This window comes from Gordionus sp. m RMFG-2023, chromosome 1 (assembly GCF_954871325.1).
Source record: "Gordionus sp. m RMFG-2023 chromosome 1, tfGorSpeb1-WG-v2, whole genome shotgun sequence".
NCBI classification, from domain to species: domain Eukaryota; kingdom Metazoa; phylum Nematomorpha; class Gordioida; order Chordodea; family Parachordodidae; genus Gordionus; species Gordionus sp. m RMFG-2023.
Window position 1 is genome coordinate 85,788,909 of NC_088775.1, and position 72,089 is coordinate 85,860,997.

At 28.4% G+C, this 72,089-nt stretch overlaps 2 protein-coding genes and 1 non-coding gene across 6 annotated transcripts in view; 2 read left to right on the forward strand and 1 right to left on the reverse strand.

The window, feature by feature from the left end:
* Positions 1–4,497: 4,497 nt before the first annotated feature.
* LOC135931035 (GATA zinc finger domain-containing protein 14-like) lies at positions 4,498–49,324 on the forward strand. 3 transcript variants are annotated; one of them, XM_065467896.1, is made up of 12 exons: positions 4,498–4,524; positions 5,327–6,216; positions 35,373–35,523; positions 36,873–36,923; positions 38,137–38,187; positions 38,710–39,018; positions 39,155–40,472; positions 41,591–41,775; positions 41,876–41,952; positions 44,824–44,882; positions 44,964–45,077; positions 48,175–49,323. In XM_065467896.1, the coding sequence occupies exons 1-12, from the start codon at positions 4,513–4,515 to the stop codon at positions 48,594–48,596; spliced, it is 3,639 nt and encodes a 1,212-aa protein (XP_065323968.1). In that variant the 5' UTR covers positions 4,498–4,512; the 3' UTR covers positions 48,597–49,323. The 3 variants fall into 3 exon arrangements, with proteins under 3 accessions (XP_065323968.1, XP_065323970.1, XP_065323969.1); XM_065467897.1 differs by lacking the exon at positions 4,498–4,524 and adding an exon at positions 4,800–4,899 and having other exon boundaries at positions 48,175–49,322; XM_065467898.1 differs by lacking the exon at positions 36,873–36,923 and having other exon boundaries at positions 48,175–49,324.
* On the reverse strand, positions 32,832–32,919 carry Trnay-gua (transfer RNA tyrosine (anticodon GUA)). The gene is given in 2 exon segments: positions 32,832–32,867; positions 32,883–32,919. It is a non-coding gene; the product is annotated as a tRNA-Tyr (tRNA).
* A 4,017-nt stretch (positions 49,325–53,341) lies between the features above and the next one.
* Positions 53,342–72,089, forward strand: part of LOC135922169 (RAC-alpha serine/threonine-protein kinase-like) — a 19,555-nt gene continuing 807 nt past the window's right edge. Inside the window, exons 1-12 of one of the 2 annotated variants that reach the window (XM_065456594.1) lie at positions 53,342–53,495; positions 53,542–53,664; positions 53,706–53,817; positions 58,326–58,428; positions 63,033–63,164; positions 64,043–64,108; positions 64,492–64,683; positions 64,902–65,030; positions 66,372–66,589; positions 68,569–68,656; positions 68,794–68,968; positions 69,441–69,691. In XM_065456594.1, coding sequence (XP_065312666.1) covers positions 53,408–53,495; positions 53,542–53,664; positions 53,706–53,817; positions 58,326–58,428; positions 63,033–63,164; positions 64,043–64,108; positions 64,492–64,683; positions 64,902–65,030; positions 66,372–66,589; positions 68,569–68,656; positions 68,794–68,968; positions 69,441–69,679 — 1,665 coding nt within the window. In that variant the 5' untranslated portion in view covers positions 53,342–53,407 and the 3' untranslated portion in view covers positions 69,680–69,691. The remainder of the gene's footprint in view (positions 53,496–53,541; positions 53,665–53,705; positions 53,818–58,325; positions 58,429–63,032; positions 63,165–64,042; positions 64,109–64,491; positions 64,684–64,901; positions 65,031–66,371; positions 66,590–68,568; positions 68,657–68,793; positions 68,969–69,440; positions 69,692–72,089) is intronic. The other variant, XM_065456595.1, reaches the window with a different exon arrangement.

Below are 72,089 nucleotides of genomic sequence, written 5' to 3' on the forward strand. Positions count from 1 at the left end.
TTAAATGCAATTAGTTTCACATTTCTAAAATAGTTTATCAGTATAGAAGACCCAACGCGACCCCCCCCCCCCCCCACATAAATAAATTAATAATTTTGTTCAGATTTTCCTTTTTAATTAACACCCATACTATATTTTTTTGGAGGATTTAAACAAAAAAAACAAATAAAATTAAAATAAAAGTAATAAATAATTAAATTTTAAACATTGATTTATATATAAAGTCATATAATCTTTTTGCATATACAATATAAGACGTATTTACAAATTAACAAAGGTGTAAAAGTTAAAAGAAAACTTTTTTATATAGTTTAAAGAAATTTCAAATTGTTGAGAAAAAAAAAAGATATAATAATAATTTAATAGGATAAAAAAATATAATATTATTTCGTTTCTTATTACTTACTATATTATACATATTATTAATTTTTAATGTCTACCCGCTAAGAAACATCAAATATTAAAAAAATTTCTTTTTTTTTGAATACATAATGAAATGAGATAGGGTTAGATAATTTTCTTATCGTGACAATATGTCGTCAATGATAATATATTTTATATATTTGTTATTATAGATTACATTTAAGTGATTGTTAACTACAATGGTTTTTCATATAAAAATTATTTTGTTCAAAGGAAATATGTAATTCGAAAAAAAAAGAAAAGAGAAAGAAGATAAATTATAAAATTATTGTTATAATGATCAAAATAATCATCAGATCCATTCATTTAAATGTTCAACTTTTACAGGTCTTTTAAAATTACAAATTGCATATTATAAGTAATCTTGTTAATCTGATATTTAAAAATTTTAATTTTTAACTATATATATTTGTAAATGTAAATTGTATATATAGTGCAGTAAATGTAACGTGGTCGTTAAGTCATTATGTACTTGATTTTTATACTTAAAAAAAACATGTTTGTTTTTTTGGGGGTAAGGGGGTGGGGAGGGATGAAAAGATTAGAATCTACATTATAATAATAAATACTTTTTATATATTATATTTATTTTTTTAGTAAATAAAAGTTAAAAAGGTAAGTTAATAGTCAGAAGGCGACAAAATTATTTTATAATTACAAAAATAAATCTGTATAATTATAAAAATTAAATTATTATAAATATTGAAAAAATATATATAATATATTGTAAAAGCAAAAATGATTTATAATGGTAGATAAATTTATATATATATAATATACCTTTTAAAAAAAAAATTACGTAAAAATTGCTTAAAATTATTGGTGTTATTAAAATACCTTAATTCCTTTTTTTTTTAAATTAGAAATTATATTACTTTATATTTATAATGAAATTGTTGAGAAAACGCAGATAGGAACAATTATCTTCTTTCTACTTTACTATATTTGCTTTAAAAAATTATTTATTTAGTATGGTTGTGGTTATTAGAGAGAAAAAAATTAAAATTATGATGATATTGCTAAAAGTTATCGATTAAAAAAAAAAGCAGAAAACATTAAAATACCATTATCAAGTTTTTAATTAGAAATTTAGAAAAAGTGTAAAATAGGTTTTATTTGAACTTTTCTAAGATTAATTTCGGTGTTTATTGTAATCGATTCGAGAGACTTTTATCGGTATCTTCAAAACAATTTTTGAGTCATATCCTTTTATTTGACATATAGTTTATAAATTTTCTTAAAGGCAGAATTTATATTGTTTTTAGGCTAAAAGGGTTATAAAAAATATTTGTAAATTTGTTAAAATATTATTATTATTATAATAATTACGATAAAAATATTATAAAAAATATCATAGAATAGCTTTTTATTTAAGAATTATCAGAGATGAAAAAAATACATAAATGAAAAATCACAGTGATGGATTCAATAAGTGATTGGTCGATTTAGACAAATAAGTTTATGTGATGTTTTTCAAAATATTTCAAGATGAGGTTAGCAATAATAAGTTAGTAGAGTTAAACGTGTCCAAATCCAATAAGCGTTAATTTTTAAAAATAACGTATTTTATTTTTTAAAAATAAATTTTAAAACTATTGATTCCCTTTTTATCTGCTATAAATGAATTGTAATAAAATCACCATCTTATAAATTTCAAGAGACGAATCATTTTAAAAATGAACTCTTTAATGAAAATACTAATATTAATTACTAGTTCAAGGTACTACTTTTCAACAATTTTAATATAAAAATCAAAATTAAGCAAAAAAAATGTATATCATATAATAACTATCCTCCCCCCTTCAATATGACTAAAATGGCAATAACGTCATCTATACCTACAATCCAATTGAAATGAAGATCTTGCGTCATGACCCCAACCCTCGGCCGGAGTATAAGTTCTAGGAAGAGTGGAATTTTTGCAATTATCGACAATAATTTCCCGGGCAAAACCATCCCCTTTAAAGCGTTTGAAGCAATTGTGCCTAAAATTTGTATTTAAAAAAATCATATTTTTTTAAGGCGGGCAACTCCAAAGTTTTAGATGGCTTGAGAAATTATGCACCCTCTTCCTTACGATGCTATTGGATTATTAAACTAGTAAAAAAATATAGGTATCGAAACCTGTCCTATTATTGCTCAAATTCGACAAGTTAGTATTTTATATTTATTGATTTATTATGAATTTTTTTAAAAAATTGAAATTATTATTTTCTTCCCAAACCAAAAATCAATAAATTTTCAGGATAGCTTTCGATACATTATATATTATAGTAAATAAAATATTTTCTATAAATCATCATTCATATTTTTTGACATTGATTGACATGTCATCTTTTGAAAAAAAATAAATTATTTAAATAAAATATTATATTTTAAGCAGAACAAACTTATAAAACAATTTTACCACCTCTTTAAAACAAAAACAAAATTTATATAAAAAAAAATAGAAATTAAAAATTACATAAAATTTTAAAATTTATTCATATTTTTTTATAAGAAATCGCTAAAGGCTTAAAAAGTGCAATTTTCATCAATCAAAAACTTTATTTTTTAAAAAAAAATAAATTCTATAAATATTTATTCTTATACTAATATTCTGGAAAAAAAGGGAAATATTTAGAGGGGTTCTACGTTTCCTCGCTAATGGATACTAAAAAATAATTTTTAACTTTTTATATAAATCCACGGGGTGTGAAAGGGAAACGGTCTTATTTTGATAAGGTTCAAAATAAATGACTCCCAAATCCCACCAAACCAATTTGGTAATTTTGAATAAGATTATAATTCAAAAATATGAGAAGCGAATGAATGGTTAAAATGGCCAATCATACTTATGACTTTTTATTTTTAAAATTCGCCCAACAACGAATCTATCCATAAATAGATGTCATTACTTTTCCTCAAATAGGTGCTAGTCATTCATAATAGACACAAGGTGGTCCTATAGCTAGCCTTTTAGTCCTCAAAGTTATAAGAGGTGTTCGGAATTTTTTTTTCTTTAATCTGCTTGTATTAAAAATATATTAGATTTTTATGCAACGCTAAAATATATCAAAGACCTGCATGACAGGGTACACGGGCCGGATTTCAATTCTGCTTTGGAAAGAGTTTAGAAAAAAAGCGAGTTATGACGGCCTCGAAAATCGTTATAGTTTGCGTATTTTTAATATAATGCACACAAATTGTGAGTTAAAAAAAACGCAACACACATCTTGTTCAAATTGAGATTGCCTTTTTAATATTATCGTAGATTCAAAATTATAAATATGTTCTAAAAAAAAGGATTTGTCTTTGAAAATATATTATCGTCTTTGCTCTTTTTTCTTTTTCTAAATATTCCTTTTTAGAATATAAGTTATACAAGTAATGAAAAGACAAACCTATGTTTTTTTAAAATGGTAGCCAACGCCAAACGGTAATCTTACCAATTTACACGAGGCCATTTGAAATTCATTTACTCTTGCAATGCAGTGTTTGAAACGCTCAATTTTGTGTGCACTATTATTTTATGTCTGAATAATTTAAAAATTAGTTAACACAAACACAATGGCATAAACTTGTTATAAGATAAAAAAAAATAGAAAAGAATTATATAATGAAAAAAAAAACAATGCATATAAAAAAAAATGATAGGATAACGATATCTTTCTTTCATTTTCAAAATTTTTTTGAAGAAAACATTTTGTTTTTTTTTGTTTGTTACTAAATTTTATGAATTTAATAAGAAATTATAATTTTTGCAAATTTTTTTAAAAAATATTATAATTTTTAAATCTTTGCCGCTTTTTACCAAAATTATATTTACATAATTCGTCAAAAACATAAAAGTCAAAAATAAAAATTATACTTTTCTTATTTATTTATTAATAAAAATATACTATTATTAAAAAATATTATACAAAATATAATTATTATTTTATAAATATTATTTTCAATCAATCAAAATTTTTAAAAAATAATCATAAATATCTTAATCATTTAATTTTAGTATTTTTTTTGACCGATCAAAAATGGCGGCTTTGAATAATTGTCTCATAATAATTTTATTTATTATTAATATGATGATTTGTAAATGATTATTACTTCATGGCGCATAGGGTAATAAAAAAAAAGAAAATAAAATTATAACTACCAATAAAAAAAATTTTTTTTTTTTTAAAAAATAAAATTTATTGTTTTATTATTAACTTTTAAACATTAAAATTTTTATTTACTTAAAAATATTTTTTAACGACTTTTACAAAATTAAAAATTTTAAACATTTTGTTTTTTGTATATCTTTGATATTTTTGAATTTTTTTAAAATAAATCTATAAAAAAAAAATTAAATCATATGTTTTTTTTGATAAGAATCCCCCATTATAAAATGATTGATATAATAATTTTAAATGTATATTTAAAAGTGATAATTTAGTAATTTGTTTTAAAAAAAAGAGAAGATAAACGAAAAAATAATTAATTTTTAAAAGAAAAGTAAAAAAAAATGAAATATAAATATATGACTTATAAATTTTGATAGAGTGTCTTTTTATCGCATTAATGAATGTTTAAAATGATAAAATTCTTTGTTTGGTAGACACGTTTAAATATTTATTTATTTTTAATTTTTTTTTAAAAATATTTTATAATTTATTTTTTTTTATTTCTAATTTTATCAAATTAAATATAAATATTTATTTCTAATTTTTTTTTTGATGTTTCATACCGTTTTGATAATTAAATAAAGATAAATGAATAATTAATTATATTAAAATTTTTTGTTTTGTTAAATGCCGTTAAATATTTGATTAATCTAAATATCATTATTAAAAAAAAAAGAAGTTATTTATGATTATAATATATCAAATATAAATCAAAATTATTATAATTTTATTTTTGTTTCTTTTTTTTAAAAAAAAAGTTTGAACAAAATGTTAAAACGGTTGAGATGGCAATTCCTCACCGACACCATCATCGCGGCCCGTCACCTATTGATTCGGGCCACGTAAATCGCGACCCGCTATTCATCAACGATAACGATAAATTATCTCCCCATACATTCTCTAATAATCCCATTTCCTCTTCCGCCAGCGGGTTACTCGTGGAAAAATACGAACATGTCGGTATTGGTAACAATATTAACAAGAAATCCCAAATCGCGCATCAAATACCAGGTTTGTATGATCCAGAATCGTTTCCCGCTATCGAAAAAAAAATCGCGACTTTTCATCCCCACCCCCAATTATCATCCGATAGAACGGGAAGTAATATTAACAGGGTAAACAATGATTCATTTAAGAACAATCCATCCAACCAAATATTAATTTCTAAACAAGGTGATAATAGCCTCGTACTATGTTCAACAAATAGTGATTCGACTTACAATAATAGTTATTCCAATTATAAGCTGGCTCCCAATTCGGGATCCCGGATAGTAGCCACCATAATGCCTCACATAGAAATCGAAAATAAGGTATCCCCTTCTCTTATGAAAGGCGTAGACACCGTCATAAACCACGTCGTATCCCCCAAAGCTCCTAATTCTTCTATATCTCACCATAATTCGTCGTCAGGAAATCTCAATAACAATACCTTATATCACCTAGAAACTAACAAACACGATAACGACATCGACCTAAATTCATGTAGTTCTCAACAATTTCGATATAATAACCATAACAATAATTCTTATTATTTACCGGAAACGGGAAATTCTGCCCACGCAACTGGAGGAACTCCAGTTTCTAGGCACCTTAATCATTCGTCTCTTCATCAGGACGTTTACAAATCGGAGAAGGATATTATATATTCGTAAACTATTTTTTGTTTTGTGTAATATATTCATTATTCAGTCTTGCGAAGTCGACTGCTCACGTTACATGGCAATGGGCAGAGGCGTAACGCCAAAAATATTTAAAATATTGTGGCCAAACCCCTTATCCAAAACAACAATCATTATAGGGCTCCTACCCATAATTTGGTGTCCTAAAATCTAAAAATTTGACTTGCACCCTGCCGTGTCCTGAAGGGTATCCTGTCATACCCCTGTCTTTGTAAAAATTTTATAAACCTAAGACCTGGTTCCATATAGCTGTGTAAAGTGGAAATTATAAGTAAATATTTAAAGGTTGATTTTATTTTCATATTATCGACCATGAGTAGCAGAAAATTTTCCAACAAGTTTATAAGTACGTCAGTTTTTTTTGAGCACACTCTTTACCTCACTTCAACTTCCAGCTGCAAAAAATTATAAACTTTGTTATGCAACCATTGGCCAATTTGCATAATTAGCCTTTTTACCCTATGCCCTCCTCTAATATTGTCATAAACCTATTAAAGCCCCCCTCCCCAACTCTGTTTATGCAGTGTAAGCGAAATCAGGAGATCCAATATAAATAAAGGATATTAGAAGATTGTACAAATAATTCTTCACATATAAATATTTTTCTTCTGCTTTTCGAGTAATAATATTTTTTAAACATATCCATTTTTATGACTTGAATTATTAAAAAAATATTATTCAATATTATCCATTTTAAAATCATTTGTCAATATTTCCCGTTAATTTGCGTAGATTTGTATAAATCATTTTCTCATTCTGGAACGTTCGAACGAAGGGATAAAATTTATGAACATTTAAATATCCTATAAATAAATATATATACTTTAATAAATTAACAACAATCATCCTATTAACCAGATCTTCTTTTTGTTATCAAAAGCAACTAACAATTTTAAATGATGCTCATATTATAATTTTTCAATTTAAAAAGATTTTTGGAATGAGATAAAAAAAAAGATGAAAAATTATGAGATGAAAATTATATTTTACTTAACATCTGTGCTTGTGTGTGCCATTAACCATCGACTTTTTTTGCTCTTTAAGTTTGCAAAAATTATATATTTTATACTTAATATAAAAATGTGTATTTTCCTTGTGTTCTTGTTTTGGTACAATGTTGTTTTAAAAAAAAAAAATTACAACCATCTTTGAAACAAAAAATATGAAAAACATTGCTTTTAACTTCATAATCTTGAATTCCTTTTTTTATATTGTGAGATTGGCAAAAACTTATAATAATTTTTCTGTGAATTATAAAATTGTTAAACAAAACTTTCTTTATCCTTAGGTCAATCATAAATTGGTAATAAGACCCCCCCCCCCCACCTCATCCACCAATCTTTTACAAAATCTTCAATATATTTACGTCACCATCCATCACTGAGCCCTATATATACAAGAAATTAACAATATTCGATATTCTGCATAATCTTGTCTACCTTTAAATTCATAGTGGCGCGATCGCGATTTAGTCGCGATAAATACAAAATAATCGCATTTTTAGTTAACGATCGCGCGCGACTTGAGTCGTAAAATCTAATCGTCACGATTTTTTGAAAATACAAATCATTTTGTGTTTATCGCGTTAGGAAATAAACAAATTTAACATCATTTTTTTTTCTTTAAAAAATGATTATTTTCAATTGTGTATAAATTACGTATTTGCAAATTATTTCTGAACTTTAAAAAATAAAATTATGAAAATTAAAAATTACCAAAAAAAAAATAATAATATTAAATTATAAACATGTAACAGGTCCCAAAATAAATGAAACGCCCAATTTTTTATATTTATTTACTTAAGACTATCGCGCATGCGTCGCCTGCCCCTGGTTCTTTTCTCCCATTTTTTTGTTTAAAACACTGCTACAATTCAATATGAGCATTTTCCTCTTAATAAATTTAATTCCCTAGAAACCATTTTGTGAAAATCTTGTGGTTTAGTTAAGGAGTAAAAAAGATAATCTTAATTTATCAAACAAAATTGGGGAGGATGGGATACCAAATAAATTTTATTGAAGGTCTTTTAGTATAGTAGGATAATGACTAAAATTGGCTCAATCTATAGGCGCGTGTCGGATAAAACTACTTATTTCCTCACACAGTTAGTGCGAATTAGCGGCGAGGTATGTAAAAATATCTCCCAATTCGTGCTAACTGAGTGAGGAGGTAAGGTGTTTTAATATTAATATTAGTGTCTTTTAAAATGGTCTTGCACATTTTTTTGTGTTTTAATATTAATATTAGTGTCTTTTAAAATGGTCTTGCACATTTTTTTGTCCGGTTAAAAAATTGACTTAAACGGCTAAATTCAACTATAGTCTATGTATTTTTACTAATTATGCGAGTCTAGAGATTTTGCTCATAGCTGGCAGAAATGGCTTGGATAACTATTTTTTGAGTTTAGTCATTTTTAAAAATCGAGCCGTTTAATAACATTAAATTTATGATATATTTACTAGAACAGACAAATTTGCGATGGGGGAGGGCGTTTACGCGCCTAACTCGCGTTTACAGTTAACGTGAATTCGCGTCGAAGTATACAAAAATTAATGTAAAATTATTATATTTATATGTTATTTTAGCTAACCGTGAACGCCTAGTAAAAAAGTATCTTTAATTTTTTTTTTAAACGCAACAAATGAAGTGATCTAGAAAGGTTTTCTAAATCCAAAAATCATAGACAATTATTCAAAAAAAACGGCTGCTTCAATATTTTAGCCAGAGAAATATTGCATAAGCCTCGAGATTTGGCTAATAGATTTCCAAACATTTGTGCCATCTATGAGTAAAGTCATCAGGTATGCGAAATATTTTTCAGGCTAAAATATCCAGTTTAACCTTTTTTAAAAAAGGCTCAATACAACCTATTTAACAACACTATTTCTTCCTCCCCACCCCCCCCCAAATCATTAGATTTTTATCTACAAAGAATGTGATCTTTTTAATGTTAAATTTTTTTTCCACGAGTCTTGGAAAAATGATGAATTATTTTATATATCTAAAACCATAAAAATCTATTTATTTATTTTTTTCAAAAAGATGTCATTTTTTTTTCTTTTAAAAACCTATTTCCTTTTTTAATTTTTGGTTTATAATAAATATTTTTTATGATGATAGTGAAAGAAAATGATTTTTTTTTTGACTTAATTAATTTTGACACATATTTAATGTTATGTTTCGCTTTTATTTTAAAAGATTTATTTATTTTTTTTTACTTAGTTATTTATTATATTTTACCAACCATTATAAATTAAAAAATTTATAATAAAAATTAGTCGGTCTTCATGTGTTTTTTTTAATTGCAAATATTAAATCGATAAATATAAGTCCGCTAGCGCTTTGATTTTTTTTTTGAGGTTTCCAGAACATTTAGGTTTACCATATAAAACAAATATATATGAGAAAACAGAATGGCGGGCCATCCTAATATTCAACGAAGCTAAAAATATTTTGATGAAATGATCGTCAGTTTGAAGTTTTTTTTCTCAGAAAGTCATTATAAGTACGCGCTCCTGATGACTATTTAAATTCAAACGATATGAAAGATTGGACAATTTTTTTTAAAAAAATGATATTGTTTGAGACACATTTAATATATTTGCAGCCAATCACCGACACGGACAAAAGAACCAAAAGTACATAGGGCTTAAAGGGTGCGGTATTTGTTTTTGATTGCCCATATGCGTGGCAAGCGAGGAATAAAAAAAATATAATGTTAAAGAACAATACAAAGTAGACATGGACATCAGACACTATGGGGGTTAAAGATTATTCCCCCCTACCTCTAATCAGAAATATGTACGATAAGATCTTTTAAACAAACCCTTCTCTAATTAAACAATAAATTTCAAAACCAGGAAATCCACCCTCCTTAATCAATGAAAAAAAAATAGAATTACATGTTTTCCTGATTCTGTGGGATATTTATATAAATACACCTTAAACCAGCGGCGTCGATTACGAAGCTGAGAAAGGTGATAATATGACACAAGATCATCGTTGAAATTCGAGGGAATTTAAAAAAATAATATGGCAAAGGAATTAGACAACCAATCGTAGATCCATCTAATAATAGTAATATTGTTTAAATTCGTTCAATTCCTCGAAATTTTTAAATGGTTCTGGTTCCTATAAATTTTAATTAACAATTCTAGTTCGGTTTCGGATATTCCATTTCCGGTTCTAAACTAACGGATACTCATAAATTAGGGATATAAGAACGAGCATTAATTGACATTGTGTAAAAAAAATTAGATACAGACATTATGAATATGATGGTCCCAAAAATTCGTACAAAAATTTTTTAACGAGCTGTGTTCTAAAGCCGGAAAATTTACGTAAGAAATTCTAACAGGTCAGATCGGGCCTTGCAGATCTTTGATAGAGTAAACCTATAAATTTCGGAGCAATCATATCACTAATTTTGGTGTGGCTCAAGAGTTTCCTATAAATTTGTCGGAAATTTTCAAGAATATTGGTTTAGATGATAGAATAAATTTCAGCAAAAAACAAGTTCTTCCAATATGTTTAGAAAAAAAAACGCATGCCGTAAATAATGAGGTTTTATAAATTGCTAATTACCCTGAGCTATGACTTATCTTTGGATTAGTATTATAATGTTCTATCTCCATTTTTAAAAGTTTTTCAGGAGTATATTTTCAAAAAATAAATTATTGCAGATCACCACAATGTAATGATGCAAATGAAGGATTGAAAGAATTCATTTAATCTTAAAAATCTGCATTTTAAAACAAAAAAAACTAATATCATTTTAGCGTCGCCATTATTCTTTAAAATTGAAATATGATTTTTTTATCGGATTAACATGTATATAGAGTCTATCCCTGGAAATTTAGGGCAATTTTTGCCATAAACCTTTAAAGCTACTCATCTTATTGGGAAGATAAAGAATAATCTCTCAATTTTATATTCATTTACTTAGGGTACAATTTAGATTAGAAAAATCTGATTTGACCGGAAATGTATTCCGACAATGGAGAAGTATTTTTTTTTATTATCAACTTTTAATAATAATTTTTCTAAAAAAATACATAAAAATTGACTAAAAAATTTATAGTATTCGATACTTGCTAGAAATGCACCTCCAGCCGAATCAGATTTTTTTAAAATTCAATAATGGCGCTCAGTCAACCGAATCCCGATCTATTTCCATATATCCCAATCAATGATGTATATATATACACTACTAGATTGGCGACTGGTTAATTAAAATGGTGTCCATACATAGGAGTCAGTTTTAGCGTCATCTTGTCGATTGCGCTACGACTAGCTGTCTTTCTTTATTATTATATGAATTGACATTAATGCATTTAATCGTGCAAACTAAAATGGCTGTACAGCTGACTCCTATATAATGGACACTTTAAAATGCATTTAATGAATGAATATCCAATCTATTAGCATGTATATATATACATCATTGATGCCATAAGTTATATATTCAATATTTCCCTTATAAATTAATAAGAAAAAATTCGTGGCTAAATTGCCTAAAATCTACGAGCAAAAATAAATAAATAAAATGCACATACTTGAAACGATTTCCATTTTATAAAATTCGCTTGAAAAAAAAACTCTTGGTCAATAGAAAGTAAACTTGAATATTCCTACCATTTTCAATATTATTAATTTATCTTATCCTCCTTCCTTTTCTTAATATCCCGATTAGTGTTGTTAAAACGGTCCGATTTTTTTTAATAAAAACGATTATCCCAATATTTTAGCCCCAAAAATATTGCGCAAACCATGGAGATATTGATCATAGATGCCACTAAGTGTTTGGGACATGTATCAACGACATTTTCGAGGCTTTGGCGAAAAATCTTAATATAAACTCTAATCCCAAGTTAGGTTCAAAACGGATTATTCGTTCGGGTACTAATAGTTAATGATTTGATTAGGGTTCGTTTTTGAATAGACCTTAATTCCCCCTCCCCTCAATCATCACCTTATTCAAACTCATAAAAGATACATTTTTATATTAACAAAATTTAATGTTATTTATTATAATTACTATATAAAAATGAGTTGAAAGATGATATTTTAAATACACACAACAATACAAGTATCATTTCCTTTTTTTTAAACACCATCTTGTAATATTTTAGGATGATTTGTTCTTTAATATGATATGTATATGTACTATAAAAAAAATGTAAATTTGTAAAATAATAATACTCCTATATTTTTACAAATTTGAGGATCGAATTTCATGCTAGACGTTATGCCAACTCATTTTCCCGCGCATTTAAAGAAAAATTAATTATTTTATTTTACAGTTGGAATTTTAAATAAATGTTTTTAGTGAGAATGCCTGGCAAAAATACCCCGATCTATTTGATTAATTAATTTATTTTAGAAATTTCTAGGGGTATTTGAGTCCGGGGTATTATGAATTCTAATTACCATTATTTCGAGTTATAGAGTCAAAATGTCATCTTATATAAATAAACAAATCATATTTGAAATGCGTTATGCATTTTAAATACTGGTACTTCTTATGCATTATGCATTTTAATAACTCATCTTTTTGTACATTTTTCTTTCTAACCAATATTTTTTTTATCTTTCCATTAAATACATGTTATTCAAGTTATTATCGGAGGTATGTAATAGAGGTCTGGAATGAGCAAGTTAATACCGTAAAAAATTTACGCCAGCTTATTAGTTTAAAAATTATTTGATTCGTTGGATTGGCTCTTCTTTATTCAATTTTTTATATTATTTTAATATACCTTTTATAAATATGATTGCAATTTTGTAGTAAAGAATATATTTTTAAATAAATAAAACGTTCTCCTTTTCCATCTTGACCCTAAAATACTTCAAATTCATCCTTCCCCACTCCCATTTTATAATTTTTTGCGTCATTCCTCCAAGTGTAAATGGAGGGGTGCACCCATATGTTGCATATTTCTAGATTTTAAAAGAAAAAGTTGAAAATAAGGATTATACAGAAACTTTAACAATTTTCGTCCCTCCCCACTGCTTGCTTAATAGCGCAGGAAATTTATATATATATATATATATAATTATACAGTTAAATTTGTATAGTCAGAATTCTTATATATTTAATAAAGCTAAGAAAGGAACGTCGTTGCTATTTCTCTACTGCGATCTCTAAAGCTTATATTTGAATATAAAAAAAAATGGCTATAATATTGGATCCAGGTGACGTAATAGGGTATCAATCCACTTCTCATGATCAGTAAACCTATCAAAGATCTGTGAGATCTTTTCGGCACGACCCTGTTTATTTATTTTTTAAAAAAATAATAACTTATTATTTTTGCCCCGCATAATCCCGCTTAAAAAATTTTTTTTGTGTGAAGACTCATGGCTATTAGGGGTCTGGGTTAAAAATATAGGTAAATCAAATAAGGGCGTGCTTAGGCAATAAGTGGACGGTACTCGAGGAGGTTAATTTTATCAGACGATTTTGTTAGAAAATTAGACTTGCAGAGGCTAAATCCTTTAAGCAGACTCGGATTTTTATTTATAGACCCGCCCGGATTTCGGTTTATAAACCCCCGGCTCTTATTTTAGAAATATAACTGAGTTACGGCAAAATGAGACGTTTGCCAAAAGCATTGAGTTGCCAATTAATTTATTTACGCGCTTTCTTTATTGAGGCTTTATATTTTCAACAACCCCACCCGCCCCCACGGAGCTGCGATGATAATTTCTCAGCTAAAAAACTAGATTTAGCCTGCTAAAACGACTATAAAAAAATTGAGGGTGCTGATTATTATATTAAACTAATTCAAAAACGAATATGGATCGAATAACTAATTATTCGTATTCGATTTTTTTGAATCGAATCAAATAATTTACTATTCGTATAATTACGAGTTCGTTCTCACGAATCGAATACGAAAAATTCGTTATTCCTATTAATTAGTGCTGTTAAACGGCTCGATTTCTTAAGCCAAAAAAAAAATTACGCACCCTTCGAGATTTCATTATAGTAGATGTCCAAACCTTTCTTCTGCCATCTATGTGCAAAATCTCCAGGCCTTACCTAATTTTTTTCTTTTGGCTAAAATATTGAACTAGCCCCCCATTTTTTTTTATTAGAGCCGTTTTAACAAAACTATTAAGAATTTTAATTTTTGCCAGAAAGAATAAAAACTTTAGAGATAGCTAGCTTTAAAAAAAAACGTTTTGCAAAAAAGTTATCTTCATATAATAATCTTTATTTTTTTATCCTAATTGAAATTTAATTGATTTTTAACAATTTTCATTTTTTTAATATTTTTTCAAAGATAATTATATAAAAATAAAGGATGATTTTTAAAGATAAAGATCCCAATATTATATAAGTGTGCGACATTATTTAAATTTTTGAGCCAGAATTATAATTTTTTTGGCATTTTAATTTGTATTAATTTAATTATATTTATCGAAATTATAAAAATAAATAAATTTCAATCCCAAACAATTTTCAATCTAGGAAAATAATTCCCCTTAAAAAAAATCCCCGTTTTTTTAAGATATTAAAAATTACAAAATTAATAAAATGGAGAAAAAAATTCCCAAAAATCTTCAAATAATATATTTAAAAATTTTGAGATAAATCAATTTCGGAGAATTATTATTGGGAATTTTTTTTCCCGGGGAATTATTTTCCGCTTACCAATTTTGGCCTGGAAAAAAAATATAGAAAATCTATTTATTATATAATACCATATATATATATGCCAACATCAATAAATTGGAAACACACTCCGGACAGAAATAACAGTTTTAATTAATATAACTTTCAAATGATTTACACTCTGCATTCACAGTTAGCGCGAATTCGCAGCGAATTATACAAAATACGCGACGGAGAATACAAAAAATACAGCAGCGTATTTTATATTGATACGTCGCTAATTTACGCTAACTATGAATGGTGGGGTTAGCCAAAAAAATCAAAAATAAAAGAAAAAAAATTTATGAGGGCCAAAGTATTTAAAATATAATTACTGCTTTATCAGTCAAAATTCATAGTTAATCATTTTTAACTGAGTTAAAATATCAAAAAATTCACACCGGGTTCACAAGCATTTATAAAGGTTCAGCTTTGGTTTAGTGAAATAACCGGTTTAACGGTTCGGTTTTGAATCCCTGGTATTTTGGTTTCAATTATAATCTTTATTTGTTGGGGAAAGGGAGGTTATTCATGTTCACCGTTCGAATTAAAGAAAAGTCTTAATTTGTATTATAAAATTATATTATTATAGTACGACCTAATTAAGCGCTTGCGTTTCGTTTTGCAAAACGCGAACAATGCATTTAAATGGTATCGTGCGATATAATGATAATTTGTAAACATTAACAAAAAACGCAAACTGGTTTGCTTTTCATCCTTCTTTCAATAATGTTCAATTAGATCGAACTAATATTACATATTGATTACATCTTAAAAAATGTATCAATAATTATTAGCCACGTACATCTACATATAACATCTTATTAAATAGTAATAAAATATCTTGATATATATTATAATAATTTATGCAAAAAATCAAATTCCCATGATGATTAATTTATTTTTAAAATTACATCCATTTTTAAAAAAATTATAAATAGATAAGAAAAAAAACTCTTAGTAATTTTAATCCAATATATTTTTTGCTGAATGAAACGATAGACTGAAAATCAAGTTAAAAAACTATATAAAATCATATAAGATAGGGAGGGTGGGGAGTGTAGGCAAAAAGAGGCTCTCATTGAGATCCGAGGAAATTAAGATACAGAACACGGCGATTTGAGTAGAGGATCCATGATCACCATTAATTTGGGAATTGTTTTTTTTAAAATTAAGATCTTTAAAATATATGATAGCCCGAGGAAGGCTTAGGGTCCCGTTGGTAGAAATAACTATTAGAATGAAATAAAAATCTGAGAAATTATCCAAATCTTTCTACCCCTTCATTATGTAAAATCTTTAGGCTTGCATGATAGTTTTGGCTAAGATATCTTTTCCTCCCATCCAGAATAAATTATGAAATATCAAAAATATGAAAGCGGTGGCATTGTTTGATATTAATAATAAAATAAGGTATTGGTTTTCTTTTTTGGTGCTAAAAAAATGTGAAAAGTCGGTTTTTAACTCAAAAAATAGCAACTTTTAACAAAATTTTGACATATACACTTAAGATTAGGAAACTAAAAAATATTAGTTTAAATTTCTAACGTTAACGTGAATAACTGAAACGATATAAATATTATTATTACTATAAAACATCTTAAGGGGATATTTTTATTTATATAAAATTTTTTTAAATATTTTTTACTAATTATTTTATACTAATTTTTTGCCTTTCAGCTGTTTTTTTTTGTTACTTAGAAAATAGAAAATATTTTAAAAATTCTTGTATTTTAATAAGTATTTATTTTTCTCATTTTTATAAAAATATTCAAAAAAGTTATGAAAAACCGTTTAATTAGAAAATTAATATTTTTTTGCTTATATTTATAGAATTGGATACCTTTGAAAAATTTATTATTTTATTTTTTTTAAAAAACATTTAGTTAGCGACCTTTCGAAAAAAAAGCAAATCAGTTTGCGTTTTTGTTGATGTTTAAAAATTGTGATCAATTTGCATGATGCCAATTTGAAATAAATTGTTTGCGTTTTGCATAACGAAATAGCCAACGCCCAACGAGATCGCACTATAACTAATGACACCTAAAGTGAATCACTGGCAAATTCCTAGACAAATAGGCCCGGATAAAAGTACTCCTGACAATAAAGACACTTCACAAAAATGTCCCAATTTTATAAAAAATATTCCCATATATTTTTTTAAGAAAAATCGAATAATTTTAAAATTCTTTATGAAATTATGTGTTAAATTTTTAAAATTTATTAATTTTATATCTTAAAAAACAAAAGTTTATTCCGGCGTTGCAGGTCTTGTGAGAATGCCGGGAATTTTAGTGGACGATGTTCTGGCCCCAACTTTTCATTTTTTAAAAAAATATAAATAATACCATCCTAACTTGTTTGATTTATTGAGTTTTGGAGTCTATATAAATAAGTTATCTTATTTGTAATAAATATATAAAATGCCAATTTATGTTGATAAATCCCCCAGGAAAAAAACAGTTCGATAAAATTTATTAACTAGTCTGTCCGGTGTTCCAATCTTGGAACAGCTTAATTTTTTTTTTGAATAGAACCAGTACTAAACAAAAATACGGCGAACTTTTTTTAAATTTTCCTTCTACTGTTGTTAAACGGCTTATTTTGAGTCGATTTTAAAAACGGCTAACTCAATATTTTGTTAAGAAAATTATTATACAAGCCTTAAGATTTTGCTCATAGGTGGCACAAAGGTTTAAACATCTATTAACGAAATCTCTAGGTTTAGACAATATCTTTCTGGCTAAAATATTTAGTTAGTCGTTTTTAAAAATATGCTCGAGCCGTTTACCAATACTATTTTCTTCGATTTAGGGCTCTTTCTCACCCCAGACCTCCAAAAACTCTTAGCCATGATTCTAGCACACTTATCAATTATCATATTGCTTTTTTTTGTTTGAAGTAAAATATTTTTAAAAAAATATATTTTTAACGAATTTGTCCCTTTATTTTTATTTTTTGAAACAGTAACAAACAAGAATATCAAAAAATAAAAAAGCTAATAAATATATTATATAAAAACTTATATTATATATATAAAAATAAAATTCATTAATAATTGATTACAATACAATTGACGATTTCGATATTTATACAATCCAAATTTTCAAATATAATATATAAAATTTTTTTTTGGCCGGATTTTAATTATTTATATTACATTTTTTTTGTTTCGCACCAAAAAACACATTTTTTTGGGAAGGAAAAAAAAATTATTTCATTATTACTTTATTATTATTATTATTATTACTTTTAATATTTTTTTTAGATATAGACTCGAATATTATTTATTATATAAACGATTTTTTTTCCCTCTAAATATTAAAAAAAAAATGTTTAGAAAATTAAATATCGATTTTTATATATATATTCTCATGTTTGTTATGTTTTAAGTTTTTATGTCACAGATAGACAGAATTTTTTGGACGTAGTGTTGACAAATCGCGTCATTAAAGTCAAAATGGTGCCTTCATGGCGAAGTCGTTTTGTTTTTTTAGTTTAAATATATATACTCGACCTTGAAGATCAACCCCGAAAATCAGATGGCACCCTCTAGGTCGTAATTAGTGTTTTAGCCAAAAATAATACGGGAAGCCTGGAGATTTCGTTATTAGATGCCACCTTCTGATCTCCAGGTAGCTTAATATTTTGTGGCTAAAATATTGATCCAGCTCTTTAAAAACACTAGGCGTAACTTATTTTGGTACCGTTCGCGCCTTGGTTCCAGCTGCGTTTTCCCAGAACGCCCGAAAGAAAGGAAAATATTTATATTTTTTATCGAACGCGTAATTTTGTTGAAATGCATCGTTCCAATACCACCGAGGGCCCAGTCACTCCAATGGCTTTCAAATTTGTTTCTAAATGGCCTTTGAAAGAAAAAAGTCCCCCAATACTATTGGCTCCCTCAAATGACACTTCCTGGTTATGAGGATGAACCTAAGTAGAAAACGTTATACGCCATAAGGCGCCTAAGGATCGTGGGGCTCGCGCCCCATTGAAATATTCTTACAAAATAGATAATATTGTTTTTTAATGCGGATCGGCAGATATATTAACATTAGACTTTCAGAGATACAATTATTTATAACCGGCCCGGATTTTCAAAAAATGATTATTTTATGGACCGGTCCGGATTTTAAAATTCGTAAATGATATAATTTTTAAAAGCCTATTCCGAGTGTATTTTTAAAAAAATATTTTTTTGGCCCGGCTTTTTAATTTGGTAGCATACGCGTGTCTATGTTATATTATTTCCTCGTCCATTTTTATATTTATTTCCTGAAAAATTAAAGGTGGCCGGTTTATTTAAATTAAACAGATTCAACCGCGAAAAATATGATGGTTGAATTTTGAATATTATTATTAAAAAACTGTATTTTTCCTATTATATAAATTTTCATTTACCAATATTTTGTTAAAATTTTTTCATTATGTCTAGTCGCTCATTTTAAGAAAATATTTATAAAATTAAAATTTTGGGGGTTTCATAAATTTCAAAAAACAAATTTTTTTTGTAATTTATAATAAAAACGAGAAAATGTTTATACATTATGAAAATCCTTGAAACATTTAGTATGAATATGAAGTGTTTGAAATGTTTGGCACATATATTTTGAGTTAATATGGCAATATCTGCATCTACGTCTTTTTCCATCTATAATTTTGGATAAATAATTTCCAGATGAATCAGTAGGGTTTTCGTTCTGTAATGCAAACTGGCTTGCGTGCCCTGTACTTAAATTTTTTTCAATTTTTATTGGCGTTCAAAGGAAGTAGTAACTTTTTACCTAATTGCAAGCAATCTCTTCTTTTCATCTCGTTTCATGAATTTCCAACCACGAATTTGTCAAAGCTACATCGATAAAATTGGTGAATATTGGCCACTGCCCCTTTTTTTCCTCTTCTTATTCTATAGTAGATATGGGATTATCACACAGATCAACTCCACCCATGTGTTTGTTATAAGCAGTAATCATATTTGGTTGAGGAATTTTTATTTTAGAATATTTTCTTGGAATACCTCGTCACCACCGTATTATAATTCCAACGAACTATAAATATTTCGTTTAATTTTTCGAACCTATAATCATAATATCCTTTCTTTTTTTGTTACAGCATTTATAGATTCAACTGGGCAATGCTCCATTATATTATCCCAGTTCCATGTAAAATATCACATTTGTTTTAAGTATGACGAAAGTTTAATTGAGGTATAGAAATTCCTACTTACAACTCCCTCTAAGTTCAGCATAGAAATTTTTATACAATAATTTATTCAAATTTCAAGATAACATTACGATTCCTATCTTTAATTTTGTTTATCCCAATACGACCAAATCAAAGTTAGAAATTTTTTAAAAAAATTTTGATTTCTAAAAGATTTTTTATGCACGAAAATCACCAGTGTTGTTAAACGGGTTGATTTTTGAACCGATTTTTAAAACGGCTAACTATATTTTACCCTACCCAGAAAAATTGTCTGAATATTTTTCTCATAGATGGCACAAAGGTTTGAACACCTATCATTTGAAATCTGGAGGCTTATAGGTAATATTTTTCTGGCTAAAATATTGAGTTAGCCATTTTAAAAAAAATCTGCATTCTCGAGTTGTTTAACAGCAAAATTACACGAAGATTTACTTTATAAAATATTTAAGAATTTTTTAGGTAAAATTTGATCAAAAAATCTCTTCTTTAAATAAAATGAAGATTTTTTGAAGATACAAATGTCAACGGGTAAATCTTAAAAAGTATATCAGCTTTGAACACTCGTATTAATTTGCCGATCCACCCCATCCTATTCCGGAAATATCGGATACTTAAGGTGTGGACAGCGGAGTGGGATGCCTCTTGTCCTCAATTTATAAAAAAAGCCTCTTAGGAATGCTGTTCCTACCACAGGACGTTGAACCGACTTTTGATCACTTTTCCGGGAATCGAAAAAAAAAATGTTTTGTGCTCATTAAAAACCAAAAAAATAAGCATTAAAAAACCAATTTTTTTTTGGCTTCAAAATCTATCAGTATTCTAACTTGAATAATAATATATTAATATTAAAAAACATTAATAAAATAAAAAGTGGGAAGAAAAAAGTGGAAAGTGAATTATTTATTGTTTTTTTTATAACTGAAATGAAAATCATTTGTTTTTTTTGAAAGTTGATTAATTTATTAAATAATATTTATCAAACGTTTTTTTCTCTCTTCTTTTTCAATTTCAAAATGGTGGAAATTTCCTGTGGGGGAAGAAATAGAAAATTATCCACTTTCCTCAATATATATATATATATATGTCGATCTCTTATTTTTTCCAGTCAGATTTTGATCCCTAAAGATTTATTTTTAAAGAACACTTAAACAATTTAAGTTTTTTTTTAAAAAAAAATCGTTAAAAATATAAGTAAATATCATCAATATTCCCAAGAGTTGCTCCCAATTCTTGGAACAATGATGATATTTCCTCCATTTATAGCAATTTTTTTTTAAAAAACTCAATTTAAAATGCGGAAGTTTACTTCTCTGACATCTACTATTGTTTTTGCTCCATTTAGAACCTATGCCAAAATTCCACTTTTTTTTGGAAAATCATTTTTTTCTGTTAACGTGGCATTTTTTTAAAAAAAATTTAACCGGTTTAGAAAACCTGCTTAGTTTTTATTTCCTAGTATGACTCAGCCCATTTCAATTGCCGGACTGCCGCGTAGTCAGTTCGAACCAGTTCCTGAAAAATCTAAAATGAATTCTGGTTGTTACCAGTTCTAAATTCTTGCTTGCTACGCGTTAGAAAACCAAACGGGATTGATTAATTTTTTTTTCATATGTCCAAGACAATAAGGAGGCAACGCGACGGCCATTGTTTTTTGGGGCCAATATAGAGATTTGGTCCACGTGATAATTTTTTTTAGGTTATCCGGTTCTATCTATTTATTACCTTTAAAACTTAAAAAATATATTTATAAAGGATACCATTAATATAAACCTGTACATTATATCGAAGTCTGCTGTCGTCAACGTCATTATTGGCTATAGTAGCCGCCATTTTGTGAAACTATTTTTCAATGGTCGACTCCAATTATGAATGAATCGTCTGATCAGATTCAGTATTCTCTCTTAAATCTTTGTTACCAAATTTTTCGTCCCAACCCGACCGTAAAATATTTATTTTGTTCTCATTCAATTCGAATACCGTATAATAAAATAATTTTAAAAAAATGTTAAATGCCCTTATATTTATCGTTCTTTCGAACAAATTTTCAAAACGAGCATTTATTTTTTTAAAAAAATTTTTTACATTTAGCTTATAACTTATTCTTTAAAAAGTTACCAGAATATCTATAAAACTATTTTTAAAATAAATATCAGTCATATTGTTTCTAATAATTAACGGGCGTCATGGCTAAGCAAGGATTTATATATACCTCTAAATGATAAAAATATCCTTCACAATCCTGAATAATATCTATAGATTTAAATCGGGGAAAAAAATTTGAAAATATTTATATATGTGTATATTAGTAATAATATTTTTTTTAATATACGTTTATTTAAAATTAACTTCTCATAATCGAAATAAAAGGAATTTTTACATTCAAATATTTTTATTCTTAATATAAGAAAGTGTTAAATAAAGTGTATCAAATTGTATCTTTAAAAGTATCGAATAACAGATACAGGTGCCTTTTATCTAGATGATATCACATTTTGTATCTAGATCCAGATACTTTAATCGAAAAATACATTAAATTAAAAAAATAATATATTTATTAATACTCGTAAAAAATAAAATTAATTTTATTATCATATAATTATGATGACTTATAATTGATGTATATTATGTATGTATTAACAATTTTTTATTATTATTCTCTAATGGAATTTTTATTTTTACATTAATGTATTAATGTAATGAGAATGAGATAATTCCTATATTTATTACTTACTCATATTATATTATTTAATATAATATATATTTAAAAAAAATTAACATTACATTTTTGTAAAGGATTGTATTTATATAACAAACTCTTAATACATTTTCCCGCTTTAAGAGTGGTTATTAACCTCCCGTTATAAGCGTGCAGAGTTGTTAAACGCTATTTTTAAAAGTAGCGCGCTACCGTAATAGCTATTTGTCAAAAAAAGTAGCGCGCTACCGCTTTCGCTATTTGTCAAAAAAAGTAGCGCGCTATTAGCTACTTTTTTTCAAAAGTAGCTTTAGCTACTTTTAAGCTACTTTTTATAAAAAAAAATTTAGAAACAAATGAAACAAATTTTTTTTTTCTTATAATGTAAATGTATAATAAATAATATATAAAAATCAACATTTATAAATATAAAAATATAGTTAGTTTAGATTATAAAAAAATAAGTAATATAAATAAATATTTATTTTATTTTGTTGCATTTTAATAATAATATCATTTCAATATTATCATCTCCAAGTCAGCGACGATCAGAAAGTATAAGCTTTGCTTTACTAAATAATCTCTCGACACTAGCACTTGAGGGCAAGGGGGTATTAAATTTTATATATAAATTTTTAATATATGAAAAATTATCAAAAATATTCATTTCAATATTTTTTGATTGGAAAAAAATATCAATTGGATTTTAAAATATATTTGTATAATTAAAAATGTTTGAAAAATATATAATAATACTTTTAAAAAAAAGAACGGAGATGGTGTGACGCAGGGAAACAAAAATAAAAAAGGGACGTAAGCGTTGTCTATGATAGCTCTTTGGCTAGAAGGCTACCATAGAAACTGATATAATTAGCTTTGTGAATCGCTATGGATAATCGTTGACGAAGAAAAAAACCCTCTCGGGGTTCTTTTGAGAGTTTGCTGATTTGTGATCCTAATTTTTTGAAAAATGCTAAGGCGAGTTTGCCGAAGGTGCCAAGAGTGGTTGATATGATTGGGATGAAGCAATGATCGTTTATTATTTCTGTGTATTTAGAAATTTTAAGTTGTTCCTTCTGGTCAAGGATGTTGATGGCGTGGTTGGATGGGGCCAAGGGGTCAATACAGGAATAGTCCCATACCAAAAGTTGGCCTCTCCTCCATGGGATTTGAGAGATCCCATCAGGACGTTTACCGTCAGATCTAAAAAGACCCTGTGGTTCTAACGTGGAAGGAATTTGGGCGGATTTCAGAGCATGTTGGATGATTGTATTACATTGCTTGTGTCTGATGAATCGTCCATTGCAGGAGCGACAATGTAAACTATGTATACCCTTCGAGTCAACTGAGGAGTTGCACCCTGAGCAGATGTGGGGGTGAGTGATGGAACAATTTAGACGAATGCCGATGGCATGGGTAAATTCATTGTTGGATAGTTGAAGCTGAAGATTGGTAGATGGGATGGCCTCAAGAAACTCATGTCCCGTATCATCTTTAATTTCAAAAAACAGATCTTCTTTTTAAAGTCCTAGGGTCTAACCAATGGCCTGTGATTCCCAAATAAGCTCTAAAAATATTTAATCAGATCAATTTATAAATATAAATAAGTTTTTACCTTCTGTTATGTGTCCAACTATCTGCTATGGTACATACATAAGATATATCTGATAACTCTACTATTAGAGCATCTTTCATCACTTTGAAGTTGTCGGCTATTTTATTCATAAGTGTCTGGCGACATAAACTGTTGTGCCAGGGGATAAAGTTTTAATCATCAGAGTAAATGATGGATTATCAACTAAAGACACTGGCTGAACTGTGTCAATAATAAAATCAACAATAACTTTATCAGCCAATTTTTGTGAAATATTGGCATGTTTATTATTGGTTAATTTGGTGTGGATAGTATTTGTCTTTTTGAATGAAGATTCTCCTATACCAAAATTTTTTATATGTTTCTCTATTTCCTTATAGCAATTGGCGTGAACAGCCTAATAAAATAAATATTATTATAATGTAAAAATAACAATTTACCTTTAGGTGTTTCTTCAGGTTATAGCTACTCGATTGATTTGATGATATATTTTTTTTACATTTTAAGCACATGAATTTGAATCCAGATTTTGTTTTAATATTTATTTTAAAAAATTTTTCAAATTTAGGGAATGGAAAAACGTTATTAGAGCTATTAAGTACATTTTCTTCCATTGAATCTTCCATATCTGAATCACTTTCAAGGATTTGGATATCCATGGATGATGCCATTTTAGATTATTAACACAGATTGAAAATATAAATTAAAAATTGAAAACATATTTAAATTTCAAAATTAAATAATAAATTATAATTAATTATGATATTATATTTAAATTTTTATGTTTATACTTACATTCATTATATTTTTAAAAGTAGCGAAGTAGCGCGCTACTTAGCTACTTTTAAAAAAAGTAGCGCGCTAAAAAATTAAATAATTTAAAAAAAGTAGCGGCTATTAGCTATAGCTACCAAAAAAGATAGCGCGCTACTTTAACAACTCTGTAAGCGTGGTTGTTAAACCCGATTCGTAATGTTTTAATATAAAATATAGAGATATATTTCTAGTTGTTGTTTGAATTTGACTAGTTTTCATCTTTTAGGAACAGCTATTTACTTTTGATATGTTGTATCTGTATCTTATCAAGATACATTTTTTAAATAATATTTTTCGTATTTAATTTTATTAAATATCCTGGTCCGAGTTTAGTTTTATTTAACATAATAGATTATTAATGTGGTCGATGAGGAAATCAGCACAACATCATTTTTGATTGAACTGGTTCAAACACGGCGATTAGTAAATGAGCTTTTCAAAGTTTTCCAAATGATACTAATTGTAGAAAAGAAGACTATAATATAATATATTTTTATTATCCCCTAAGAGTAGATTAAGGATATAAATTTCAACACCCATAAAATTTTGACTGATTATTTTAAGAATGAGTTTGATTATTTATTTTTTGAAAAAACTATATTTAAAGATTATCCTAATATTAAGGCATAATTCATAAGGTTACGTACCATTATCGTACCATCCAACGCACCATTTGAAGGGGCGTTTTTTTAGAACGGCTAGAATTGGGGTATAATTGAGATGTCCTTGGATAGAAAATATAAAATGTGAGAATGTTTTATTTGATAAAAGCCTTCCAATAATACTAATTTACCATTTAAATTATATTTTTTATATACAAACCGAATAAATAGTTTGGTTAAATTCTCTGAGTTTTAAAAATAGATTTTCAATTTTGGCATTATGCATACTTTACATGATTATAATAAAAAAGGTTTCTTAAACGTATTTTGAAAATCTCTATCCTGATACTTTTTAGGCCACGTATTGGTGTCTAGAGATACATCTGAAAAGTATCTTATAATAACTCTGCTTATAAGTGGTAACTAAGCATTTTTTCGGGAAATGTAACCTATGTATTGAATGTAAGATATAGGTAGACCTGTGCGCCGGCCGGCCTTAAGAACGGCGGCGCATGGACGGCGCAGAAATTTCTTTCTACCTTTTTATTCTAATAATTGGTCAACATCACTCTTGTAATTTTTTATAGTCAGTCAGGATTTTAATGAATTTTTATTTTCTACTATTTTAAAATCCTAATTATATTGACGTCATTATAGAATTCAATCAATCAAAAATCTAAAATTCCAAAAGTTACCATAATTTTACATATTTTTAAAATGGATGCATCTACTTTAATAATTCTATAAATAATTTTAGTATCCTAACTCTGGATAATAAAAAATTTATAGTCTGGAAATTTTTTGCAAAAGAATTAGAGTAATTATTACTGCTCTAAGATATAAAACTGCAGAGGTTGAATTTGAATTCGAGGAATATCAAAGAAAATGCCTAAGTTCAATAGATTTAACATCAAACATGTTAGATCATGACAGCATTGATCCATACCCGGATATCAGTTTTCAAATTGGCAATTCCAATGATAATAATAACAATAATTCCACGAATATGAAAACCTTAAAATTAAATATCCCAACACGTTGGCATAGTATATTAATTATGCTAGAAAGCATATCTAGATTAAATAAGAGTTTAATTAATAAGGTTTTGAAAAAAATTGGGAAGCACTTTCTCAAATTATCAAATTATAAATCTGATCTAGTAGAAGAACTATTAGCATTTCTTTCAAAATTTAAAAAAACTGTCGAATTTCTTTCAGTACAAAAAATGACCTACTTTAAATTTGGCGTTACTTTTTAGAAGTGAAATTGAAACACATTTAATAGTAATTGATAGTGACAGTTCATCACATAAGGAAAATATGCTAAAGGTTTGTAATCTGCAAGTAATATTATATAAGTATATTCTTTTATTTTTTATTTAAATTTATCTAGGTATTGGCTTCTCTTTTAGATCCAAGATTTTAAAAATTGATAATTGTGTCAAAGTATTTAATAGAGCAATATTGCTCATCTTCAGAATTTATAATAAAACATCTTAAACTTATAGAGAATGATGATAATCAGGAAGTAAATATAACTAATGAGGATGAATTATTAAATTCAAGTTATTTGACAAAATTGGCAAATAAACAATCAACAAATATAAATTATGATTCCAAGTTAGGTGACTTAGAACAAGATTGTCACAATTTTCTTGTAAAACGACATTCATAAGATATGGACGTTCTAAATTTTTGGAGAGAAAAGAAGAGTGAACTTCCCAATTTTTCCAGGCTCGCCAAAAAAATTCTTTGCATTCCGGCGACTAGCACACCTAGTAAAAGAGTTTTCTCTACCGCAGGATTGACGTTAAATTTTAAGAGATCATCATTATGTCCCAGAAATTTAAATAAAATAATTTTCATACATGATAATTATAAAATTACGAAAATTTTGGATATAATAAGTTTTCTATTAAATGAATATTAAATAAAATGTCGAGATATCTGTAGAATAGTGTATATTTATTTATTTTTTTAAAAAAATTAATAAGCAATTAAAAAAATTTATTTTATAAAAATTTATATATACGCCGATTTTATTAACGGCAACTAAAAATTGGCGCGCCGCCGGCCGTCGATTAGATTTTTTAAAAATTGCGCCGGCCGCCGATATTTTGTCGGCGCACAGGTCTAGATATAAGTAATTTTTAAAGGTATTAGATTCATACTTTTTAATGATATAACTTGTAATTGTATAACTATATAAGTTATTTTCTGTGTCCGGCCATGGTTTTTTTAAAAAAAAAAACGCACGATCAAGGTTTATTTTCACTCTTTTTTTAACATTAATTTCTTTCCCTCGCTTTCTCCATGATTGAACAATATTATCTAATCAAATCTTCGGTCGGTTAAAAACTTGTTTTCGCTGGTTTTGGAAATCGGCTGTACGGTTAAGTGATTTTTTTTTAATCTGACACAAATAAGATTCGCTATTTTTTTTTTTTTAAATATTGATTTTTTAATTTATTATTTCTTGACTTTATAAAAGGTATCTTCTTTGCTTGATATACTGGACTTCTCGATATACAATATTTAATATAATAATTAAATTATATCATATAAGAAATGAAATAGATTTGTATTAGTAAATTAAATAAAATGAATTAATTTACCAAAAAAGAATGCTATAAAAATTTCTCACCATTTTTTTTTTACCAATTTACCAATTATTTTAATGTGTCTTCTTTAACCTTCGAGAGTGCGGTTTATTATAGCTGCTATTCCGTGGAAATTTAAAAATCATTATTAGTTTTTTTTAAAAAAATTTTGTGATTTCGTTCTTTGAAAAATTTTCCTTTTGTATGTATGAAAATTACAAAAAAAATATATTTATTTATAAAAAGATTTTTGCTCTTTTTTTATGCCAAACCACTGGTTACTATAGTTAAGTAATGGCTAGATTTAGGCTAATTCAGCTTAATCTTCAGGGGCCTGTCGCAGAAAATCTGCTAATATTATGACGCGTTTTAATTTATATTAGTTTCTTCCAAATTTGAATTTCTATTTTTTTAAGAAAAAACCCCGAGGCCAAAGTTATATTTTGTCGGCATAAACTTGAGTTTAAAACGGCTAATTTTTAAGATACTGATAAATCTTTAGATATTTTGACTAGGACTTTTTCAGAAGCCTTTCTGCTAACTATACTATTATATATATATTTTGCAAATTTTTTTACGTATTATTGTTTAGAATGTTTTTAATATTGTAAAACGCTCTTTTTTAAAAAAAAACAGCTCTTTGGTCGTGTACTAGTTTATTCTATTCGCTAAATAGTCGTTTGAGTCTAAAGTCTAAACAGCATTTTTTTTAAAAGACGCTATTTAGATTTACCTATCTAACGTATCTTTGTGACTCCCTATTTATTTAATGCACGCACACACACACACACTTAAAAAACAAAACTAAAAAAATGAGGTGTCCTAATTCAAAATCTGTTTAACCCTGATTTAAACGGGGATAAGTTTTTAAAAAAAAACAAGGCGCACCAAGAAACAATCCTTGCCTTTTATACATATTACATTTTATAAAAAATTTATGTGTATAAATAAATGATATCAAGGTTAACAGAGTTATGCAAATATTTGAATGAATGAGATTAGTAAGTTTGAGTCCTATTCTTAATTTTTATCCTTAATTCTGAATAAAGCATTCTATTTCAGAAAAGTAGGTAAGGATACACTTTTCTATATAACGGTTCTAAGAAAATATTTACTAAAAGTCTCAATTGTTAATAGATGTTCAAAACTTTGTGCCACCTATGACCAAAATCTTCAGGCTTGTGAAATATTATTATGGATAAAATATTGAGTTAGCTGTTTTTAAAAATCCGCTCAAATCGAGCCGTTTAACAACTCAAATATATAGACTTTGGCGTAAAATAATTAAATTGTTAATACTCCTTATAAGCGCTACTTTTTTTAAAAAAAACGCATTATCAGACAGCTATTAAAATTCGAAGAAAGGCTATGTGATCGACCTTCAATAAGTGATATCAATACAACCCTAATCACAATTAGTTGATAATGCTCATTTAAGTCCAAAATCTTTTTTAAAAATTTCCAAAAGTTTTTAAATTTTAATGATATCACATGTTAAATTTTTTTGAAATTTCAAAAATTTTCTAGAATTATACTTTGGACATGTTTTATATTAAAATATGCTTATATATTTTATTCTCTATAAAGTTTGCGAATCTCGTAATATTTTCGATATTCTAGTTTTAGCCTAAATTTTTTTTATATCTGATTCTGGCTTTACACACATTTTATAAATTAAATTTTAAATATATTTTTTTCATTTATTATTTAATCAATTTGAAAAAAAAATTAATACCATTTCTTTATCAATTTTTCTGACATTAACATTAGTAGTATGCAATGACATATAATAATACCTCGACTGATGATGCATTCATAATAATGCATTTTAAAGGGTCTTTGAATGCAAATCAGCTGGGTCTGCTTTGACAATCCATATAGTAATTATTCTCATGTTAAAAACTACGATAAAATTGATAACTTGCTTCCTCATCTCGATGATCAGGCAATTCTAGAGTTTGCATCGGATATAGGAATAAAATGGCCTCTCGTTTAAAATTTTTAATAATGATATGGGTAATCAAAATGGTATCATCAACTGTTTTCATTGATGTACACTTATAATGAATGCATAGTCAGTCTAGGTATTATTATATGTCATTGGTAGTATGATAATGGTGCTCAAAGATAATCAATTTTATATGAACATTTAACCATATTTTATTTGTTCATATACCTACAAGAATAATGGTATTAAACGGCTATCCCAATATTGTAATAAAATAAAATATTAACGCAAAGCCTGAATATTTTGCTCATGCAGAAAGGTTTGGACATCCATTATTAAGGAAATTTCAAGGCTTGCCTAATTTTATTTTGGCTATCTTAATTTAAAATTTGCTAAATCGAGCCGTATAACAACACTACTACGGATGGAGATCAATTTTTTTAGACCCAACCCGGATTTTCATAATAATCCGATTTTGAGCGACCCGGATTTATTTTCGAGTCCCGCCCGAGTTTCTAAGTTGATTTTACTATAATTTTTTGCTGTAATTTGTGAATGGTTTTCGAAGAGAAATCGCAAATCTGAATAGCGAACGAAATGTTAAATTAGATCCATCACCTAATTTTTAAATGGTTAATTTGATTTGTAATTTCAATTTATTTATAAATAAAAGACATTTTTGGCCCGGTCATGGTTTTTTATTTTTTATACCTGCCCCGGCCCGTATTCCTAAAATTATACCATGTGACGGTCGAAGCGGTTTAGGGAAAAATAGTTCGGGCCACACTGGACTCCAATTTTATAGATGAATTTTCGGGCCTGTCCGGACTCCCATCAAACGCTAAAATGGCTCGATTTAAGCCGATTTAAAAAAAACAGTTCACTCAATATCTTGGCGATTGAGTTAACCATTTATTAAAAATGGCCTTAAATCGAGCCGTTTTAAATGAGGGCTCACAAATGGTAGAGATAAAAAAACATAGATTTTTGTTTTTTTTGTTACCAAAAAAAACATTCTTATACAATTTTTAATTATTTTCCCCTCTTCATTGTCATTTGTAATTTTTGAAACTCGAGAAACTTGAATGTATAAAACCTTTTCTTTGCATTAACTTCCACTTCGATAACTAAACTACCATAGTAAGTAGCAACTAATTTTTTATTTTATTTTTTTTTATACATTTCAAACTCTACACAATGCTTTGATTTATTATTCAAGTTTTTTTTCTCATAGATTTTCGTAAATAGTCAATTGTTACAAAAAAAATAGAAGTTATTTTAAATAAACTTTGAGAATTAACTAATTATTATGGAATCGTAATATTTACAAAGATTATTATAATTATTTATTTTTTTTATTTACGATTCAACTGGACAATTGAATAAAATTTAAAAAAAAATTAAAACAAATTTTATACTTTTTTTTTGTATGCAAAACCTGGCCCGAATATTTAAAAATAAATTTATAACCGGCCGGGTCTGGCAAATGATTTAGCGGACCGGACCCATCCGAGTGCCTGACAATTTATACATAAAAAATTAGACAGGGCCTCGCAAATCTCGTGGCAAGCCCGGGCATTAAAATTTTGACATATATTTTTGAATTTCAAGTCTTATATTTCTATTTTTAGTTATTTGGAAATGAATTATAATCATGCTTATTTCTTTGTATTTCAAGAGCTGTCTAACTTTTAAAACATTTAAATCTATTAAATAAATATTGTAAATTCATAAAAAAAAATATTAGACAAGTTATTTAGTTCCAATTATATATATTCAATTACAGATATTAAATACAATTGATTTATAAAACGGTTGTTTTTAGTAGCGGTGTTAAACGGCTCGATTTGAGCTAATTTCTAAGAACGGCTAACTTGATATTTTAGCCAGAAAAATATTACGCAAGTCCTAAAGATTTAGCTCATAGATGGCACAAAGGTTTGGACATCTATTAGCGGGAAATCAAGGATTAGACCATATTATGACTAAAATATTGAATTAGCCGTTTTTAAAAATTGGCTCAGTTCTAGTCGTTTGACACCACTATTTTTAGTAAGAAATTGATAGGCATAGAAGAGAAGATATTAAGCATCTTACATTGGGGGAATATTAGACATAGATATTAAAAATGTGATTGCCGGAAATTCATTCAAAAATATATAACGGGTCATGTTTAACCAGCCAAGACAACTTCTGTAATTCGGATCATATGCTATTTTTATGAAAAAATGAACTCCTAGAGGATAGAAAAGCAAAAATGTGGAACATATGATAAAATCTTTTACTATGTGAACAAATCTCGGTCCACGGGTAGGACCAGACAAACTCCCGTAATTTTTTTTACGTGCCGGGATACCATTATGGGACATTTAAAAACTAAAGATACCTCTTGTTATGACATCTACAATTTAAATTACAAATTATCTAAAAAATTAATCCAGATTTAAAAAAAAATATAAAAATTCCTTCGGGCCGGATTTGAACCAGCGACCTATGGATGACTATTTTTAAAATCTACAGTCCACCGCTCTACCAACTGAGCTACCGAAGGATATAATGCAAATGCTTTATTATTTTATTTTATATAATATAAAAAAAAATAAAATTTGCATGATTGATATATAAATTTTTTGGTAAAAATGTATATTCTCTATATAATATTTACATAGTGAGTGATGAGATTTATGGTATTTTTTATTAATATTTCAAAAATATGTCACAACACATCAAATTTGTAAAATTTAGATTGCTACGTCATTCATCTACATTGAATTTAAAGCGAGTAGCAATGGACGTCTATGAGGTTTCGTTTATAGTAACCGCTAGTGACATCGCTCTTCGTCGCGATGCGCAAAATATAAAATTTAATTAATTAAAATAGGAAACATTTATTGTGATATTGAGAGTGATACGATTAAAACGGCTTGCCGTTATAAATCAGCTCTGACATCGTTTTGAGATTCATCGCGGTTATTCTAATCCAGACAGACATTATCAAGAGCTCCGCACATACATGTCAAATATCGAATCGATCTGACGGAGACTGGTCGTTCCGGATTTTGATTTTAAAATTTTCATTCAATCCGTTCTTGTTAAATTTTAAATGCGTCTCTTTTTCCTAAAATTTTTTTATATAAAAATAAAAATAATCTTTTCAAGTACTAACTAAGGTTTAAATAATTTATCTGTTTTCCTTATTTCGATAAAAGATGGCATAGCAATCCCCAAGGATTGTAAATAATTATTTAGGCCTCTTTCGCCAAAAGATGGCAAAGAAATCCCTGATTTAAGCAATTATTAAAGCCATTTTCATCAAAAGATGACCAAGCAATCCCCGAGGTTTGTAGGGTAATTATTTAAGCCTATATCGCCAAAAGGGTGGCATAGGTGAATATTATTCTTTTTGAAAAATAAACAGATGGAATTGGAAAAGATATTTATTTTGGGAACATGCACGATCTAAAAAAATATGACTGACATGTAGGATTTAACACTTTAACGCTATTTATCTACCCGATGCGAAAAATAATTTTATTCGACCCTTTAAAAAACGCCAATTTATTTAAGTTTTTAAGAAAAAACAAAATCATAAAATAACGAACTATGTTCGCCATTTTTAAAATGAGAGTTGCGAATAAGTAGCGTAAAAGAATATGAATTAGTAATTTTATGCAATATAATATTTGATATTAAGCATCATTCATTCATTTAGCAACATTGGTACCCTTAAGAAGCCTTTCCTCGTTTTGTGACATTAAGCAAAGATTCACTTTTTGATCCACAAAGAATATAATTTTGCGGCAAAGTGCTGCCGTCCTGGCTGCCACTATCTCCAGTTAGCATGGACCTATTACAATAGGATGCAATCAATTTTTTATTTGGCATCAATATCTTATTGATTCCACCTTAAAAAAAATAAATTAAACTAGACCACGAGGTGCTTTATTCTTCAATCACTATTTATAACAATTATTTTTCATGTTTTTTCTTCTTCGTGGAATGAAAGATCGTTTCTTTTCTCCCTGTCCACTTAAAGTTAAATAAAAAGCTTGGGGAAATGGGAAGGGCAAATAGATGAGGTTTTTTTTATTCCATACAAAATAAAATATGGAATTATAGATATCATATGATGAGATGAGATAATCATTATAATATTTTCCATATTTTTTGTTTTGTTATATACATTATAATTAAAAATGTGTGCCTCTTTTTTTTTAAATCACAGATGATTGATTGATTGATGGATACTTTAATTTTTTCACATATTATATTATTTTTTTCTTTTCATGATGTCTTTTTGATTGATTGATTGATTGATTTGAGTTACACACCATAAAAAAGGAATGTTATGTAAAAAAAAAGAGAATAAATGAATATTATTGACACGGTTTTGTTTTACCATCTTCCTTTTCTCATTTAAAAAAAATAAAATTAATTTTTTATCGATTTTCCTTTCTATTTTTTTTATTAATAATCGAATCGCGCGCATAATTTATTGGATAAGATGTCGTCTTAGCTAACTTATTTTATATTTTATTAAACGCCGCTTTTTTCCCAACCTAATAATGTTTTTTGACGTCCACGAGGAAAAAACGATTTTTTTAAAATTATATCAGCTGATTTTTTTAAAAAAAAGAAGTGAAATATGATCATAATTTCAGAAATTCTCTTGTGTCTAAAGGGGGAAAAAGTTGGGGGAGAGAGGGGATGAGCTTGCTGAGAAAGCATCTTAGCTAATGATCAGTGAGATAGACACGTGTCTTCCTAAATCGTCGGTACCGAGCACGGTTTTTATGACAACGTAATTTGGTCTAAAACCGATAGAGCCAACAATTGGTGTTAACATGTTAAGAGAAAACGAATATATTCGGTCGGGCTCGGATCGCGCACACTTAGACTGGTTTTGACGGTTTGTTATGAGGAAATATAATCAAAAATTTTATATGATTATTGAATGAATGACTAAAAAAGAATTTTTTTTCAAATTGTTCTATATTTTAAAAGGCATCCTTTGTACCCTCTATTAGCGCTCATTTTCGAAAAATGCGAACTAGCCACGTGTACACCCAGGGACACTGTCTCAGCCAATAACAACGTAAGCGACATTTGTTCGTCCGAATCTTTCGCCGAAGATATCGCTATTTTTGCCAAACAAGTTAAATGAATCATTTTTATATTATTTTATAAATCCTTATATTATTAATCCTATCAAGGTAAAATAGGTTTGCCTATAAAAAGGTCTCTAGAGTATATACAATTAGGCATTTACGCTAGGGTTACCAGATCCTACGACTTTTATCCCTATATCACATTTTCTCACCATCATTCTTTTATTGTTTTATTCCTCACTCTTTTGTCTTTTCTCAAGATTTTAACAGATAAATATCACTTGTCTCTTATGATAATCATATTTATCTATTAGAATGCTAGAGGGTGAGGAGGGTGGTTCAAAGTTCTACATGATTCTGAATTAGAGCCACACAAGTTGGCCGAGCCCGATTGGCCTTATAAAACATTCATATATCAGCTGTTGTTCTTATTGGATATCTTCTAATATATTAAGGGAGCAGTGTTAGAATGGAATATATTGTAAACTAATCTTCACCATTACCTTAAAAAAGCGAAAGGAAGAAAAAACTGTTATTTGGTTTTTTTGAGGAAATATTGATAAAAATATAACATATCAATTTCCCAAGATAAGAATTTAAAAAATGATTTTTTTAAGGAAGATATGTCCTGATGAATCGGATGATCTTTTTCATAAATATTAAAACCTTGTTTATAAAAGCCCCTATGGAATGGGGGGCTCATTGCATCAAAAGTAGTGCTAATAGTTGCTGTAAACGCAGTGCTATTAGCTGCAACAGCCGTAGCAAACAGTGCTAATAGTTGCTGCAAGAGCAATGATAAAAACATTGCTGATAAATGATTTTGTTTACACAATAAAAGTTGCAAAACAATTATACTATCTATTAAAAGAATTGTTTTTTAAAAAAAATAGAAATTATAATTTATATTAATAAAATGATCATAATATATATCAGAGTCCTGTAGAGGTACCAATTGGGTCTATAAGTGGATTCCGACCCAGTTCCTAGTTTTATAACGGACCGCACCTTAAGAGGTAAGATCAGGGCTCTCTCTTATACTGAAGCCTTTACATTCTAGAAAGCACCCAACTTTTGGTTAGCTCTAAAATAGGGTACATATAAGTATTTATCTTAAAAAAACACAATTTCATCTAAATCTTCAAGTTAATGCGCATGGATTTTTTTAAGGCTAATAACTTTTAAAACCTTATCAGAGTTGGTCAAGTAAAATGCGATTAATAACACTGACGGCTCTGGTGCCCAAAAATTTGAATTTGCGGGGCTCTATTCTCAAATTGAAGGCACTTTAATATTTGCTTACTAAATCTCACGCCATCTTTGACCATCTGTTTATTTATCAGTGATGTTTATTAAATTTATATTTTTAACTTTTTTACAAAAACAAAAAATATAGCTTCAATCTGAAAAAACATTTTACGTGACAAATTCCGAAATCGATTCTTTGGTAAATAAAAAATTTTAAATTTATAAGATGTTTCTTAAGTTCCGGCCAAAAAAAACAAGGTTTAATGTTCCATTTAGGGAACGTTCTTGAAATGTATTTTGATCTTCAGTGCTTAGAAATCATCTTTTTATCAATATAATAATATCATTAAGTAAGGATTGCATTAAATTATTATTATAATTAAAAAAACTGGTATGCCAATTGCTATTAATTAAATGGTCATCATCGAAACTAATATCATCTCATACCAATTTTCTTTGAAATTTTAGTAGGAATCTCCCATTCACTCTCATAACCTAAGTGAACGTAGAAAGCAGTGTTGTTAGACAGCTCGATAAAGCTCATTAACAAAAATCGGCTAAATTAAGATTTTAGCCAAGATATTGTTACCTAAATCTCGAAATTTCTCCAATAGATATCCGAACCTTTCTGCCATTCGTTAAACATAATTTACGATTAGCTAAAATTTTTAGTTGACTCGTTTTTAAAAATTGGCGAAATTGAGTCCTTTAACCACACTAGGTAGAAAGATTATCCAATCTTGAGTTTAACCCAAGCAGATATAATTACTATAAACACGATAAAGACAATACCACTATTAGAGGAGTGTTCTAGCTAGCATTTTTATTTGTTCAATTTCTTAAAGACAATTAGATGGAGTTTTAAAATTTTGATCAGATTTCATCCATTTAAATTTTTTTTTATCAGCTGCGCTGGAAAAAGCTTCTATTATATTCGACTATTAGAGGATTGTTCGAGCTAACTTTTTTTGTTGTTGAGTTTCTTAAGACATAGAAGGAGTTTCAAAATTTTGATCAGATTTCATCCATTTCAATTTTTTTTATCAGCTGATATTATTTCCTCTCACTCACCGTTTAAAAAAATCAGCTGTGGAAAAAGCTTCCGATTATATTATATATTATTCGACCGGAATGATCTGGAAATGATTGTTCCGTTCATATAACTTACTAAAAGTTCCATTCTAGTGAAGTCCTTGACATTTCTTTAGGATGTGTCCAAAATTGCAAAAATTTAAATTAGCAAACTTTCGAAACTTTAATGACTTAAAGCTTTTTCTGATGTAAAAATAAAAACATGTCCCAAATAAATTTATAGAAAATTATAACTTCTGCCTTTTATAAAGAGATTTTGGACACAACCTTTAAAATAAAAATTAAAAATTTATTTTGTTAAATTTTAATATAACGTTTAGATGATCCAAGCTATTCAAGTGATGAGGTTTCATCTCCTAGAATTAGAAAAAGTAAAATAAATATATAAATTTTTTTTGATTAAAATATTATTAAAGAAAGAAAAGTTTAAGAAAAAAAATGAATATTTTTTAAAATATTTAATTTAAAAAAAAGAATAAAGAAAAAAAATTAATCAATCATTTTTAGTTTATAACGAACGGGGAAATATTTATTTTTATTTGCAATTTTTATTTGAAAAAGTCTATTGTTCTTTTCTTGTAATTTTTATCAACGTAAAATACGTATTTTAAAAAAAATATATAATTTTAACCTTTGAAACCTTTTTGAAAAAATTCTGATTTTTCTGGTGGAGAAAATTTGGATCTAAGTTTTATAAAAAAAATTGAGCCATCCACAAGGATAAAAGAAGGTATCCATTTTTTAAAGATTCTACTAGGTTTTAAAACTACAGAGAGGCGCGCACGTGCTTTAAAATTATTTAAGATAATCGTGATATATTTGACTTTTTGAAATCATATCTATAAATAAATATTATTACCTCCCCCCCCCCTCCTCCATTGCAAACACTGAAGGTTCACGAATTGTGCGATAATTTTTGCCAGAGGTACATAAATTGTTTGAAGGGCAAAATGCCGATCGATTTAGTCATAGAGGACAACGGAACCGCTAGTGCCAACCCGCCATCTTTCCCTTCGCCGGGCGCCGCGTCTCAATCGCAACCGGTTAATATTATGGACTCATCTTCCTCTTACCCACCCACTTCGACCGTTACCCATGATAACGGTTCGGTTAAAACCGCCAAACCTAACCTGACCGGGCATAACAATAAAAAATCACTTAGTCAACAAAACAATTTTTTGTCAACCACAAATTCTTGCGAAGTTATTTTTATTTTTTTAATATAAAATTTATATATTTTTTTTGGTAGATACTAGATAGAGTATTTTTTATTTACCAACCTAAAAGATAACTCTTAGATATTGAAAGTTTTTAAATAATAATCGAATAAATATTTAGAAACTTGAAAACATGCAGGACAGTAGCAATAGCAACGGTCCCTTAACTTATGGCGACCCTTCCGATCATACTTCCTCGCCTCCTCAGCTACATCAATACGTGACGCCAAGCGGAGGGGCCAAAAAGAAAAAGATTAGTGGTAACAACCGTAGCAATGTAACGAGGAACACCGGAAACACGCCCGTGGAGGATATCTCTAACGATTACCACTCCAATCATCACGAAGTCGCCAATAAATTCAATGATAACGAAATCAATCACCCTCCACAAAACGACGATACGAATAATAGTAGCGTTAGCGAGAACAATTTTTATCCCGCTCTACCTCCAAACGGCTACAATTACGATCCTTATTATTACCATCACCCCACGCATCACCCAGCTGCCGTGGCTTATTTCGACTACGCCGCCCACAATCTTAACCCGATGTCCAACAATTTCCCTCATTCTACCATCGCCCACGATAATGACCCCATCAGATCATCTAATACCATCAATCATAACCATAATTCGGGCGCCTCACCACCCACGTCTAATCACGTCCCTTCCTCATTTTACAACGTTCCCAATCTAGGCAATTTCAATAACTTGAATAACTATGGTGCGGCGGCCGCGGCTGCTGCCAACCATGTTATGATGTTAGCCGGCTATCCGCCTGTTCACCCTCCTCTTCCTACCCACCCGAGACTGGATATTAACGAAAATATCGACAATGTAAACGACAAAAATAATTCATTTATGCTTAAAGAACAACAAAATGAACGAGAAATCGAGGAAACGGCCCTGGGAGATATCGTCAACAAAAATCGGGCTTATTACGATTACTACGCCAGCTCCCAAAATTACCTGCACGGCAAAATGGTGGGTTTGAACAACCTTAGTAATCTCAACCGCGCGAATATCAACAACATGTACGAGATGAGTCACGATACCGGAAACGAGACAGAAAAATCGGGTGATAATTTGACCAATTTTAGTAGCCATCATGCCAACGACTTGGTGGTTGGCAATGATTTTGACTCTTACGCCAACGTCATGGCTGACAATTCGAATCGCCACCCCATGATGTTCGGCATGGGGCACCCGGCCATGTTTAACCCTTATTTCGGAGCCCCGCATCCCCAACACCCTCATCCCGCTTACCATCACCTCAACCCACACGCCGCCCTTCTCAACCATCATAATTCAATGGTCGGTGGGTTCGGCGCCGCCAATTACAACAATGGAAATATGGGTGGAAATAATGGAGGGAACAACAGCAGCGGGAGCAGTAACTTGGGAGCCAATTTCAACCTCAACGATAATTCGTCAGATCAGGGTATTCTATTTTATTAGACTTTTTCGCCTTTTAAATTTTTTTTTAAAACCAATTATTATACTACAATCTTTATTTTTAAAATAATATTTATACTTTTTCGATTCTTTTCTAATCCTAGCATATTTATTAAAAAAAAACTATAAGGGTCGGGCCAAGCAAAAATATTTTGAAATTTCTTAACTGCCCAAAACGGGCGGAGCTTTGCAGACTTTGGCTTTATATACCTACTTTGTGAAATTCCATCCTTTTATTCTCATATTTTTTTTTGAATGATAAATAATTGGACTTTTTAAATTTCATTCATTCAACATGTCTATCAGAACATTGTGAATAATCCGGAAATTTGATATAAATCAGAGACCTGCAGGCCCGCCCCTAAGCCCGACCGGGTCGTGCCATATTTTAATTTTTTTAAATTTACCCTGGCCGGTCCTGAATTTTTTTAAAAAAAAATATCCGGGGACCTTATATTTTAAAACTTTATATTTGAAATCGCCATTATTAGCTGTCAAAATCAAAAATAAATAAAATATAATTTAAAAAAATCCGGGCCGGGCCTGAAAATTTTTTATGAAAAATAACCCGGGCCGAAAAAATTTTAAAAAAAAATCCAGGCCGGCCGTACAAATGGTACTTCTGCAGGTCTCTGATATAAATAGATCTCCTGATTTCCAATTCTCCTTATTCCCAAATAACCGATATTATATAACATTTTCTTCCCATTTATCCTATATTTCTAACTTAAACCGATTTGAGAAACATTTTTTTTTCAAAGCCATATTTTCAAAATGACACATTTATTTTTGCTCATTTGAGCTTATCGCATTTAACCGATTTCATTTAAACGGGGTTTTAACTTTTTTTACAATAGAAATTATGAGTAGTTCAAAAGTTCTCGGGCAAAATTGTTCGAACTTTGCGGGGTAGGTGGTATTAATAACATAAGTTTTAGTTGTTAATAAATTTGCTTAACCGCTCTGAAATATTATGCTCTTGTACTATTTAATATCTATATATATATCATAAATTCAAATTTTATTATTTATATTTGTAAAGACCACATACATCCACTAATAAAATTTCTGATTTTCACATTTGATTATTATATATATTACAAGGAGATCATATGGAAAACAGTTTGGGATCGGAATGCGGCGATGACGAAGACGACGACGATAGGTTAGCTGGAAACGAGGGGTCCGGAGGTGGAATGTTAGGCAACAAAAAGAGGTCTAAAAAACGTGGAATATTTCCCAAAGTGGCCACTAACATAATGAGAGCATGGCTTTTCCAACATTTGAGCGTAAAAAAAAGAGATTATTTATTTGTATATTATATTTCTTTCATTCCTTATTCCGCCTTTATAATTTTTTTAAATATTTTATAAAATACATATTCAATAGCACCCATATCCATCCGAGGAACAAAAAAAGCAATTAGCTCAAGATACCGGTTTAACCATTTTGCAAGTCAATAATTGGTTAGCAATTTTTTCATTTTTGAAATTATACAATCTTTTATAATCCATGTATAATATCTAGACGCGTACGCAAATTTGGTCGGGGGGGGGGGATAATAAAATTTTTTAAGAAATATTAATGTTAATTAAAAATACTAAGCATAAATTTATTAGGACTAATAACTTTTCTAATACATAATTTTAAAACAAAAAAATTATATAAATAAACCGGCATTGAAAAACTATAAAATAAATGTGAATTATAAAATATAAAGTGAATATAACCACTATATGAATCACTTAAATGACCCAAAATTGAAATTTGAATTTTTTGAGCCTTTAAAATATATAAAGTATAAAAAATCTAAATGTTGGAAATATAAATTAATACACAAAAAGTTTCTTAGGAATAATTGTATTTTGTATGTTTTGAGCTAATTTTTCAATTGTCCATCCTTGCTTGGCGTTAAATGCCTATGAATATTCAAAAGATCCAAATCATTCAATCTACTTTCAGAAGTCATATTTCATAGGTATGTTTTTCAGAGACTTGCAGGCCCGGCTCCCGAGCCGGACCGTATTTTAATTTTTTTAATACCCGGGTCGGGGAAGAAATTTTTTTTAAAAAACACCCGGGCTGGGTATATTTTAAAACCAAATATTTGAAATCGCGCCATTATTAGGTTAATGAAGCTTACTACCAAGTGAATGTATGGAAATATTCTAAATACCAACCTAATTTGCTAAATACCGACCAAAATTTATTAAAATGTAATAAGACCCTTATTATATAATATATTATAATGGAAACACGTGGTCGAGTCCGGCCTCCTATATATCATCCCCCCAAGGATGGAACCACCAAGTTAGAATAAGAAAAAAAACATAATCATTACGGGATTCGAACCTGTAACCATGGGATCAGTAAGCGAAGCTCTTGCCGACTAGGCCATAGATGTTTTCCAAAAATCACGATTTTCCAAATATATATTATAAATATATTTGGTAGTGCCTATCCAAAGGAAAAATAAACAAAATTCAAATTTGATAGGTAGTACCTTAAGGTAGTAAGCATCATTAACCCCATTATTAGCTATAAAAATCAAAAATAAATATAATTTATTTTAAAAAAATTCGGGCCTGAAAATTTTTTTAAAAAAACCCGGCCGAAAAATTTGTAAAAAAAAATCTGAGTCGTGTCCTGCAAATGGTACCTCTGCATAGCTCTGTTATTCTTCTTAAAAAAGAGAATGTTCTCTCATTAGTTTACTAATGGGAAGAGTTGCTAATATATATATATAACCATTTTAATACATTTGGAATATAATCTAAAATGTGTTTGAAATAATGCAAAGCATCCATAGCATTTTTTGGGACTATATCAACCATAGTTAATCTTTTAATCATAGTTATTTAGCTAATATGACATCATAAAATATTTTAACATCATCATGGTAAAAATCTAACAAGTATTTTTTTTTTCTATCAACTTCTGAAAATGGTTGGAATGGCTAATATGGAAGTAATATCTGCGGATTTGTAACTGCTGCATGATGAATTAAAAACGATTCATTTATTTGGGCTATAAATGTATCTAAGAGAGGGGACATTTGTTTTATAATATTCTTCTACTGATCCTTTATTAAAGTTTTGACAATGAGCTTGCTTGCTGCAAGTTGAGGGTGACAAATATTAAACACCTCAACAATAACATATAAAATATGAAATTCTTCATCAACATTAGCTCTAATTTCCTTGAGTTCTAATAAAATGATCTCCGCTATTCTCATCTTCTTAATCAAGTCAATATCATGTTTTTGAAAAGTATTACCTAAAATAGTTGTATAATTAAATAATACATTCATTTTAATGAGGAAAAAAATTTGGGAATAAGTATTGAATCCAATAATTTTCTTGCTTCTGAGGAAATATTTCTTTCAAACCATTATGATATTTCATTAATAGCATTAATAATCGGCTCTTCTAACTCCATAAATTCTGTTACTGCTTGATGGCGGAGACTCGATCTAGTTGGGCAAGCTTGAAATTCCTTCTCCCTGCTGGACAAGGAGTTTCAGAGATAATTATTATTTGACTAAAAAATTAGATAAATAATATGCCACTAAAATTTGAAAATGATATGTAAATTACGCAAAGGAAAACTTGAAATCCAAATTAATTGATAAAATAACTTAGTAGATGAATGTGATAAATAAATGTAATTAAATATATATACGAGATAGGAATAAATATTAACAAATATAAATTAATATTAACAATAAAATTTTTGAAAAAACGCGCCTGATAATATCACTACATACATGCAGACTTATCACATTCTTTTCTTTCGAGAACCACGATTATACCCTAGCCCTTGCCCATATGTATATTTTTTTTACTAAGATGCTTTTTTGGAACAAAATTATAGAGTTTTCGCCAATATCTAATATTATGTTAATTATGCTGGCGGCTTTGGTTCAAATGTGAAATGTTTTTATTTAAACCAAAAATATATAAATAACCTTTTATATGACTTCTTTTTTTTTTACCGAGTTTGAACCTAACATGTTTTGAATGTCTGGGAGTGGATAAAATCGGGAATATTTTATATTTTAACCAAAAAGGGCCTTAAAATACAGTCTTGTAGCTTGAATATATTTGTGTATAATATTTATTGTTTGAAAGAGATTGTTTTTTTGGACATATTTTATCGATGTTTTGGAGAAATATATATAATCGCAAAAACGATTCGTATTCGATTTATTGAAACGAATTTTATCATTCGTACGAATACGGATAGTAAATTATTTGATTTGTTTAAAGGAATCGAATACCATTAATTCGGAACATATGATAACAATTTAATCTCATTTATAAAATATCAAAAAATAGGTTTATAAACGCGAGACGAAGGATAGTTCAACCTATGATAGATCAATCAAATAGAGCAGGTTCATTTTTTTTATATAAAACTTTTAAACAAAATTTAAAAATTTTTTAAACATTCCCCCCCCTTCCCCTTCATATAATAGGACCCGCGCCGTATAGTCCAGAGAGTGCTAACACCGCCGCTTATTACAATTCAGATACAACCTTAAATCCTTCTATAATGCCTTCCCCCGGAAATATAATGCATATGAGACATGGTGAGTTTAAAAAAAATATATACACATTAATTAGCGGCATAGTCGTGTGTATTCCGCTAAAGCTTTTTTTAGATAGTCAGTTATCGCGAAATGTCAATTTACGTGATTAAAATCCGCCAGTGTATTACCGCTAAAACATTTTAGCTGGTGGCATTACCGCGATTTCTTGTTTTTGAACGCTCAGTTTACCATCCTTGATTCAGACCGAAAACTTACCCCAAACATGGCATTGCGAAAATTTTGCTAAGGATCGGGGGAGGGGGTGCACTATTAAGTGAGATTTTCCCCTTTTACATATTATTGGAGGTTTTTATCACTTATTATAAGACCTTTTGCTATTTTACATTTTTTTTATATTAAAACGCTTTTTTTCCTGAAATTTTTCAATCAGTCATTACTTTAAAAAAGAAATTTTATATTGTTGTTAGCGTCAATGTGTTTTTCCCGGCAATGTGTTATTTTTCAACTTTAAATCAATTTTTGAGCGCGTTTTTTTAAATTTAAAAATCTGATTTTGCCGGAAATATAATCCCATCATGCTTGGAATACATACCTACCCTATAAATTTCATACAATTTTTCCATGAACTTTAGAGCTTAATAAAATTTACATTAAATCTTCCATAAATTTTTTGTATAAATTATAAATGACTTAAAGGTTAACAGTATATTTGGAGGGGGGGGGGTCTAGGGTATGTTGTGGTTCATATTAGTTTAAAATAATATTTACAAGAACAGGCAAATTCGATATACCAATGACTCCATATAAACTTATAAAGAAATAAAAAAAATAATTTTTTTTTAACTATTAAAACACAAGGTTAGGCTTTGGCTTAAGTTAATATATATATATGTTAATAAGTTGTATTCCACATTCAAATCAACTGAAGATTCATCCCCGACTCCCCTTCAATTTTTTTTAAAATTTCTTATGATGGTAAATATATATACTAACTAGTAAAAATATAAAATTTTAATTCCCTTAGCTTACTTCCTGGAATTTGGAAACGCCAAAATTACATAATATACACTATTTAATTTTAAGTAGCTCATAATAGCCCTTTAATAATATATAAAATATATTATATTGAAAATAAGTCTATCTATTACCAAAAACCTGAAATAGCTCTAAAAAAGAAAACTGTTATTTTATTTTAGATAGACATTATGTGCAAGATCATAGACTGTTACAAACATTGGTCCAAGAATTTTAGCACCTTGAGTATTGGTCGTATGGCTAAAATCGTATCTAAATATCATTTATATTTAAAATATGTTATGTAGTATTTTTTTTTCAATTTTTTAAAATAAAAAAGAAAACATAAAATTTAAACATGTAAAAAAAGATGAATAATGTTTGGATATATCTGGGTTGGGCCTAATATTTTTTGAAAAGATGCAGACCGGGTCGGGCTTAAAATTTTTTCTTTCATCCGAATAAATGCATGAAATTTTTGTGTTCAGGGAATTCGTTTGGCTGTTAAATATCTTTTTTCGATTGAGGTTTCTATGCCTAAATATTCAACGTTGCTGACGAATATATAATTGTAATCCCCGGGATATTAATTTTTCGCATAATTACATAAATCTATATGATTATCATAAGAACCTTACAGACTTGCTCTAGCAGCTATCCTTTTAGTGATGCCCCCCCCCCCCCAAACTATCGAAATGAGTTGCAAAAAGATGCCATTCTGCCTTGATCCCATAATCATTCTCATGGTTGTAGAGGTGTATAAAGTTGTAAGAATCACAGATTTTTTTAAAAATTGATTGATATGCTAGAATTTTCTATCATACACGGAAATAACCTTGTGATTTATCGAAAGTGGTTACAGCACATTACTGGAAATTGAAATTGCTTTTTTTCTGCTCTTTTTTAGACATTTAAATTATTATGATGAGAAATAAAAGATGTTTGTTAATTTTATAAAATTATGACAGTTAATAAGCAATAAATTTGGATAATGAAAACGTGATTTAATTATTTCGTAGGAAAATGGTTATTAAAAATTTATCAATAATAATGCCGACTGTTGCTGTTGGAAATAATTTTCAGTATGACTTTTATGTCAAATATATTTATTTTGTTTTAATAGTTTTTAAGAAGATTAAATTTTGAGAGATTTATCTTGACAAATATGAGATAATTTTGATTATAACGAACCGAAATTTTCAAGATAATATTTACTATTGGAAATATAATCTTTAACAATCGCCAAAAATTTAATTATCCTACAATAAAAAATTCACAGAGTTGCCAGTTTAAAATTTCAAATTGAAAACGTTTTTTTTAGCGGTGCGAAGTTCCATTTTTAGGTCGGGTGAAGAGATTATTGGGCGTTGACTTACTTTTTATTATCATAGTTGCTACTTTTTTAGTGCTTCCAAATTTAGGCGTTTTGCGTTTTAATAAAGTTGTAGTACAATTTCGTAAACAAAAATGCAAAAATAGTCCAAGTTTTTTAGGATTTCATTTTAAATTTAATTTTGCATATTGACCACTTTAAAAAAAAGTAAATTACTATATATTAATATTGGCTATAATAATCGGATTTAAGCCATACAACTTATATTTAAAGTGCAATTACTCTTGGCCCAAAATTCGTCCCAGTCTAGGATTTTGTACAAAATATTAGGGAATATAATGTCTACATGTAAAAATAAACTGGGAAAAAAGAAGGTTTCCTTTTTATAGCCATTTTGAGTTCTATATAATCGCAAATATATAAATATAATTTGCAATAGTAAATGCATTTGTTATAATGTGGTAATACTAAATACCATTAACGAAAAAGGCTATACTACAAAAACACATTTTCGCTAAAAAATATATAAGATACAACTATTAATCACATGATAAAACAATTCTAAATATTCAATTGAAACCTATTTTTTTTGAGAGTATTATGGGTTTAATATAAGGGTATAGTTATGACGTCACTACGAAGAGGCAAAGTTTGCGCCGCTTGAACATACTTGAATCTGTTTAAAAAATTGCTATAAGACGCCAATGCAATATTATAATTAGGTTTTATTATATGATAATGTATCGTCAATAAATTTATCACAAATTTTGTTGTTGTTTTACCTATAAGATTCGTTATCGTCCGATATAAACACCGGCTCTGCTGACAATACTTTACCCATGTTACACAACGCCGCCTCCTTACCTTCCTCCCCCTCTCTTCATCTTAATCTCAACCACATCCATGGTAACAATAACCCTGAGGAAGAATCCTTGACCAATGCCTTTAACCCAATTCCCCCGCACCGCGTTATGATGCACCACGACCCGGTTGCAATGGCGGCAGCTGCCGCCATGTCTATGTCTTACCATCACCATCATCCCATAGTTAATCCTTATCATCATAATCCCTACCACCCCTATCATCAATACGTACCACCCATGCCCACAAATAATCATTACAATCCCGATAATAATACCCATCAAGCTTTCGGCGATAATAATGGTATTAACCAGCTACATTACCCAGCCGCCGATCCTCCTACCTTATAAATTTCTGAATTTTCGACAAGAAAAAATCACGCATTCATTGCACAGTTACGCAGTTTGCAGTATGGCTATCTTTCCTCACGAACTTAAATCACAAAACGAGCTATTACTAATCTATTACCAACCCTATAGGCAAGTCCCGGCTGGCTATATCTCAATTTTTTTATATCATGAAATATATATAAGTGCAATGGGGCTATAAAGAGAATTGGCGCCTTTTTATTACTTTTAAAACACATTTGTTGCCCGCGGGTATTCATGTAATTTTAATTGACATAGTTGTTGATATCTCTTTAAAAAAATTCTTTATTTGTGAAATATGTCAAGCACTTGATATATTTCGAAAAACATTTTTTAAAACTAAAAATCATATGTTATTCTTTTAATTCAAGATAACAAAAAATTTACACAGAATCTCTTACGCGTTATATGTAAAAAAATATTATACACCATTTATAATTTTGAGATTTTACTTTGTATATTATTATAAATATCGCTATAAAAATATCATAAATTTAATTTATTTTAAACATTTTTAAAAATTATTATTTGTAAATCGTGTTTTTCATTTTAATTGTAATTTTTTTTTAAATTTTATTTTTTCTGTGAGTGCTATATCGTTATACCATTTATTTTTTTAAAAAAAATTATGATTATTAACTTCTTAGCAAAATTTTTATTACTCTAATTTACCTATAGTTTATATTATTATATATATTTTTCATAAAATTGTCTTTTAAATTCACTCATAAATATTTTTTAAAAAAAGGAAAAATTTAATACTATATATAATATAATAATAATATTATTATTAATATTTCATATTATGTTTACCATTTCGTAAATATTCTTTTATTAATTATAAATATAATTAAATTTGGAAAAAAAAACTTTGTGTTCACTGAAATTGAGTATTCTATAATATCAAATTATGACATAAATGTAAGCTACGCTCAAGTTGAAATTCAGACGTTTAACAAAATTTTGAATTTTAAAATCCCATCACGTCCTTTATTAGAAACACATGGTCCTTTAACACGGGGATGGCACGAATCAATTGTGTGATAAAGCTTAGAGGGGGTCTATTAGCTTGTATCGATTATTAATCGAACCATTTTATATTTCAGTAAGGGAGGTTGTGCCGTTAGCCTAGGGGGTCTAGAGGGCTGCAGAAAAAATGACTTTTTTCAAAAAAACCCATCTTTTCCGGTAATCTAATTTATAACATAGCGACTTAAAAACTTCTCTTCATCTAATTCATAACAAAGTGACATAAAAACTATCTTCTCATTGTCTACTTTATAGCATAGTGACTTAAAAAGCTGCCCTCTCGTTGTCTAATTTATAACATAGTGACTTAAAACAACTGTTCTCTTTTCATTATATATTATATTGTGATAGGGCATTATTTAAAAAGGTCACTACAATTAATTTAAGCTATACAAATTAATCAGTTGGTAAGGCATAATGGGACCTTTTAAAAATTTATTAAAATAGCCTAATTTTAAAGATTTCCATTTTAAACATAAAATTATATTAAAAAATCGGGGACGGGCTGTAAGATGATCTGAAACAAAAATATCCGAAACCGGTTTTGAAAAATAATTTTTTTTTCAAATATGGACAGGACCCTAAAATTTACAAGGTTGATAAATAATTACTATAATAGAAACACTGCCTTAACATGTGATGAGATATGAATAAAATTAAAAAAAAATTCTATAAGATAATCTTTTTCTGTAATAATATAATTTTGTAAAATATGTCTTACTGTTGATAAATTTCAAATGTTTTCTAGCACAAGCAACCTTATACACTAAATATTTTATCTAAAATCCGATATATTTCCTAAACTACATATGCCAAAAATTTATGTATCCTTCGAATTTAATGATTATAATTATATTTCCCAATTTTAGATTTTTACCACGGAGGTGGGGAGGAGATATGACACAAGATCATTACTTACTTTGAAAGGCGAAAGGCATGATGCGACATGAAGAATGTTTTGAAGTGATATATTGCACGATAATAATATTGATAAAGATCTATATACCATGAAAACAACTAAATACATACGATAAGTTCATTGAATCAAATCAAAAATGATTAAAAAATACAAAAGAATGTTGCTTATATAATAAAATTAGTGCTGTAAACGTTACTAAAAAAAATAAACTAGTTACATATGAAAAAAGGAACGCGCGTTACATTCAAAAAAGTAAGTGGGTTATTTACTCGTTACTTATAAAATAAAATATTATATACAAAAAGATATTTATTTTTTTCCTACAATATATGTTATATATAACAAGATAAGATCATTTTATAAAAATTTTTTTCATATATTTATAATTATAATATATAAAATTATACAAAAATAATATATTATATATAAGATAACATTGTAACAATTTTATTTTTAGCAACAATTGATTTTCAAAATTTTGATCAGACAAACAAGAGCGCTTAGTTCTCAACACAGATTTCGCCGTGCTAAACACACTTTCAATTGGTGCAGAGGATCTGAGAGTTGTATATTTAATATATAAAAATCTTAATTCGGGGTATTTATTTAAAATATTTAGAGAATTATATTTATTTTGAAAAAAGTTTAATAAATCATTTTCACAAGGATCTTCATTCATTTCCTCATCAAAAAAATTTAAATATTCTAATATGTGCGTTCGATAAAGGAATTACTTTTGCGCTTTCTTTATTATGATCTTTTCTCAAACTGGATATAAGTTCAAGCATTCTTCCATTGTTTATCTCTTATTTTATCCAGAGACAATCCAATTAAAATAACGGGTGAATATTTGCGGATAGTATATGTTCATCTTTATAGATGTGTTTGAATTTATTGAAAATAAATGATAATCAAAATATAAATTGTAAGCAATATTTGAACTGTATACCTTTTATCTATGCCTTCCAGGATTGAATTAGTAAGCGGCTTACAAAACTTGTAATTATTTAGTCATTTTTTTAAGTTTTAATATTATAATAGTTATAGTAGGAGTGAGATATCCCAAATGCATTCTTCGCTCTCTAAAATTGAAAGAGCCTTAGCAATCGGTTTCATTACCCATAAAATCATATATATGTACATATCATATTTCTTAATTAACGCTAATAGTTGGCTACAATTTTTTGATAATATTAATAAATGCAGTTCTTTCTACAATTGAATATGTAATTCTTCAATTTGCCTTCAATTTTTTTTATTACAATTCAAATGTTCATTAATCTCTTTCATTTTTGAGGAATGTAGAGTCTATAATTTTTTTATTAAAATATTATTAATTCCTGATTTTTTATTAAAAATAACTTATCTTTTTCAGAATTTTCATTTAAAAAGAAATCAGGAAAAATATCTAGGTTTAATTCTCTAAAACAATATCGTTTCATAGATTTATTCCATATATATATTTATTTAAAAATACATGTTTTTTTAAACAAAGTTTTTTAGAATCACTATTTTATTCTTTAAATAAATTTATGAAGTTAAACCAAAAGCTATAATAAAACAAGTAATAGTAGATATTGTTTAAACCCATTAATATAATATTTTGAACCAATACCAATATTTTGTTAATCTTGGGTTTTTAATGTTGTTTCCTAACCCAATACATTTAATTGCTTTTATTTTAATTTATGATTAAGCTTTTCAAAATATTATGTTATTATTAACATTTATTTTGAATTTTGACTGAATATTAATTAGATTAACATTAGATTGAAATTTTAACAACGAGAATTTTAAATAAAAATGAAAGAATGGTGGTTGATATGAATTAAAACTCGGCTTCAATTGTCGCAGTTATTCAAATTTAAAATAAAATTCTGAAAATAATAATTTTTTTAATAAATGTCTATCATTTGTGATATTTTTTAAAAATATTTTTATAAGAGATTTTTTATTCATTTTGTATTTTCTGATTGGGAAAAAGAAATTAATTTTATTGATTGATTATTTTGTATTTATACGGGTACCATTTGGTTTTATACAATAAAATATGTTTTTCCTTTTCTAATTTTTTATAAGAAAAAATTTAAAGTATCGGGTAACGTTTTGCGTTACCGTTACTTAAAAAGAAGAAACTCGAAACCGTTACTCATTACCTCTAGAAAAAACATAATATATGTATAATTGTTTTTGGAATGTCATAAACAACATAAAAACTTGTATAATTCTTTTCTGAATGTCATTAGCATAAAAACTTGTATAATTGTTTTTTGAATATCATTTTAAAAAAAAAAGTTTTAAAAATGCAAGAAAATAAATTAAAATGACATATTAGTTGATTTCTTTTTATTGTATATTTTATTTTATAAGGTAGAATGAGTGTAGGATGTTATAAATTGAATATGAAATAAATGTGAAAATCATATGTGTTTTTTTAACAACTAGCTTTCACTGGTCACATATTTATTTTAACAAAAGGTTTACATAGATTTTAAAATAAACTCCAAAATTAAAACATTTAATAAATGACTGATCCAATTTTTACGATTCCTGTCCACAATAATGCTGGTTTTAGGGATATATCAAATCAAAATATATATTTGAATCTTATAAAATTGTTAATCTTAAGATCTTATAAATTTCGAAAATAATATACAATATTATTAATAATCTTTTTTTTTATTAATCACATTTCTTTAAGTACCAGCTGATATAGTAAAACAGATAAATAAACTATTACTAACATTTTTAGTTGCTTACATCCATCTTATTAAAATGTTACTTTTGAAAATCATTCCCAGTAAATTGTAAAATGCTGTATCATAATTCATAAGTAATTATTATTATGGAAAACCACATTTCAAATAATGATATATTCAAAAATGGTAATCATGACAAAGGCATTGTTAAAGAAGGTTTTCTATGGAAAAGGGGTTTTATATAATTTTTTTGAAATGATTTAAATTTATTATTATATAGGAGAGCACATAAAGAATTGGAGACTACGATATTTTTTTCTCTTAGAAGATTGCAGTTTAATTGGATTTAAAAATAGGCCTACTCATAATTTAAATGACCCTTTAAACAATTTCACTGTTAAAGGTAGCAAAACTTAAATATAATATTATATTTTAAAAATTAAGGTTGCCAAATTATGACATCCGATAAACCAAAACCTAACGTTTTTATTATAAGAGGATTACTCATGACATCAATAATTGAAAGAACATTTAGCACACAATCTCCTGAAGACAGGTTTTATAATTAATTTGTAATTTTTGAACTAAAATGATTGAATTTATTAAATGCCATTAGCTTTTAAAAACTTAAAATAATAATTAGAAACCAATCATTGGAATATAAAAAATAATTTACATATAAAATAATATATATCTACATTCGATTATAAATTCTTTTCATTATTAAATGGTTTTCTTCCAGTTTATCTAAATTAGGCAATTTTCCCTCTGTCACCCTTCTTCCTGTGACCTTGATCTCATTACTTTAGTGCATCTCTTTATAAAGCCCTGAAATTTGAACTTAGGCCAAAAAATTAAAAAATATTTTCATGAACCAGACTTAGGCCGATGTTATTTATAGTTTTATCAAAATAAAATTATAATTATAATTTATCTATGATAAGAAAAAAGCAAAACACTTGATTATTGTTTCATTCATCTTCTTAAAGATATGTTTATATTTTTATTACAATTTTGGATCATGACTTGGGCCTATAAATTTTAAAATATTTTGAGCTGGGCTCAGGCTTAAACATTTATATAAGTTGGCTTGTGCCTAAAAAATGGAATTGCTGGTCTCTATCTCTTCACCCATTCATCTTTTGTTCAGCATTCCCACACCATCTCAGTCTATTTTTTCTTATTTATTTTATTTAAAAAATCCTATCCCAAGTATTAGATCTGGACCATGTAAGAGTTGGAAGGGGATATTTTTTACTATGATGATGATTTAATCTTTCATTTTAATTTTTTTTGACATGTTTACTAATATTTTTATTTATCTTTTTCATTACAAAAGAATATCAAATAAATAAATTTTTTAAAAAATATTAATTAGACACCTTATTATACTGCCCAGCCCATATTTTTAAAAAAACTTCTTTGGCCTGGCCTGAGTACTTTTAATTTTTAGATTGGCTTGGATTTTTTAAATTTTTTTAAAAATTCATTTTAGTCCAGGCCTGAAGTTTTAAAAATATTCTGTTACTTGTGATTATTTATTTTTTTGCTTGTATTTTGTAGAAAGAAAAAAAGAAAGAAAGGAAAATATAAACAGAAAATTAAATTATTATTTTGCAAAATTCTAAAATCAGCCTGATGCCCTGATTCACCCCAGGTTTATAATTTTATTTTTTCAAGCATGGCTTGGAGTTTTTAACTATTTAAAACTGGCACCAGGTGAGGCTGTAATTACCAAACAGGTCTGCAAGTTTGCTGTTATATATTTAATTATCAATCATTATCTTTGACCTCTTCAATTTAAATTGTGATGCTATTCATTAGCATCATAAATTTTTTTCTTATCATAAAAATTATTTTATTTTTATCTTATGCTATCATCTCTAACTCATTTTTTGAAATTCCTAATAAAAGTTGTGCATAATCCAAGAATGTTAAAATATTTGTACTGGCCATGCTGGAAGCTTCACAATTATTTTTTAAAGATGATTTATGACTTTTATTACTCCTTCCCTTTATAATAAATTTCTACAGGCAGGGCTGAACAATCTCATAAAATTATTGGATGGGCCAGGTAGAAAATATTTTACATACCCTCCCTCAATCTGCCTTTATCTCGAATTTTCTACATTCATTCTGGTTGTGTCCAAAATATCAAAAAAAAAATTGATTCGCAAACTTTTTAAACTTTTCTAGAAAATTTCAAAAATTTAAATTTACGATGTCATTAAAAAAAAACTTTTGAAAGTTTTAAAACTTTTAGAATTTTTTAAAAATGATTTTTTGAGACATAACCTTACAGACCTACCTAGACCTACTCACCAAAACGTTAGTAATTTAATTTTTCATTTTTCCAACATTTGATTTTAGCAAACTCATTTTTTTGACTGTTTTCTGGGTTTGATTTAAAAAATATAATAAAAATTTTGTTTTTGAATTATGATTTTAACCAAAATATTATATATAAATTTATTTTGATAATTCAACAAACAACCATTACTAGATAAAAAATTTTTTTTAAAAAAATATATAATTGATAATAAATAATTTATGACTACTCATTCGAAAATATTTGTGCCTGGCAGAAAGAGAAGAAATGAATGAAAGATCGTAATCCTCATCTAAAATGATATCAAAAATTCTGATTTTTAATATTTAATAATGCCTTCCTTGGAATGGATTGGCGTAAAGTTGCCATTATTGAGAACAAAACATGCAATTACTCGAGAGCTAAGATTGATCGATGGTTTGATTGACTCCTGCTCTCCACGAACTAAATTGAGCAAATGTTTTTTTTTAATATCATCATAATACATATTAATTTATTATTTTCCTTCCCCTAATGGTAATAATCAAATTTCAAAAAAAAAGAAAGAAATAACCTTGAAAATAAAAAAAATTGCATAACAACACTTTAATCGAATCAATATTTTCGCTGCATTTTTTTTAAACAAAACAACAAATTATTTAAAAAGTGGCTTATTAGTTGCGATGACGTTGGAGATACCCTTTGTATGCGCAACGCCTCATTCATATAAATTATGATTGATCGACATATTTGACAAAATATCCTATTTTAATTATTACCATTTATACCTCGTCTTTAGCTCGGCTAAATTAGTTCCGAATTTCGTTTTAAAGTTATTTAGCTCAAAATGGCATCAAATACTAAAATTGATAACTAATTTAATTATCGCGGACTTAATTTCGGAATATTCGTTTTAAAATGCTCAGACTTGCGAATAAACTAGTTCGCTAATTTCATAACTAACTTGCGCTGCATTTATAGTAAACGCGTTATCTTCAAGCATTGCGTTTATTACAGCTGATTCACAATAATCATTTTTTTTAAACGAATTGGCTATTATTTTTATAATAGTATCGCTTATTTTTTTTATCAACGCATCGCAACATGTGTTTTTTAAATTTTTTCATAGGGTTATCATCGTAACGCTCCATATTTATAAATTTATACCTATTTATTGGCTTTTTTTTTGTAAAAAAACACACCGCTTGAACATAACGCGTTCTTAGTCGTGTTAGGTATAGGACGAGGAAACAAAGTATCCTTCTCTGAAAAAAAGAAGCCTAATCCTTAATAAATGAAATATATAAATGACAAGCAATGCTCAACTATCCGACGAATAAACCGTGTCGGACCGGATTTTTTGCTCCGACCATTTTTTAAAATACATTTTCAAGTCCGGACTGGGTTTGAGTTTTTTGATAAAGCAAGACCCGAAATTATTGAAGAATATTATTTCGGGGCCAGTGGATCTACAGGTCTCCGCAAAAATATAGGGGGGTTACCATATCAGCTGGCTTAACTCTGCCAAAAGTATTTAAACCAATTAAAAGCAATTTTTTTTTATCGAGGCGCATGAATGACCAAAAATAGAAAATTAAAAAAAAATAAAATAATACCCGACATTTTTAAATTTGAAGTCGATAAACTTTAAAAAAAAAACTGGGTATTTTTAAGTCCAAAAAAAAAATTATTTTAATATTTTAAAAATTATAAAATAAACGCTTTAATTTTAAAATGCACAATTTTCGGTGAATCATTTTTTAAAAAGAAAAAGAAAAGGGGGTAAATGAATTTTTCGATTATTTTATATATTTTTTTTTGCGCGGGGGACGGGGGAGGGGCAATGACATATAATAATACCTAGATTGACGATGCATTCATAATAATGCATTTGAAAGCGACGTTGAATGCAAATCAGCTGGACCCGCCATTTTGGTAACCCATATAGTAAAAATATTCTATTAAATTGATAACTTGCTTCCTTATTATCTCGATGATCGGGCAATTCTTTGATAATTTATTCTTGTCAGACATAAGAATAAAATTGGCCTCTCGTTAAAAATTTTTAATAATTATATATCAAAATGGCCTCCCCAGCTGTTTTCATTGATGTACACTTTTAATAAATGCATCGTCTGTCATTGGGGAGGGGATACCAAGTTTTTTGTTCTTTTTTTCCTTTACCTAAATACAACAAAATCTATTAAATTTAATTTTTGTAAAATGTAGAAGTTAATCTGGTGTTTTTAGCAAATTTTTAAATTATTCATGGCGCGATAAAAAAAGTATTGAATGATCTCATATGTCGTAATATTATATTCTAGTACGTGTATAGCGCCGAGTTGTTAAATATTACTTTTCAAATGTATCTAGATACAGATACATTGAAAGGATACATGGCCATAAATTACCTAAATACCGATACAATTATTTGAAATGATTTTAAGACACCATTCCGATACTTTTAAAATGTCAAAATTTTATTTTAAAAAACTCAAATTTAAATTCATTACTGTTGCATTCCCCGAAATAAAGAAAGAAAGAAAAAAATCACATTTTTAGCCATTTTGAAATGTCTTTCAACTTGCGCCACGCTGGTAGGTCGTACAGTTTATAACGCGTTCTATAATAAATCATCGAAATTTTTTGAAAAAACCCGGGTCGATAAAGAATGACTCTAAATTTGCTAAACATAAACCCCTTCGATATATAATCGTAAATAATTCATTTTTTTAATAATTATAATATATCCACAGGGAATCTTGGATAGAAGCTATTAACAACGTGTCCAATAAACTCGGGGCCGAAGAAACAGAGGCTTACATGAAAAATCCTTCACCCAAACCCAGGAAGAAAATGGTTTTAAAAATAATATTTTCCATAATATGTATCATATAAAACTTCGTGGAGGCATATGATTTGATATTTGACAAACCCCTCCGCCCCCACTTCCCCATCCGCCTTTCCATCTAAAGTTTTCTGTTTCACTACGCGGTTAACAATTTATTTAACACATTCGGCATGGCTTATAAAACCGATACCCAATATTTTTAAAAAGAACTTTAATATAAAATCCCCGCCAAAGCAAATATTGGCTATAATTTATCATTAAATTCATTTTCCCCTCCATTTTCATTAACTCTACCAATGCAAATATTTGAACCACCACACCGAGTTTGGGAGACATAAAATCACTTCTCCAGTTCAACTTACGTCTTCATGCCAAACTTTTTTCGAAAGCGAAGCGTCCATTTTGTTCATACCTATCTGACTGAAAAGACACGTCAAATCGCTAGCAAAACAGCTGATCAATCGTAAACAAGCTATTTTATTTTTTTTGATAAAGGAAAATGGTTTACTGGATTTATCTTTAAATTCAGAATCACGAATTTCTAAAGGTTTTTTTTAAACGAGAACTAAATTTCCTCTATTTGAAAATTAAAACCGTTTTTCTGCTTTTTTATGCCCTAGACTGATTTAAGTTTCGTATGTTTTGTACATGCACCAAAACAGATAGAAAATATATGTTAAAAATACACTTTTGGATTCTCTGAATCATTTTGAAATTTTACGTAAATTATATGTTAATGGAAACGCAAAGAACCTGAACAAATAAATTGACCCTTTTCGCGCTATGGCAGAAATCGGCCATTTTTTCCATTTAATTCGCTATTTAATTCGCGATTTAAAATCGATTAAAAATAATTAAAAATTTCAATTAAACAATTATGAGCTAAGATTGTGAAATATAGTATTTTTTTTCTTCAAAATTTCGGTTTAATATTATCTCTCAAGTAAAGGACTAATGCTCAAGGGAATGAGTCAGGAATTTGTTTGAAAAATTAAATAATTGTTTGTAATTTGATATATTTTTTTTATAATAAAGTGCCGATCGATGCAGCTAATATGACAAAAAATGAGGGATGATTTGGAAAGAAATATTGAAAATTATATAATAACCTATGAATCGACTTTTTGAGCCGATTTTTTAAAACGGCTAATTTAATATTTTCGCCAGAAAAATATTGCCCAAGCCTTGAGATGTCGATAATATATATCTAGACCTTTGTTCCTTATATTAGCAAAATCTTTAGGCTTGCGTAATATCTTTCTGGATGAAATATCGAGTAAGCCGTTTTTAAAAATCGGCTCAAAACGAGCCGTTTAACAACATTAGGTGTAGTGCTCATTTATTAAAATCTACTATCAATAGATTTGGAAAATAAAAGGTCTCCGGGAACAAATAGTTAGTGTGGTGGCAAAGTATTTCAAGAAATAATCAGTTTGTTTCGAACTGAAACGAGATGGAGGGCGATCTCTTGTGTTTATTTTTTAAATTAGTTTCGTAGAATATTAAATTATTTTTCACTATTGTGATTAGGATTTTTCTACTATGTCAAAAAATTGGAATAGAAAATAAACCTTTTTCTCTAACAAGTAGTGATTACTAGGGCAATTTGGTTATTTAATTTAGATTTTGTTTGTATAAATCCTTAACTTTAACTATTTCAAGTTTTGATTTATATCATTGATTTAAAAAATCGGAGTGATTTAAATCGGACACCCTATCATAAATAGACTTATACGCCTTACGTTACCACCCAATCCGTATCGGTAAATTTTACCATGCATATACTATAGGTCGGCCCGATCAGAATCCAGAAAAAAAATTCTGGGATCCGTGGGCAAGACAACTTGCGCAAATTATTTTCCGGGCTCCAAATAATTTGTGGGCCGGGCCTTGGGTTACCACACTGTGGTATCAAAAATATGTCCAATATATATTTTCATTTTACTGTAAGAAAGAAGGTAAAAAGGAAATAAAGAAATGAAAGAAAGAGAGAAATAATTTTTTATAAAAAAATCGGAGATTGCTATATTTTGTAAATAGATGAAAATAATTTAAATCAGTTAAGGATTCAAAAATTATTGAAGTGTTAAAAGAGCTAAAGGGCAAAAAACAATTTAAATTTTTATTTCTATTAATGAAAGCTAAAGCGTTATTCGAAACATGCAGAGTTTGAAATGCTCTTTCAATAAAATACAGAGATCTGCAGCCGGGCCTGGCCGTATTTTAATTTATTTAAATATAACCATGCCGGGCCGAATATTTTATATCGCTCGGGCCAGGTCGAGCCAAAACCCGGGCCTAAATTTAAAAAAAAATTAAGGCAGGGCTGGGACGTGAAAATGGTACCTCTGCGAGTCTCTGATAAAATCCTCAAAGTTTTATGACTACTGAAAAAAAAAATTTATTTCGAGAATGTTCGAACAGGATGCTTTGATTAAATCTTACCTAATATTCCTAATCTTTTCTGTAAAAAACAATCTATTTTTGTGCTTAAAAATATTTTCACGATTTGAAATCACAAATTGATTTTTTGTAAATTTTTTTTTCTTCGAAGCCTGGAAACTAGTACTAATAGTTTTCAGAACTTCCCCAAGAATAGCGAATGTAGGGTTGTTTAAAAAGCCCCGATTTGGGTTTATTTTTTACAAATGACTTGATTAAGATTTTATTAACTAAAATAATATTATGTTGTAGCAGAAACGACCTCTAAACTTAATTAGTAATAATGAAATTGTTTATATATCTTAAAAGAAATTCATTCCGGATTTTTTAACTATTTATATTCTAAATGTGGAGGGGGGGGGGTGATAGTTTGACTAGAGCCGCGTAACTAACAACAACGAAGAAGGAGAATAGATGAAAAAGGAAAGATAGAAAGAAAAATATGATTTGCCAATATATTTTTATAAATAAGATTTAAAAAAAAAGAATGGCTGACATTTTAAAAAAAAATGTGCCAATCTTTTCCATTTAGCGTGATTTAGCAACCCTGGCCGGACAAAAATATTCCGCGTTAAAAAAATAAGAAATATATTCCTAACCTTATCCCCCCCCCCACCCCTTAACTATTTTTGGGGTGAACGGAGATCTGTCCTTGGGGGTATTCAAACCTAAATTGAAATTATTTTTAAGTATGTGACTCCGGCTTGCGAATTTTTTTAAAATATAGACACTTGACTTGTAGATGTGAGTGACAGCAACTAGATTTGATTTATGTTTAAAACATAATCAAACGATAATTTAACAGTCCTTGATAACCAAATTGGAAATAATATTTTTTAGTATGTGACTCCGGTTTTGATTTTATTTTTATTTTATAAACACTTGGCTTGTTGATGTTAGTGGCTAAATAGATTTGATTTATGTTTAAAACATAATCGAAAATTCGAAATATAACTTAACCTGAAAACTCAATAATTTTTGTTTCATTATTATTATTATTATTATAATTATTATTATTAGAAATTCATTTAAAAAAGAAACGTAATTTATTTGTGATGTAATAAAAACTTATTATTTCATTTATTAATTAAAAATTGTCACCTCACCTCATCTTATCTCTTAATTCTATATTAAAATGTTCCTTTTTTAAAAAAAAATTAAATAATCACTTAATGTTCTTTTTTCAAGTTAATTATTTTTTTATCGATTTTTATACATAATTATAATCATTAAAAATTAATTTATTTATATATTTTCGCTTTTCCTATCCTCGATAATTGTATTTTTTTTGTAATAATTAGTGAAGCGCGTGAAAAAAAAAATGACGAGGCCAGTTCGATTCCGGGCCGGGTTGCCCTGTCTCGGCCTGGACCCGGGTTAAAAATTTTTTGAATTTTTCTTTAAAGCATGAAAAAGGCAATATTATGTCGATTTCTTTAATAAAAAATTATTAATGGCCCGGCAATTTATCTTAGAATTTTTTGATGGTCCTGGCCTTTTAAAAATAATTAGGAACCCCTGGCTTAGAAACCTTCTTAAAAATTTCCAAGAGCCGCCAATCATCTAATTCGACTAACTATATTAAGATTTCTTCGGGGTGGGGGGGGGTTATCAGAAATGCAGATGTTTGACATGGTGAAACATTATAATAAATTATACAAAATTTAGGCTAACAATTTACTATAGTGAACTCTTATTTATTATAATTTTATAGTGGTGTTTGGATTCTATCCATTTTAAGCCGATTTTGAGCCAATTCCAAAACGGCTGTATCGGCTCGTAATACTCATGGTTTCAGTGATGGAGAATTTTTAGACGCCTGCGCACTATTTTCCACTTAAAATTACAATCGATGTAAATTCTATCTACCCCCCCCCCCTCCCCCCTTTTTCATTTCTTGTTTATAAATTTATTTTTTATAAAATATATAAAAAATAAATAAATTCCCCATCTAATTATGATAAATACATTTTTTTTTAAATGACATTAAAATGCTATTTAAAATAATTTTGCATTTATTATAGATTTATACGAGGATATTCCCCTCCATATTTTATGTCACTTTTTAGTAAAATGATAAAATTTTGGATACATAAAAAGTTTTTTTTAAATAAAAGTTTACGATTGATTTATTTATTATTTTAAAAAAAATTGCGCATATTTATGACAGGATTTGATGGATTTCCAATTCCTGCAAACCTTGGGTCAGGGCACTTTCGGGAAAGTTATATTGTCCAAGGAAAAGACGACGGGCAAATTGTACGCTCTCAAAATTTTGGATAAGAAGCAAATCATTTCGAAAGTTTAATTAAATTCATTCATTTTAGGCACGCGCTCAAACCGAACCGTTAAACCGGTATTATCCATTATTTACCGAACTTGATAATCCTGAACCGAACCTCTAAAATGTCTTATATTTTAACTCGATTTTAAAGATGATTAATTATTTTTAATTGATAAATAGTCATTTTTAATTTTTAATATATTTCTGTAATCGTTATTTGACGAATTAGCTATCCATAAAATTTATTCTTCCTCCTTATAGAACGTAATTTGACAGAAGAGAAGCATGAAAATATTTTAATTGTTACGGCATAATATTATTTTTATTATGAAACATAATTCTGTTACTCTTGTATACGAAAAGGTTTAAACCGAACGAATATTTTTTAGTTTTTGCTAACCTAAACCATCAACCAATATTGTTATCTGAACCTAAACCGAACCTATATTCTTTGCGATTTAGAACCCTGCTACGTCGTGGTATAAAATTGCGGCAAGGAAATAGATATCTGGCCCGAAATAGTAATCAATCTAAAACGAGGGCGGCCCTATTTAGTTTTAGCTAAAAATAGGTCAGGGACCGGTTCAATCCGACTTCAGGCGGATTTTACGGGTTGTTGCAGGGCTTTAGATCTTATATAATCCTGGACATCGCTCAAAGATGGTAGGAGGAGTCGTCTAATATTTATGGCATGTGTTATTGAGATTTCCTATGAGATAATTGATGTTCCGACGTTTTAATCGACGAACACCTTTATATTTTGAGCATATTCGCCACGATACATGTACTTATCAAACAGCATTTATATGCACGCTTAGGGTCTAATATGGCTCTTAATTTTTTTGTAAATCATTTTAACTTATAAATACATTTTTTTAATAATAAAAATATCATAGGACGAAGTTGCTCACACCTTGACCGAAAACCAAGTCTTACAACAAAGCAATCATCCCTTTTTAACTGTAAATAAGATGCCAATCATTACTTTGACAGCTTAGATCTGACAAATTATCTTGAATAATTTATGCTTTTTTTTAAAAAAAATATAAGATTGTTAAGTATCATTATTTTTTTGACGTTACTCGAACATAGTCCGGTAAGGGAATTTATATCAATTTTTATTAACTCAGTCATTATATATACCCACAAAAATATGAATCGAATAATAATCTTATTCGTCGAATCGAATGAATATTAAAACCATTTATTATTGCTCGATGTCTCCATGGCATCGCGATTTCATTTGGCCAAAGTTATAAGATAGCTACTATTTTCGCGTATCCTCTACTAGCCAAAATCTGGGATTGTTTTACATTTTTAAATTTAACACGATTTTTTAAAATAGCAACTCAAATATTCCTTTCAAACACCGGACAAACTTTGTTTCGTTTTGGAGTGCGCCATAGGAGGTGAACTCTACACCCATTTATCCCACGACAGAACGTTTACGGAAGAGAGAAGTCGATTTTATGGTGCCGAAATAACGACCGCCATAGGTTACTTACACGAACACGATATCGTTTATCGAGACTTGAAGGTAAAAGCAATCGCCATTTTTTTGTGTGCTCTTGCCAGATTTATAAAAAAACCTAAAATGTAGCTCAAAAAGGTTTAAGGAAGAGAAAAGGGGGGGGGGGCATGGCAATATTTTACAAAAGAATTTAGAAAAAAATGGCTGTAATATTTTAGAAGATATTTTTCCATGTTTTATACGTTCACATTATTTTATTTGAAAAAAAATTTGTCACAAAAAAGCTTGAAAATTTATTGTTGGATAAAGAAGGTCATATTAAAATCGCCGATTTTGGATTGTGCAAGCAGGACATAAGCTATGGCGATAAAACTAGGACATTCTGCGGAACTCCCGAATACTTAGCGCCCGAGGTAAATAGGATAAGATCATATGTCATTTTAAATATGCGCAGTTAAATATCATATACACATCGATTTAAAGCATCATATAAACTTCCTTCTCGTATCACGAGATATAGAGAGTATACTCCAAAAACAAATAGAAAATCGAAGAATAAATATCATTCTTATACGATTCTTTTGAACCAATCGAATAATTTGCTATTTAATCTATCAAATCCCATTCCCAATCTTCATTATTTCATCAGCTATGAATCCATTAAAATCTCTCGCCAGGGTTTTTTGTCTTGTGTCGAATTTTAGTCCTGTGATAAGCTCACCATAATAGATGAGCTAGTAATAGTGGTCGGCCTAAGAAAATTTTCTTCTCGAGTTTTTTTGGCCTGAACCGTAATTATTTTACCCGACCCGGCCGTTAATTTTTGTAAGTTATCCGACCCGGTCCTCGGTAAATTATTATGTAGGAAAAGGACATAAATTTGCCTAATTACCAACATCAATAACATTTTCGAAACTTTGACTCGGCGGCCTGTCGAAATCTTTTTATTGGGCCGGGCTTCGCCAACTTCTAGTTAATACTTTATAGCTAAAATCTCACACAAAATTGTCTAGGGAAAAAACATAATTTAAGATAGATCGATATTTTTTTTTGATAATCGAAATGTAATATCATCCTTTATCGCACGTAACCCCTCATAGCAGACCCTACTAAAAAAATTTTTTGCCTCAAACCTGACTAGCCTCTAATTTCTAATATCTTGGCTCCCAGGTAAACTGTTGTCTTAACCCCCTTTCCAACTGTAACTTCCTGACTACGTGCCTGGTCATCGCAATCATGATCAGTGTTCTTATATGTAATATATAATATAAATTGGGATCGTTCTTAAATCTTAACTCGAAATTTTTAATTTATGGGAATTTTGGCTTTATGCTTTCATCTTTCTGCGTTAATAGGTGGAATAAGATCGCTTAATTGAAACAAGAAAATTACTCAAAGTCAATAATTTCAAAGATATTATATCATATCTTCTGTAGCTTTTTATCCATTTAGTTAAACTGTAAAAAGAAAAAAAAAGATGGTTATATAATAAGGGTTATCCAACTTTTATATAAAACCAAAGAGATCCTTTTAAGAGTATGATTTTATATTATTTTATAAGGGTTAGTATAAATGTGTTAAATTGGCTTAAAGAATGAAATTTACATTTATACCTATAATCAATGAGTAATATATATTTTTTTAAAAGATGGATGTTGTGCCAATTTCAGATCATTTAATAAAATATAATAAATTCTTATAAACAGTTCTCTATATTTTAAAATTTATGAATTATTACAAAAAAAAAACACAAGCTTATAGAGGACGAGTATTACGGCCGTGCCGTAGATTGGTGGTCTCTAGGCGTGGTGATGTACGAAATGCTTTGCGGTCGGTTACCATTCCATCACCGCGATCACGAAAGGCTGTTTCAGATGATCGTAAGCCATCCGGTTAGGCTCCCAACGTCAACCCTTTCCGTTCCCGCTCGTTCTTTACTCTCTGGTTTGTTAGTCAAGGATCCGGAGAGGAGGTCTAGTCAAAATATTTTTCTTCTTCCTTTTTATTTGTTATTACAAACGATCCTCCGGGATTTACGGCTACTCGGTATACTCAGTAGCGGATAGATTCTATTCGGGATTTCAATTAAATATCTGGATCAATCAACGTTTAGCATTCTATTAGATTTTCACTCTTTCTGTTTCCATTATTTTTCCCTATCAAACCGTCCTTTACCATCGGGGCTAATAAGGAAGGGGGGGGGTGGAGGGGTAAGTTGCCAGCCTCCTTCTTGAATCCGCAAATTTATGCGCGATTTACTTAAAACGCTAAAATTATATCTAGACCTTCATAGATGGACTGCCAGAAATGACAAAGAGTTTTAACAAAGTCTGCGGGGTAACCATTCTTTGAGGAGGAGGGTTACGCCAATATTCAGAATATTTACCCGCTAAAGCTAAAATCTAGGTGTATATCTTATCATACTCAACGGAATTTTTTTTACTTGTTTCCTCTTTCCTTTATTTTTTTAAAAAAAATATTTTACTTTACGATTTTTGTGAGAATTTACTGACTTTTTAATTATTTATTTTCTCAAAAGATTTTGTTTATGCCAATTCTCTTATGAAATACCAAAATAATATTGGAGACGGACGGGACTAATCTAATAGAGGGCTCTCTATTGATTGTCAGATTTAATTGCCCATTACGCATAGAAAAAAATTCTATCGAGAAATTGTCATATTGCTACCATTTTACTTATTTCATAGAGAAATTTTTGATAAAAACCTCATTTATATATAATATATATATATCTTTAAATTTTTTTTAGCATGCTTTTTTGATTGGATTTTTTTTGTATAATAAAACCTAATATTATATTAAAGACCAATAAAATTAATTTATTTATCACGATGTTATTTATACACCACATCTTCTAATTAACTAAAACTATATTGCAAAAAACACCTGTTTTTTTAATCGTCCATTAATATTATATTACTTTATTTAATTTTAATAAATGCTAATTTTTGAAAATTATTTCATTTTCACATTATATTAATGCTTAATGCTGTAAAAGATGACTAGAAAACAATTAAAACTTTTCTAATCTTCCCAATTTAAATGTCTGTGAATTATGATTGACATTTGGTTTAAATACATAATTTAAATAACTCACGAGAAAATGTTATTAATGTGACATGCATTCATTATATTAAATTTCATCAGTTTTTTTTCTGAAATTGATTAAAAACTATTATTAAATTAGAAAAATTGAATTGACTAAAAAAAAATATTTTATAATTAAATTATATCAATCAAAAATTAATATTTGTCCGATATAAGTTTATTTTATATCTTTTTATAAATGTTAACACGATATTTTGGAAATGAAATCCAAAATCTTTCGACTTTATGAGCAAAATCTCTCTAGGCTTTCTTAATATCATTTTGGTTAAATTCTTACTAGTCATTTTTAAAAATCCACCCTTATCGCACTTTTTAACAACACTAGCTGTTAAGGCCTTGGGATTTAATGTGTAAGGTAGAAAAAGATGAGGTTAAAAATAGATTATCCGATGGAAACTCTTAAGGGTTAGGAATCCAGGCTGTAAGAAGGAAACCAAATATAGATTGAACTATGAATACTACTAAAAAAACGACTTCTAAAAAATTGAATCATTTACCAATCCTATTTTGTCTATATCGGGTTACGATTAAATTCATTATCTCTTATTTTTAAATCTTTGGTAATTGGCACCATAGAAAAAAAAATGGTCTAAATATAATGATTTGCTTTTTTAAAAAAAAATATTTATCGCTTATAATTTATAATGTGGTTTTTTTATTAACTGATATTAAACTTCTTCTCCGTTTAATGGCGATTTCCATGCTTATCCAGGATGGCCAGTTTTTCCTCTTATTTTGCTTTTCCATTTTTGACGGTCATGAGCATCAATACTTGTAAGATTTATTTTTCTGATTTTAAACGATTATACTATTTAATTAAAGATTGGGCGGTGGACCTGACGATGCCAAAGAGATTATGAGGCAAGCCTTTTTCGAGTCCATCAACTGGGAAGATTTAGTTGCCAAAAAGGTTAATTATTTTTTGATTTATATTTTTTATAAAGTTCTGTAAATCTTTTGATAGATTGGATAGATGATCTCAGCAACCCCGTATTGCCTGAGGAAGCACCTAACCCCACTTCTTTTTTTTACATTTATAAAATTTAGATAACCCCTCCTTTCAAGCCCTACCTAACGAGCGATACCGACACGCGTAATTTTGACACAAAATTTACTCGCTTACCAGTCACCATAACACCCCCTAATACCCCTCGTAGCGCGTCATCTAACTCGAAGAGCATGAATTCTTCGAATAGGTTCGACTTTTCCAATCAAACTAACAGTAATTTATATTTATTTAATTGTCTTCCTTTTCCCAACCAAATCATTTTTTAAAATCAACGAGAAAAATTTATTCTCAAAACTTTGAACAGCTTGTGGCTACCTTACGGAGACTTTATCATAATATTAATTATATAATTTGTATTATAATTTTTTTGAATAAATTAATGACAGAAATTATTTAAGTTTAAGCTATAAAGGTCAGCCAGGGCCAGTTTAGGCGACTTCACAATCCGAAAAATCTTCCGTAAACAGCTGCATTTACATCAAGAACAAGACCAATTTGACCGACAAAATAGTTCCATTTGATTTCTAAACTATCTGAATGCAGCTGATCACTTTTTTGAAAGTTTTTTTGTGGAGCGATCTGGACCTGTCCGGTTGACAGCCACTAGTCATTAAGGCATTCCCTATTCTCATGAAGCTTTAAGAACCTCCCTATATCCTATTATTAAAATTTTTGTAAATCAAAGTTAATTCGCCCTTTCAACAACCGTTAAATATGGCAAATCAAAATTTTCCTTTGCTGCAGCAACACCAAAACAATCAGTTACACTTTTCCCATTTTACCCTCGCCGGTTCCACTCTCTCGTCCATCAACGAAGACCCTGATAACGAACAACCTCATTTCACCAAATTTTCATATCAGGATGTAAGCGCCTTGGGAAGTTCTCATTCGTGCGAAAATATGGAACGGATTATGGACAGCTGAACCAAGAAAAAAGTTTTGTTTCAAGTTTTAAATGGTCTTATTTTTTATTTAGCAATTACTTAATAATACCTAGGACTGAATATTTATTCATTTTAAATATGTATCCATACAAATCAGGTGACACCATTTTGGTCTTCCTATTATAAGAAATTGTACATTTAACCTGCATTGCATGAACTATGTTAGAATGAAAAATTTTTTGCCAAACTAGATTTTTTTCTTTCTCTCGATACTATTGCTAATCTCTTGGCTCACTTTTTTTAAAAAAAATTCTAAATTTCTTAAAAGATGAACGGTATATGCGTATTATACACATGCAATTAAGGATAAAAATTTCAATATATATAATTTTATTTTAATACAACAAATATTAAATGTTTAAACATTTTAATTTTTATGAAAATCTATTAAACAATTATTCTTGTGTCTAAAACATAAATATACACCACATTTTTTTGCAAGATACTTTTGTTGTAAATAAGCATCCTGGCATTTTACATCTAACCTTCTTATCATTATATTTGGATCAATGAGCCGTTAGGTTTTTCCTAACCTCTTCATATGGTAAAGATTGGGCCGGTCCTTTTTTACATTTTTCCCGATAATCAGTTTGAATTGATTTTGTTTTTATATAATCTATTATAAATATCTAGATTTCAGTGAGACATATGAATCAGAAGAAGAAGAGAATATCAATAATGAAAAAGAAATGTTAGGAGAAAAATTGTTTAACAAATTTACCATTAATTATTCCAAAGTGGAGAGAATAAATTTCAAAGGTTGATAAATATAAAAAAACCTATGGATTATTATAATATATATCTCAATGAAATATTATCTCTTATTGTTTGTGATTCAAATTTATATGCCACTCAATGTTACCTCAATAGTCCAGAGATGAATTAGAGAAATTTATAGGAATCATTTTTTATATGTCTATCAAACTTCCACGTCTTTACTGAGCCACTAATACAAGACAAGCCAAGGTAGCAAATGTTATGACTCTCAATCGCTAGGAACAAATCATTCATTATAGATGGCCATGACCCACTTCATAAAATTAGACAGCTATTAACTTAACCAATAATGTACTTAAATCTTTATCTATGGGCGAAAATATTTGCGTGGCTGAGCTAATGATTTCTTACAAAGGGATCTGTTGGGAAGTTGATATCTGGAAGTCGATTACCTCTGATCGTGGCCTCGCAAAATAATCCTCTTTGAGCGAGTACGACATCCAAATTTGGGGAACAAAATCAGTTATAAAAAAATAATTTATGATTAATTTGTTGCGGTATTTAAGATTTTAAACGGAGCACAGCATTGCCACTTGCTCCAACATCAGGGAATCCTTTCGCTGGTAGTATTTTCCCAGAATATATTTTGAAATTGTGCAGGAGGCTATCATCTCCGCATAGTAAAAAGAGTTTATAGCCCCATTTTTTGAGCTTTTGAGGGTCCTTTGTAAGGAATAATTTGCTCATCCACGCAAATATTCGCCTAGTAGTTAATGATTTAAGTACATTATGTTAGGGTTAATAGCGGTCTAATTTATGAAGTGGATCATGGCCTTCAATTCCAAATGGAATCAATTTGTCATTATCATTAATATAAATGAATGATTTGTTCCCAGCGATTGAGTCATAACATCTGCCATCTTGGCTTGTTTTAATGACCCAGTAAAGACCTGCTCTTGGAAGTTTGAATTGACATATAAAAAATGATGCCTGGATAAATTCAAAGGTTTATTGGGGTTATATTGAGTGGCTTACAAATTTGACTCATAAATAATAAGAGGTAATATTTCATTTCCACTGGTTTTTTTTAGCTTTATCAACCTTTGGAATTTCTCCTTTCCACTTTAGAATAATTAACCGTAAATTTGTTAAACAATTTTTCCAAACCATTTTTCTCCTAACGGTTTCCTTTTCATTATTGATATTCTCTTCTTCTTTTGATTTATCTGTCTCATTGAAATCTAGATATTTATAAAATTATATAAGAGCATAAATTTTAAATTTATCTAAATCATTATTTTGTGTTGATAAAAACTCCTCATCAGACCTTTCACTTAAATTTAAATCATCACTATCGTTAGGTATGTTAGCACAATTCATAATTCTAAAAATATAAAACTCAAATAAAATACTTTGAACATTAATTTGTTTGATTATCTTTAAATTAAATATGGGGCAAACAGCCACTAAAATGATATGCCAAGCGGTCAGTTTGATTTACTTTTTAAAGGTATTGGATAAATAATTAAATGGTCTACGCTCATACACGGTTAGTCTGAAATCTCATTAATCTATACATTCTTTCTGGTTTTAAGTGAAAAATAGAGTTTAGGGGGGTTTTTTTAGATAAAATTTTTAATTTCACCTTGAAAGATTTTTTATGCATGAAAATT

Excerpts from the sequence above, each read along its gene's own strand:
- LOC135931035 (XM_065467896.1), top strand. Across the intron at positions 6,217-35,372 it reads GAGAAGGATATTATATATTC|GCATCCTTTGTACCCTCTAT; the intron begins GTAAACTATTTT and ends ATATTTTAAAAG. Across the intron at positions 39,019-39,154 it reads CAACCACAAATTCTTGCGAA|AAACTTGAAAACATGCAGGA; the intron begins GTTATTTTTATT and ends ATAAATATTTAG.